The 72,089-nt window shown below is 38.1% G+C and overlaps 4 protein-coding genes across 6 annotated transcripts; 3 read left to right on the top strand and 1 right to left on the bottom strand.

Annotated features, from left to right (window-relative positions):
• Nucleotides 1-39,132: 39,132 nt before the first annotated feature.
• On the top strand, nt 39,133-49,201 carry LOC122357217 (periplakin-like). The gene is made up of 7 exons (XM_043256513.1): nt 39,133-39,496; nt 41,300-41,453; nt 41,914-42,057; nt 43,331-43,462; nt 43,549-43,749; nt 44,284-44,411; nt 48,438-49,201. The coding sequence occupies exons 1-6, from the start codon at nt 39,402-39,404 to the stop codon at nt 44,392-44,394; spliced, it is 837 nt and encodes a 278-aa protein (XP_043112448.1). The 5' UTR covers nt 39,133-39,401; the 3' UTR covers nt 44,395-44,411; nt 48,438-49,201.
• A 655-nt stretch (nt 49,202-49,856) lies between these two features.
• Nucleotides 49,857-52,603, top strand: zgc:174917 (uncharacterized protein LOC565650 homolog). Its single transcript, XM_043256602.1, has 8 exons — nt 49,857-49,955; nt 50,042-50,094; nt 50,505-50,737; nt 51,220-51,472; nt 51,577-51,668; nt 51,754-51,893; nt 52,004-52,108; nt 52,199-52,603. Exons 3-8 carry the CDS (start codon nt 50,608-50,610, stop codon nt 52,289-52,291), a joined length of 813 nt encoding a protein of 270 aa, XP_043112537.1. The 5' UTR covers nt 49,857-49,955; nt 50,042-50,094; nt 50,505-50,607; the 3' UTR covers nt 52,292-52,603.
• Nucleotides 52,604-54,556: 1,953 nt separating this feature from the next.
• Nucleotides 54,557-56,682, bottom strand: si:ch211-153b23.5 (uncharacterized protein LOC321177 homolog). 3 transcript variants are annotated; one of them, XM_043256516.1, is made up of 6 exons: nt 56,602-56,651; nt 56,345-56,415; nt 56,059-56,168; nt 55,796-55,967; nt 55,038-55,239; nt 54,557-54,949 (listed from the first exon to the last, which is right to left on the bottom strand). In XM_043256516.1, the coding sequence occupies exons 3-6, from the start codon at nt 56,164-56,166 to the stop codon at nt 54,757-54,759; spliced, it is 675 nt and encodes a 224-aa protein (XP_043112451.1). In that variant the 5' UTR covers nt 56,167-56,168; nt 56,345-56,415; nt 56,602-56,651; the 3' UTR covers nt 54,557-54,756. The 3 variants fall into 3 exon arrangements, with proteins under 3 accessions (XP_043112451.1, XP_043112449.1, XP_043112450.1); XM_043256514.1 differs by lacking the exon at nt 56,345-56,415 and having other exon boundaries at nt 56,059-56,171; nt 56,602-56,682; XM_043256515.1 differs by lacking the exon at nt 56,345-56,415 and having other exon boundaries at nt 56,602-56,677.
• Nucleotides 56,683-57,679: 997 nt separating this feature from the next.
• On the top strand, nt 57,680-62,545 carry si:ch211-153b23.4 (uncharacterized protein LOC335392 homolog). The gene is made up of 9 exons (XM_043257882.1): nt 57,680-57,750; nt 58,081-58,194; nt 58,607-60,283; nt 60,368-60,467; nt 61,243-61,391; nt 61,469-61,581; nt 61,664-61,753; nt 61,828-61,950; nt 62,050-62,545. Exons 1-9 carry the CDS (start codon nt 57,696-57,698, stop codon nt 62,239-62,241), a joined length of 2,613 nt encoding a protein of 870 aa, XP_043113817.1. The 5' UTR covers nt 57,680-57,695; the 3' UTR covers nt 62,242-62,545.
• The last annotated feature ends 9,544 nt before the right edge of the window (nt 62,546-72,089 follow it).

Here is a 72,089-nt window from a genome sequence, read left to right as displayed (position 1 = left end):
AAGTCAAGCAGTACTGAGTACTTTTTGGTCACCGTGATTTGGTCACAGTGAAAACAGATCAGTTATTTCTTAATAAATCTAAGATATTATGTTATTTAAAAAGTGCTACCTACAGATTACCAACTGTACTTCACCTTTATTTATGGACACTTTTACATCATGTAAAACATCTTGGGCCAGTGCGTCTTAATGAAAACAACAAAAGTTCCAGAAATACAATACAAATGTTTTTACTTTCCTGTACTGGGTGGTTGTTATTTGTTGCATTGAAGCACACAATCTGCAAATACAAAAAGGAAAAAAAGAATAATGAAACAAAAAGTACATAAATAAATGCATCAGAATTTAATGTACACATATATACACATAACGTATTTATGTAATGCAGTTTGTTTGGGGTTTGTCCACAACCCACAGCACTTAATAAATTTTACATTTATAAATTGAAAATTTAAAACTATGTTTTTTTCATTTCAAAAATATATCCAAATTGTGACTTATGCTCTCAACATCAAATGCAGAAATGTTAATTCATGTGTTTATCACTATTGTAATGCTTTATTGGGTGGCTGTTCTGCACGCTTGATTAACAGACTTCAGTTAGTCCAAAATGCAGCAGATAGTCCTTACTAGAACTAGGAAGTATGATCATATTAGCCTGGTCAACACTGCACTGGCTCCCTATCAAACTTTGTTAATTACTTATAAAGCCCTGGATGGTTATCACCCAAACTCTGGAATAATCTACCTAACACTGTTTGGGAGGCAGACACACTCTGTCAGTTTAAATCTAGATTAAAAAGACACATCTTTTTAACCTAGCTTACACATAACACACGAATGCACTTCTATTATTCACATTCATTAAAGGATTTTTAGGCTGCATTACTTAGATCAGCTGGAACTGGGAACACTCCCCATAACAAACAATGCACTTTTTTACATTATAAAAAGAATGGCATCTACACAAATATTAGTCTGTTTATTTCTTATTCTGTTTCTCAGTTCATATCCAGTTCAGATGGTGGATCAGCACCAAAAGATAACCTTCATTACAGGCCAGAACACCTAGATGATCCCTGTGGACAGATCAACCAGAACCAGATGAGCACACACACACACACACACACATGCACTATTAGTCCTTTACACAATTTGACATGCACTTAAAATTGAACTGGAAGTTAAGTGCTGGGCGTCCCATCAGAGGAGAACTGGCCCCAACTGAGCCTGGTTTCTCCCAAGGTTTTTTTTTTTTTCTACATTTTGTCACTGATGGGGTTTTTGGTTTCCTTGCCGCTGTCACCTCTGGTTTGCTTAGTTGGGGACACTAATTTCTAGCGATTATCACCAATTTGATTAAACAGATCATCTCTGCATTTACTATAGAAACATCAATATCACACTATTCTCCTATTTTGATACTGTTCAGTACTTTGATAAAATCTCTGTAAATAAAGATGATTTATTGATAAATTCACCACTGAAAACATCATATCCCATGTCCCTTACAAAATCGTTGATTGTCGGTGTTTAATAATTAGCCATATAGCAGCTTACAGTGATGGAATATTAAAAATTAAGAAAGCATACTGTTATTGCACTTTCGTCCTCTTTCTTCCACTTTTTTTTTGATATGAAATGCAACCCTAATTATAGAATGAGTCATTTCCTTACATTTCCTATCTTCCAATTAAAACTGTCGGCAATGACTTGGCATCTACTTCAGAAAAAAAGAAACCAGAAATAGCATAGGCCAGACGGCAGGGTCACATACAGCATGAGTGCTGAGATACAGAGAGCAGCTTCTGACTTTCTGCATGTGTTGCCATGGGGGATAATTGAAATTTAACCTCCAATATCAAACTGTGAAGAAATGCGGTTAAAGAAAGCTTTAATGTGAATAAATGAAATGTCTCTATCACTTAAAAGAGAACTAATAAAGATGTGTCTCAAGGAAGAAAATGTCTGAGACCGCTCTAGCTCTTTTTTGGTCTTTCTTCTGCCAGTACTGTTTCAGACTGGGAATGTGGCAGGTACAAGTTTACTTTTGGAGTACACTATATGACCCTGGGAAACTATTAAATATTAAACAGGATAACATTTCACAGCATGATGCTGACTACAATTTTAAGCTTAAAACTTTATTTTATAGTCCACTTTAGACATTCTACTAACTATATGTCAACTATGTCTAATTTTTCTTATTAATTTGCTGCTACATGTCTGTAACTCTCAGTGTAGACTGTTAGGGTTGGTTTAGGGTTGACATATACTTAGTTACATAGTTTCTGATAGTCAGTATGTAGTATGCTGTGAACTCATCAAAAATTGTTAGAAGATATTAAGCAGATAGTCTACTAACATGGAGGTAGAATAGAGCAGAATAGAATCCTTTTGGAGGAGCTTATCTGTGCTTTATTCTTACTGACCACTGGCACAGCCTGCGTTCAGGACTGTTATGCGTGAACTGCATGCATAAATCATACTTTCTGTGCCACACGTTTTATTTATGAGGTCTGCGATGCTGTAGATTACCGGTGGTAAATATACAGCCCTCAGACAGAACAGGTAGGTTGTCGATGAGTGACAGAGCAAAATGCGCTGTCCTTGAAGGACGTTCAGCTCAAATTTGTTAATATTTTTCGCCACTTTTTCTACTGTGTAGCAAAATATAATATTTTTATGCGACGAATAAAATAGCTAGTACGCTATTTTATTACAACCTACATTTATTTTTCTCTCTGACACAATTTTTCCTATTGTAGCATAAGTGCTAAATGAATTGTACCATGACAAGAATAAAAATAAGAAACACAGAGAAACACTGTTTTCACTGTTTTGCCTCAATGGTAGGCAGGCAAGACAGCTATGAACAGGGAGTTTAGTGGCAGCCTTTATGGCCACGGGAAAAAAAAGGACAGGCAGAGAGTTAGCCGTAATGGGGTAGACTGGGAGTTCAGGAGTGTGTGTTCCCATCTAGAGAGGAACAGAAGCAGATGCAGCAGCCTTGGGATGTTCTGCAGCGGAAGCCACCAAGTCTGAACTAGAATGAGCTCAGAAGTGGGTTAGAATGGTGAAAAGGTGAAAACTCTGGAATGCTCTCATAGACTTGACTCTATGGACTCTACAATGGACTCCTGGACTGGAATAGACTCAGAAAGACAGTCATAGGTCAGAACGGACTCTGCGATGGACTTGCAGGCAGGAGGAGGCTCTGGAACAAATTCAAGGACTGGAAGTCAAGTCAAGTCAAGTGGCTTTTTAATATCATTTCAACTACATATAGCTGTGCAGTACATAGTGAAATGAGACAATGTTTCTCCTGGACCTGGTGCTACATAAAGTCACACACAATACAAAAAAACACATACTGAGCTAAGACTTAGCCACATAAAGTGCAAAGTGTGCAGACTAGTGCAAACAATGCAAATACAAAATCAGTGGAGTGGCTTTTGAAGCAGTCTCCTGGGTCAACAAAGCAGGAAGCTTAACTGGGGTGAGCAAAGCAGAGAGCTTAGGTGATGCCGGCAGGGCAAGGAGCGTAGTTGGTTGCTGGCAAAGAAAGCAGCCTGGATGAACCCAGCAGGGCAAGGATCATGGGAGAGACCAACAGAGCAAGCTGTTCAGTAACTTCTGGGACCACCAGAGACATGTCCTCCAGGATCATCGGACTTGATGCCCTCTTCCTCCTCAGCCTTCACATTAGCATGTAAATCAAGTGAGGGTCCTGTATTTGACTTGACAATGGCGGTGGGAATGGAATAGTCCCTGACAATAGATACTAGTGTATTACCTTTCCCTCCAGATAAAGTACCTGGAGAATTTCCAGAAGTCTTTAACCGATCAGTTTCTCAATGCGGTAGGGGTTCATTCAAAGCAAGGTTAAAGATATCCTTTATGTACAGTCTAGCCTCCTCAACTTTGTCCAAAACTTCTAGGTGAAGTCCCGCAACTACATTCCTTGTCTGTCTTGCATGTTTAGAGGAAGCAGCCCTCTGACTTTCATGCTGCTGGATCTGTAGCGTAGCTGCAGTATACTGTGACAGGATACTCTGTTGCAAAAAGATCCAGTTGTAGTGTTATTGTAGCCCCATACAATGCTCCAAAAACATTGTTTACCACAGCACAGAGTATCCACAAACAAAGTAACAGGTACAAATTAAAATAAAAACTGCAGCAACAAAGAATACACAGAACATATTATATATAGAAGATTAATCACACACAGCTAGAAACGATGAGATCTGCTTGATAGAGCAAAGGGTGAAGGGAAATGAAGTCCACAGCAAAGCAAACAATGACTTACAGTGATCTTTTGTGGTTGTCAGTATGCACACCATTTGATGTCTGTGACATTATTAAAAAGGTCAAATATCAGACATTCTATCATACTCTTGTTACAAAAACTATGAAACTGCTCCCTCACTTATTTGTTTATTAATTAATTAATTCATTCCTCCATTTCCTCCATCCCATTTACCAAGAATGTCAATTTATTAATGTATCTTTGCAACGTCACATCATTGACCTACTTGCATTACTGAGAAATTACACCCAATTTGTATCATTAAAAGTCTCATTAATGAGTCGTGTAGCCTGAGGACATCTGCGTTCATGTACTCTGGGAGTATTGCATTCATACCTGGGGAAGCATTGTGAAATGAATAGTGGCATCATGGGAAAGCGCTGTGACCAGAGCTGATCCAGAAGTCCTGATGGGATTGAGTTTCATTTGAGTTGAGTTTCATTTGCTGGAAGCATGGATTACTAATTCCATCTCATATAGAAATCCTGCCTTCTCAACATGAATCAGACACGCTGTGGAGTGCGGCTCATTTTAGGGGACATTAACAAACATTAGTAAATATTTTAACAACTCATCATCTTTTGCCATTAGCTACGTTTACATGGGCAACCTTTGTCTTAGTCAGAATACAATGAGTTACAAACATAGTGTCTACATGAGCACTAAATAAAGTAATCAAATTTATGTGTACATTTAAAATGTCACAAACTTCAAAATAGATTGATGTCTGTTCCAATCCTACTGAAATCATACCAAATAAAATCAGACCGATTGAGGTGTTTACCTGAGGGCTTTTCAGTCAGATCGAGATATCGGTTTGATTACTAGTGGATTATTTGGTTGCATGTAAACATAGCATAGAATTACATTTCAGTCTCATTTGGCCAAATTCATATTTTTATTCATATTGTCTAGATCTGGCACTCTACTAACCATTAGTAACTTGTCAACTCCATGTCAACTAATAGTCATTAAAACATTAGTAGACTGTCTGCTTAATATCTGCTATCACTTTATCGTGATGCTCCACCAATGCAATTACATGCCAAATTATTCCACTAACCCTAACCTAACATGTTATTAATATAGTAATGGCAGTTACTTAGTAAAATGTCTAAAGTGGATTATCGAACCATTGCTGATGGCACCACAGGTAAACGGTACAACTACTTTTGGTACTACTTATCATTTTCCATCAGTTCAGTATCAAATGTGCTTAATATGATTATTTTATGAACATTATCTTACAATCTCTATACACACAGGATCAGTGTCTCTTCCATCTTGTTTAGGTTTTTGCACCAGAACCGATCATGTCACTCGACATTATTCAAGCTGTCCTCTCATTAGCACCCAGTAGCGTCAAAGATTAATTAGTTTGAACTCTGAGAATTGCTGTTAACATGCTTGACCACTGCAGCTTGTCAGTTTACTTGTCAGACGTCACTGCATCTGGGAATGTTGACATAAATCATGTGAAATGACCTTTACAGTTACGCCAACAAAATGTTGAAATTAAATGATGTTACATATTAATTTGGGATTTTAATTCGCCAAATATTTGAGTGTTGATCCCAAAAATGCCCTCAGAACTGATAAGATCAGTCATCTGGTGACTTACGACTTTTTCTTCTTCAGTAGTCTTCTGAGAAGACTAGATGTGAGTCAGCTTGATCCTTTTCTGTAATACATGGTAATACTCGGTAATACATGTTAACAAGGCCACAAGGAACTTTTTAATGCTACGCGATGCACATGAGGTGTGGCCACACTCCGATGCCAAAAAATAATGGAAGCAATTTTTTATTCCATAAAAGAGTGAAGGATCGGCGTGACAAAGCTAAAAGGTCTTCTCAGCAGAATCTCAGCCTAGACAGAATTAAGGAGTTTTATAATTCTGGGGATGAAGACGGACAGGTTGTGATGTCACTATAGAGAAAACTGGGCTCATGAATAATAATTACTGCACACCAAACATTGCCAGATAATATTCTTAGTGCAGTCACCCAGATAACATATTTGCTCAAATATTTTGAGTATCTTTTAATAAATATTTTAATATTTGAGGTGGAGGTAGTTATTCATTTGCAGTGAAATATTGCAAAGAATGACGTGAAATTGCGCACAATAAAGCCAGGAACATATCATAATAATTAAATTTAACATATTAAACCAAGTCCAAGTAAAAAAAAAGTTAATTTTAAATGGAATTTAAGATTATTTTTAAAAGGAAAACACATTCACAAGCCCTGTGAATTTAAGTGATGTGAAAGCAAGTAATAAGCGAATGCTGGTGGTACAGAAGGCAAATGGGATCATAGAGGATGTGACTGTAGTAATAGTGCTACCTGAACTCAAGAGGGCTGTCGGTTCCTCATTAGACAACACTTTCTTATCTTGGCAACCCTTGTGCTCGTCCCTTGACAGTGAAGTCTCTTAATATCTGCAGTGTCTTATCATGCAGTAATCCCCTTAATGCATGATAATACATCAGGTTTACCGCTTAAGTTCTTCTCTGTACTCCACTCAGAGGGGCACAATTAAGTTGGCTCGGGTCCAGCGTACCATTCCCTTACAAGCCGGCGCTGCCAGTGGCATACTGCAGCTATAAAAATGTAAATGCGTGCTGGGCAGGATAACAGGCCCAGTTTGCTGCTTCAGCGGCTTCACACATGAACATTCAACAGAGCATCTGTTCTTGCTTACTGTGAGTTATAATGTGTGTGAATGAATCTGAGCATGGGAATCATTCACAAGACAGAAAAAAACATTTAGCACTGCGGCAGGCGCTGCGTGACGTGCTTAGGTGCTATCATAAACTGTAAAGTCGCTTCACCGGAATAGTTGCTAATTTGCTAGTAGGTATTAAACTATTAACACTGCTGACTTGCAGTGCTTTCAGTCAAATTAAGTTCCGCGTATAATATAGGAGAAATGTTATCCAAAGAACCCAGAACATTTATACTTGTTATTCTGCTGATATGGATGAATGAAAATATAGCTTATGTGTGGTCTGAAACAAAGATTTAAAATACAGTATGTATAAGTATTCATACCTCTTCATTTTTTCACATTTGGTTATGTTGCTGCTTTATGTTAAACTGCTTTAAATTGCTTTTTTTTCCATATCAATCTACACTCCATGCACCCTAACTGTATAGCAAACATCTATAACATCTTTGTAATTAAAATGTATTAAAATGTATTAAAATGAAAAGCTGAATGTACATTGCATAAGTATTCATACCCTTAACTAAATATTTAGCTAAAGCATCTATTTACAGTCTCAAGCCTTTTTTGTTTGATTATTTGGCAATTATCTTCCCCTCTTCTCCTCTCAAGCTCTGTTTTAAGTTGGATGGGGGCAGATGCACTTTTTCAGATTTCTCCAGAAATATTTGCTTGGTTGCTTCTGGCAAACAGCAGTGACTCCTTCATCCCGTAGTAAACGGCAGCTGCCCCTCTGTGACCTATATCAGCTTCAGATTGATCCGTCTCTCTGCCAAGTTACTCCAGACACACCTCAGCTAGCAACAGCTGCTACCCGTCCTCCTTGCCATCGCAATCCACCTCAGAAGGGCTCTTCGATAGCCTGTTTTTCCTGGGTTCAGCACCAGTTTAACATGGTTCAAATGACCGGTAAGAAAGAGGTGGAACTGGCTCAACAAAAACTTGATCAAATAATCTGCAAAAAAAAAAAAATAAAAGGTAAAATGAAACGGCATCCGTTAAAGTAAATAAGCACAGAGGTGTTGTATATTAACATGATGCTACTGTAGTTCTGAACTCAATGTGAACTCAGTGGCTCAACTTCAGTGTTGCAACACTGCAAGAATAGTCAAGTATTTAATAGGCATTGATCTTAAACTTTTCTATTGGCATCTTCTTTTTTTAAGTCCCTATATGGTTCTGTTCCAGAGATATTGGAATTTAAATATGGCTCCAAGAGTAAATTGTTACAATGTAAATTCTTTTTAGTGGTTAGAAACCAAATTGCCATTTTGACTCTAGAAAATAGTGTGTTACATAGTGTCACACCATCACTTCCGCCTTGCACCGAACTCACTACCTGGACACCATCCTTTTCACCAACACCTCCAACCACTCGTCTGATTGCATTCTTATTTGAGTTTTCTTTTATGTTCGTATCGGAGGCTCAACGCCGATGTCTCCCTAATTTTCATTAAACACCGTATAGTGGATCTTACTTTGTGTTTGCCTCCTTGATCAGAGCGTGATACATAGTAAATATTAATTCAAATATTTGATAGTAAATATGGGTTATTATCACTATATGTTTATCTTTCTTAGGTAAAAAAATATTTGCAAAATCCAAAATTTGGTTGATTTGACCCTTTTACATTTGTAAAGGAAGAACTTTTAGATATTAAAAACAAATAAGCAAGCCATGTTCAGATGTAAAATGTAACATAACATTACTTTGCATAAAAATAAAATTTTGTGCAATGTGAAATCCACATTGACAGCTGAATGAAATGCCATGGTGTCATTTCTGGGCAAACGACTGCAGCTGAAGAGATTTTCAGACCAGTTTATTTATTCTGGTGAAGGTGATGTAGTTGCTCATTGATGATGAGAGACTAGCCCCATGTGCTTGACCGGTCCCCTCAGATAAAGAAAAGCAAAGAGGTGACTGTTCAGAGAACACTAGCATATTTTATAGCTTTGAGCTACAAGTTCAAATTAATGTCCATTTTGACAGCAGACAGTTGCATGTTCAGGCATCAGTCACTATCAGCCACATAAAACAACAGCACTCTGTCTGTTTGCTATGTTTCTGGCCATGAGCCCAGAAACCATTTTCCTTACAGGTGAAAAATGTGGCTGGCACAGTTCTCCATATTCTGCAATTTTACACTTCAATTCAGGTAGAAGTGAATGAAAAAGCACACCCTACAGCAGAAGAGTGTGTTGTATAAGATAAGGGCCAATGTCACCTCTCCTAAACGAGGCAATTTCTGCCCTGTCTGAAAATCATGGTACGGTCACTACCTTTACCCTCAAGTGAGCTGATAAGAAATAATAAGAAGAAATAATGCAATCTTTTTGATCCTTTTTCCATTCATTTTGTGCGCTCATGGTCCTTTCACTAAATTAAAGTTGATAAATTTGCAATTGATAAAAGGAAAGTTTTTTTTGTTTTACATTTTTTATTTATTATTGAAAGTAGGCAAAAGAGGTTTGTGCTGACCAGCATGCTGTGTGATTGATTGACCATTGAATGTGCTTCTGCTGGCCCTAATCATGGCCTCCAGTGTCATCAATTTCTCATGAAACTGCATCAATACTTTAGAACCTTGTATTCATACATCATTTATGCACGTGTGTTGGCATTCATATTCCCGACAACTAATAAATTAAAACTAACCTTTCTCAATGCATTCTGAGTCACTTCTGGCACATGCTGGGAATTTTATTTATTTTCATGTTCTTGGCTTTCTCACAAAACACCAAGTAATAAAGGTTATAGCTTACATTATTTATTTAGGTCTTAAAAGTATGTATTAGTTTTTCAGAGCAACAAATTTTTGAAATACAGAAAAGCGTTTGCTGTTTAGCCATTCGGAAATAGCTGGCTTATCAGTGGCTGTACATTTGCTAAAACTGTTGTGTGCGTCTGAAAAAAAAACATTTTTGTGCGTAATCAAAAAATTTATTTCAGTAATTCCATTAAAAAAGTGATTTTTGATGATTATAACTGATGAAAACCCCAAATTCAGTATCTCTGAAAATTAGAATATTACCCATTACTAAGAAAGGATTTTTAGAAATCTTGGCCAACTGAAAAGTATGAGCATGTCCAGCAATCAATATTTAGTTGGGGCTCTTTTTGCCTGAATTACTGTAGAGATGCGGCGTGGAGTCGATCAGCACTGCTCAGGTGTTATGAGAGCCCAGGTTGATCTGATAGTGGCCTTCAGCTCTTCTATATCGTTGGGTCTGTCATATTGCTTCTTCCTCTTCACAATACCCCATAGATTTCCCATGGGGTTAAAGTCAGGTGAGTTTGCTGGCCAATTAAGAACAGAGATACCATGTTCCTTAAACTAGGTAGTGGTAGCTTTGGCAGTGTGTGTAGGTGCCAAGTCCTGTTGGAAAATTAAATCTGCAGCAGTTGGTAGGCAGCAGGAAGCATAAGGTGCTCTAAAACTTCCTGGTATACAGCTGCGTTGACCTTGGACCTCAGAGAACACAGTGGACCAACACCAGCAGATAACATGGCACCAAAACCATCAGTGACTGTGGAAACTTCACACTGGACCTCAAGCAACATGGATTCTGTGCCTCTCCTCTCTTCCTCCATACTCTGGGACCCTGATTTCCAAAGGAAATGCTAAATTTACTTTCATCAGATTGTTTCACAATCCTCTCGAGGGTGCGGTTATCCCTATTGCTTGTACACTTTTTTTTCTACCACATCTTTTCCTTCCCTTCGTCTCTATCAATGTGCTTGGACACAAAGCTCAGTGAACAGCCAGCCTCTTTTGCAATGACCTTTTGTGTCTTTCCCTCCTTGTGCAAGGTGTCAGTGGTCATCTTTTGGACAACTGTCAATTCAGTAGTCTTCCTCATGATTGTGTAGCCTACAGAACTAGACAGAGAGACCATTTAAAGGCTTTTGCAGGTGTTTTTAATTAGCTGATTAGAGCGTGGCACCAGGTGTCTTCAATATTGAACCTTTTCACAATATTCTCATTTTTTAAGATACTGAATTTGGGGTTTTCATTTGTTGTCAGTTATACTCATCAAAATAAAAATAAATGTGAAATATATATGTCTGTGTGTAATGAATTAATATAATATGCAAGTTTCACTTTTTGAATGGAATTAGTGAAATCAACTTTTTGATAATATTGTAATTATATGACCAACACCTGTAAATATGATTTAGGTTTTTTTTGCTTTTGTTTGTTTTTTGCGCACAAGTAATGAGCTAAGCTTCCAGTAGTGGATTTGTTAAACACCAGGATATCTTGAATAAGTAAAATAATTTCAACTGTTTAAATGAAGATATACCTTAAAAAACTGCAATTAGCCTCTAATGCCATCAGGATTTTCCCCATGCACTTCTCAGTAGGAAAAGTTTTCACATATTATTCCTTATTACAACATCTAAACACAAACTTAAACTCAACTAACTTTTTCTCAGTAATCATTAACTGTTACATGCGGTCGCTGGAGGCTGTTAATATGTTAAGGGAATGCTTTGACTGTACCCAAAAGAATATGTTCAAAAGTATATTTGAAATGAACACAGACATCAAACAAGCAACTATTACAACTATAGGAGCAGAAAAACCAACCAAACAAATAAACTGGTATAATGAGTTCACTAGAGGTAAGTTTAGTGGGAACTCAAGTGCAGATTTTAATAAACCAATGGAGGGATGGAGGGTCTGAATTGTGACATGGGCCGTGCAGCAGTGTCATACAGTGAGACACTGGAGGACCTAGCCTGGGGAGCAGTGGCAAATTGTGGAATATTAGACCAGGAGGCCACCAAGTCAGATCTAGAGGAGCATGGAGCCATGTTGCAGCAGGAAGAGCAGGAAGCCAGGGTGGTGTCGGTGGTGCTGAAAACCCCTACAGTAGAACAAAGCAGGCCCACAGTGGAGCAGATGACCACTTCAGTGCAAGGAAGGTTAGAACAGTCATAAGCAGACTCTGGAAAAAGACTTTACGAGACTCTAGAAGAGCAGACATTTTTCGAAGAGACTCTAGAGTGGTGGCCATCTTGCAACAAAGTTCTTGCATCTTGCATAGTCTCTTGAGTGGCTGGCAAGACAAGAGATGGCAGAGGGGCTGGCAGATATGACGTGAAAATACTGGGTTTATAGTGATGAGTCCACTGAAAGCTTGCGTAGTTAGAACACAAGTGTAGATTGTATTAAAGCAAAGTGATTCCAAAATACTAATAGAAAAAGACTTCACTTTAAACAGACTACAGACTACAAAATGGTCATCATTACATGACTCTGTAAATGGTGAATTAATTATTTGAAACACTTAATTGAACAAACTCTCTGAAAGAACCAGTTTGAGCAAAATATTTGTATTCCCCTAGTTGTCTTAGGCTATGGATTACAGGTAATTTTGTAAATAATATTCAGTTCCGTGCGCACATCGATCATTTCACTTCATAAGACCTCAGTTTATCCCCAGAAGCCTCAAGGGTTTTTTTTTTTGACTCTCCCAGTAGCTGCCGACTTGCATTTTATCAATCACAAAGACCACAGTTTCAGCTGTAATTCATCTTTACTGTATGACTGAAGAAAAAAGTCACTTACATCTGGGATGGCCTGAGGGTAAATTAACAGCAAATTTTTAGTGGTTGAACTCTCCCTGAATAATATTTAATGTTAAATTCAAGTGGATTTATGGATCAATTGCAACCATGAAAATGCCATATATAGTCACTCCTCTCATGTGACTCAAATTCCATGTTTTTCTTTCATGTTAGTTTCCACTCATTTCTTTACTCCCATAATTTGTAATATTTCTGTTATGTTTTGTTGTTGTGCAGTTGATTGTTTTCCTGTCCATCTTTTGTGGAGGCACTGCCTCCTTCATCTCCTCTGAGAAACTCTCCTGAGGATCACAGTGAGGTGTGCAGCTTAAGTGGTGAGACTTATTCAGAAGCTCAGGTTGTTGTTTTTATTCTGGTTATTATGGCTGTGCGTCAAGAAAGTATCATTTAATTTTGTGCATGTACGTATTCAGCATTTTTACTGCTACCATCACTATGGTATGTATAACTCACAATAGCAACAATTATTTTTAAAGCAGTTGAACCCATTATGCTCGGGTGTCTGAAAATACACAATTTACCTGTCTAAGAATGTCAGATTACTTTTAAATAATGAATATTTAATGTAGACTAAATGCCCCAGAGCCTTGTTGGTGAGAGTGCATATACGACTAGGCTCAAGTGTTTTTTGGATTGCAGTTCTGGCTCCTCATTTTCTTGAATCATCAAATAAAATATGCAGTGTATAAATAACTTCAGCATCTCCGTGCCTTCTCCAGATAATGACAGGAAGAAGCAGTGGTGTAGTTAATTGTTTACTCAGCAGAGATACTTGAGCTTGTCTTCAGGCATGACTGCCTGGACACGGCCGTGTGGATGTCTTGTTGTCTGTTGAGCGTTTTTGTTACAATGGTCCTTGTCTTCAACAATAGACTCTGTGCACAAGCATAGTGATGAACTTCTGCTGTCGCCAGCTGTCAGTTACCGGTTTTCATTTGCAGAGAAATTGTTATATACATCAAAGTTAATCTAATGTGTTATTTTGGCATATAGTGGCCAAACTAGTTGGCGACATGGCTATTTTAGAAGCTTTCATTTCGCAGATGTGTTTATCCAGTCACATAAAACATATAAGTATTATACTTCTGAAGAACTATTAAGCTCTCCTTGTCTGCAGTTGATGGGAAACAGATGGCATACACTTAAATACTTGCTTTGGCCCTTATTCATAAAACATAAGCAGCAGGACTTTCTATGTAAATTGAGCATAGATCATTTTGAACTAAATGAAACAAATTGCGTTTACAATAGTTAATGCAATTTTTCTTTTCCCTGCCCTCTCTGGGCTGCATACCAAATAGTCTTTTATTTTCTCAAACTTAAAATAGCGCGTAAAAGGCTATAGGTAGGCAACCCCAAGAGCTAAACATAAAGAGCAATAACAGCAAGTAATTGATAATGCAGTTGTTGGTTTTTGTTTGGTAAATTGCTTGTGATGATCCCATTTGTTAGTTGCTTTCTGTCAACATATGCCTAAATTTCAATATTCTGCAGAAACAAAAGCAAACAGGAGGATTCCCTGGTGGAAGTGGGTGAGTAGTAAAGGGTCCAGCACATCATCTCGATCCACTCAGGATCTTTCCAGACGTCAGGACATCAAGGACGCTGGCTGCCTGGGTGTCCAATGCCTGGGGAAGCATGGAGGGAGCGCAGGGTGGTTTGAAAGAAAGGTTGGGATGTAGGATGTCTTTTCTGGGCCTCCCAGCGGAGCAGGTCCTGCAATGGTCGCAAGGCAGCTCTGTATGACCTGTATGATCTGTAGATGGCAAGGAGAGCTGACTAATTCCAACCACAGGAAGCCGCCAACATAGCCAAAGACGTCCCCTGGCGAAGGCGGATTAACTGTTCGGCCATTGAGAGTGAACTTGTTGATAATCCAAACATATATATGAAATGAGTAAAAAAATCATAGTACCGTTCGCCTCCCATAAGGCACAGGCCCAATGCTTTGCCTTTTCGGTGAGTAGTGAGATTAAGAATGCCACTTTAGATCGCTCTGAGGTGAGGAGTTGTGCTTGTGTTTTATCGAAGAGAGACAGAAAACCTCTACATTCATCTTACGACTCCAAATAGGTGTCAGGCACGGCCATGGGACCGGCAGAGGCAGATCTAGAAATATGAGACCAGACAGTTCAATTCTTGGTAAGATATCTGTGCCTTTACTTGAGTATGGCTTTCGGGGTCTTTATACACCACTGTGCTGTGGTACTGAATGCCAGCATGCATCACAGTTAATCCTCGCCACAGACATGGCTATATTCAGAACAGGTGACATGTGTGATGCTGCTTTTGTCATCGCAGGACAAGAAAACTAGAAGCCCAAGACACAGGGAATAATTAACAATATGCTATATTACACATACACAAATTCCAACCCAAATACGTGTCATGGTAAAGGCCAAAGAACACAAATGACTGATATGAACTAGTATCAGTCAATATCAGACAGTTAATATAAATTTGATTAAATCCTGATAAAACAGCGCTGACAAACAGGAGAAAAAAAACTGTATGCAATGATAGAATCAGAAGGTTTTACAGTCTTTAAATGTACGCTACCACGGAAGAACAATGGTTCATTTTAATAAAACTCAAACAGTAAAAATAATCACTATATAAAAAAGGTTGTTATTTTTATCTCTGTCATGTTAAGTGACAATGTATTTCTAAGAGACAAACAATTATACAAAAAATAATATTATCATCTATCCCTAACCCTACCAGTCTACTAATAATCTACTAACACTCTAATGAAAGTTAGTTGACAGAATGTTCATAAGAGAAAAGAGAAAATAAAGCAAAGCCAAAGGAAATACTACAAAACTTAAGCTTTGCTGCCTCTGAGCTTTCTGAATTTGAAAAGCCCTTGACTATACTCTTGACAATAGACGTGTAGATTGTGTCTTACAGTAAACAGGAACAGAAAGAGTGAGACCTTGAGACAGATGCTCTGATTGGCGAGGAAACAATGAGCGAGGGTTCGTTCTTCACTGAGGAGGTGTTGCCTAGCAGCAGTATGTGTGTGTGTGTGTGTGTGTGTGTGTGTCAAAAGAATGGATACGGGTCTAAAGGATTGTTAAATGAGTATTGGCAATAGCTAGAGATGTATTTATCCCTCTCAATCACATTCTGGAATCCATACAGCGGTGAAAAAGTATAAAATGTGCCCGAGAACAGCAGAAAGAGCTCAGATTAAAGGCCTTTATACTCACAGAACCATAACCACAATGAGCATCAGCGATTTTAATGAGCACTTCAGTTTTCTACTGCATTCCATTTCTGTGAATGTGTATTGATTCAGAGCACAAGAGGCAGTAACATTCATAGTTCATTGTCTCTTCCTCCGTATTTCTCATCGTCTAAACCAGGTTTATCTTGTGTTCAGTTATTAACAGCTAATAATCAATTGCACCAAATCTCGAATCTCCTTTCTTTCGCTTCAATGTCTCTCTTTTGATCCTCTGGGGAGCCCCTGCTTACTTGGAAAAGCATGATTATGACACTTCAAGTGATTTTGGTTCGAATAGAACAGCAATTTCCTATTTCCTTCTCTTCCACTTCCAGACAAACACAGGAAGCTTTTATTATTCTTGCAACAAAACAAAGTGCAAAGGATGTGCATTATGTGTGTAATTTATGCATTTTCTCATTCCCAGCCTTGCGCAACTAAACAGCTCTGAGGCAGCATGTCGCTTCACAAACGGACTAAATTAGAAGAATTTTCCCTCCTTTTTTTGCAGTCAACATCGGGAACGCCACTCAGTGTGCATGAGTCACCAACCCTGGGGTCGAGGGGCGACTCCCATTGCTCAGTTAGATAATCTTTACAGAACATCCTATGGAAATTTTTGAAGTGCAAAAAGCCCTCCGATAAAGAGTGTTTGCACTGCTCCACCCAAAACTGGACCGGACAAAATGACTAAATAAATCAGTCCGTCAACTATTAACCATTGCTCAGCAATATCCAACTATTTCAGCTGGAATCTAGATTTACAGGAGTTTCAGAGAAAATATAAAGCAGCTGTCACATCCTTGTACTGTTTTAGTTTTTGTGTTTTCATCCACCACATGCTCTGTGTGACGTAGTTCTGTCTCCCCTTGATTACGTCATTGTGTTCAATTGTGTTTTGTTAATTAATGTCATTATCTCCCTTTTATAAGTTGCCTTGGTTGGAATGGGACCTCTTGTGCTTCATATGCTTTTGACAGTTTAGTGGAATTTGTAGAAACAGTAATAATGAATAAAAATCGAACTCTTGTCTTATCAGAGAGAGAACCTGTCTGTCTATCAGACAACATACACATCACGCTCCAGCTAGTATAACTTAATCCTGACCAACAGATATAGATATTATTAGATAAGATCTAAAAACATGGAAAAGAGAGAAAAGTTCATTTGTAATATTTGCTTTCTGATGATAATGCTCGTGCTAAAGATCCCTTGGCAGTGAGGTTGACATAACATTTCAATATTTAAAGAGTTGGAAAAGTGGGGAAATACCTTTGTGGTTATTTACGTGTGTCTCTATGGAAATCATGTGTATTTAGGTACAGAACAATGATAGTCTTGCATAAGGAAACGTAAAAGTCTGTCTGTTGTGACAGATGTCTACAGTTTGTAAGGTAGGATTGGTTTGGTTTGTGAGCTCTCGTCTGAAATGGCTCGTTCTGACATGAGCTGAAGGCAGCGTCTCTAACTGAATTTTAATTGGTTTAACTGCTGACAAATAAAAAAACACAGAAGGGTTCAAAAATCGATCCAGAAATAGACAGAAAAGCACTTCCTGCAAGTGTGAAAAATCCACTGCAGCGGTAAAGTCTCATTACTGGACTCACATGAGTGCTACAATCAGTAAACAGCATGAGTGCTTCCCTGTAATTTCCCTGGCCAAACAAAATCACCAGCTTTCTGCTGTAGCTGAATGTAGCAGCATGGCTCCTCACCACACACAGATGACTTCAGAAAGCTTCTTTAGCTTCTTTAAGCTCTTGGTCGCTCTCGGCTTTCCCTGCATGCTTCATTTCATTCTACAAGTGCAAACAGGCCCGTGGAGCTCGTCTTCAGGAGATTTTCCACACGTTTTGGCTTTAGGGTAATAGAGAAAACTGTCATGGAAGACAAAGAATCTGAAGTTCGTGTCGCTCTGATTTTTTCACATATCTCCCAAGAAAATTATGGAGGACATGTCGTTGTTGTTGATGAGAGATGCTGGAGAGCATTTGCATTGTGACAGCAAAATGCCAGGAGATAAGATGGAGATGAAGACTGAGCCAAAATGACTCAGTTTCTGTTGCCTCATTTCTCATGTAACAGATGGAAGAGGACAAAACAATTAGAAATTCTCAGCTGTGTTTAATGACATTTGGCTTTGAAAAATACAGAGACTTGAGAACAAATAATTAGCTTTAATGGACATTCCAGATCAGTATGCAAATGTTTATTCCGGGATGCAAAATTGTCACATTTCAGCAAATGCACTCTTTTAAATACAAAGCAGGTAATCTGATAAGATTTTCAAATTGGTTGGGGTCTTTTTTGAAGTACCAAAACCAGCTCAACTCGCTGTGTGTATTTGATTATGTGGGTGCTCCGCTTTATACAGGTAAAGATTTCTATTTACAATGTTTTTGTTTGTTTGTGGGCAAAATCTGCTTATTCTTACAATGCTTTTTGTTTTCAGAAGTTTACTAAGTTCTTCTCATTATAACAGCTAAAGCCTTGTGCCCTGCTGTTCTTAAAATAATAAATGACTCCTTGTCCAGCGTTGTGCCAACAGTACTTAAAGCTGCTGCTGTCACTCCCACATTAACAAAAGCAAAATAGTGACTTCAACATTTTCTGCATCTTCCATTTACTGCAAAAATTTAATTTTAAGTTTAATTTTAGAGTCGCTTCTGTCAGGTTTCAAGAAAAGCCTTGGTTTAAGACTGAATCTGGTTCTCTTTCTGTTCTCATCTTACTTGAACTCAGTTTTCGACATTGTTGATCACATACTTAATCGACTGGAATCTGTCTTTGGTGTAGCTGGGATTGCCCTAGATAGGTTAAAGGTTATGGATAGTTCCAGAAGTGATGTGGATCCTGTTCATACTGGTGTCCCACAGGGCTCAGTTCTTGGTCCCTTGCTTTTTAGCATTTATATCTATCCTCTTGGTCAGCTGCTAAGATCCCATAACCTCAGCTATCAGTTTTCAGCTTTATGCTATATATATATACAATCCCAACCTGGATGTCTGACCATTTTCTGGTCATTTGAGTCTTTCATACAGAATCTTTTATCATCTTAGAAATATTGCACATATTCAGCCTATATTGCCCTTTTCTATTGCTGAAAGATTGATTAACTTTTATTATGAATTGATTATTGCAGTGCTCTCCTCGTTGGAGTGTCCAAATCTTCTCTTAACAAATTAAAAACTTGCAAAATTCAGCAGCTAGAATTTTAACTGGAGCTAGGGCTGTCATTATATAACTTCTGTTTTGGAGACAATACACTGGCTCCCTGTTAAATACTGTGTAGATTTTAAAATCTTAATGCTTACATACAAGACTCTACATGGTCTTGCTCCACAGTATCTGGCAGATCTTTTGAAATTGACACTCTTTTCAGCAAGGTCTCTTAGTTGTTCCTGTGATCTAGGGATGATAGAGCATTCTCTATGTGAAATTCTCTGCCAGCTGACATTAGGGAGGATAATTCTTTAGCTTTTTTAAAAACCTCTCTAAAAACATTCTTTTTCAGGAACGCTTTAAATTGATTAGTTTTACTTTATATCAATTAGTTTGATCGTTTACTGTTTTGCATTGTTTTTTTTTTCATGTACAGCACTTTGAGAAAGCCACTAAAGGCACTATACAAAATAGTTTTTTATTATTATTATTATTAGAAAATGTTGTTGTCATGCTACAGAGAGAAACATTAGACACGTATTGCAAGTCTCTGGAGCAACAAACACATTTAAATACCGGAGTGATTATGGGAGTTATGGGAGATTGCTACAACAGACAAGAATAAAAAACATTGCTTTCTCAATGTCTGTTACCTTTTCCCACCCTGAGGTAGCATCTTTGATTATTAAATCTCGGTCAAGAAATCCAAATCCATATAAAAAAACATGTTGATAAATGAGGAAAGGCTCAGAGAGGGACACTGGACTTTTCTGCCGCAATGAGACTCCAATTAAGTTTTAGTATGGTAATAAATATGCTAATGCATTTGATCTGGCCAGATCAGACCTGCTTCACATGCTGCTGATGCAAAAAAATACAGAGAGTTGCTACTGCCAAGACATACACTGACATGCATGTAGCATTGTCCAAGTAATCTGGTGAGAGTGACCTCTAGTGGTGCGGAGGAATGCATATCCAGACTGAGATCAGGCCTCTACAAATGCCTTACACTCTTAAAGGGCTCTTCACATTTTCTTAACATTTTTGGTTATATTCAGTAGTACAATTGAGCCAAAGGTTCTTAAAAAAATATCTCTTTTCTACCTTTTATATAATGTGAAGAACCATTTTTTTCCACAAATAAGCTTTTGTGAAACATAAATGTTCTTCAGGGCCATTTAGAGCCATTCAGACAAAAATGTTCTTCAATGGCATCATGAAGCACCGTTATTTTTAAGAGTGTATCTCCACTTTTATAACTAATTATTTATTTTTTTTTTGTTTCACTTTATTTTGATGGTCCCTTTAACACAATCCGTTGAATATAAGTAACGTTGAATATCAGTAACATTCCGTTGAATATAAGTAACATATCTACTAGGAGTGTTAGGTAGAGTATTAGTAGACTGGTAGGTTTAGGGTTAGAGTAAGTTAGCACAGTCTCATTTAACTCGTCACATATTGCCGCCTGGTCAAGACCCTTTGGCACTATATTTGATGCACAAGGTACCCATTCAGCGTTATTTTTCCACTTGCAGGGTCCTCCATTGTTTAAAAACAAAACTTTAGCGTCAATATGCCAACGCAAGATACAGGGAATTTTCTTGTCATGATAATTATATATTGAGTAATAATATTGCCATAATTGAATAAGTGTCTGGGTTTGATTTTTCAAAGTAAACTGTCACAACAGTTTTAGGTTTCATTTTATTTTAATGGTCCCTTATGAACATTCGGTAGACAATAAGTAACTTTGCACCTACATAACAACTAACTTTCATTAGAGTGTTAGTGAAGTATTAGTACACTGGTAGGGTTAGAATAAGTTGACATGTTCCTGAAAAGTTACCTATGGTCAGTAGAATGTCTTGGTAGATAATAACCAGACAGTGTACTTATACAGTTGACATGTCGGTGCAAAGTTAGTTATTGTCAACAGAATGTTCATAAGGGAACATCCTTGTGTTTTGTTCTCTTCTTCACATAAAGACATTGCATGGCTTCAGAAGAACTTGGAATGAAACACAACTTGTTTGTGATGCTTTTATACAGCTTATGGTCAGTTTTTCCAATAAAAATACCTATAATCATTAAAATAAGACAAACAATTGAAAACAACTCCTTTCACGTTAAAAAAACTACACGAAAGGGGTACCATGTGCTTTAAAAAGTGACGGGAAATGGTTTTGACTGAGTTGGGAGTTTTGACGAGTTGAGACTGTGTTGAATAAGTTGACATCTTCTTGTGAAATTACTTCTAGTCAGTAGAATGTTTGCTGGGAACATCGCAGCAGATATTAATAAGACAGTCTATTAATACTCTAATGAAAGTTAGTTGACGTGTAGGTGCAACGTTACTTATTGTCAACAGAATGCTCAAAACAAGGTGTTACCATTTTTTTCTTGCACACTACCACTCGGAGTCTCCTGGGATGGTTCAGTTTGTGTGTGTGTGTTTGAGTAAGCCAGTTGAGTTATTCAGTGCTTGCTGTGCTTTTGTTGTGAAGTCCGAGTAAATTACCCACGGGTGAGCTGCACTGTCACTGTACTTTATGAAATATTCAAAGCGCCCGTCCATCCATCACGACTTGAACCAATAATGTGGTTTAGGAGGTGGTGGTTTTCTTCAATGACTTAAAGCATACAGTGCACTAAATCAGTTTCAGTGATTGAGTCGGGCTAAAAGATCCCGCTCTGAATAAATGGCGAGAAACAGACTGACCTCCCCTTGAACCGCTCGATCTCAATCCTCTTCAACATCAAGGCAACTCCTGGCACCCTAACAGTGTTTGTGTGTTCTTCGACATGGGAACATGCAGTGCATGCAGTTCAACTATTTTCTTCAACTTCAAGCACTGAGCGTACTGATAATAAGCATCAAAGCATTAAAAGTAGTTAGTTCTGCTGATGTAACCAGCGGTCTAAATTGCCAAATCAGATCAAATAAAGGGTATTCTTGAACTAAGATGTAGCTGCTCATCTTATAATGGGACTGTGCCACTTAAACAATACTCAGTCATATCCACCCATGTGTCAAATGAACCCTGTCAGTAGCGAATAACAATGTAATGGGTCAATTATAGATCAATAAGCTTTTCTTCCCCAGGTTATTAAATCTTCCACATCACCTGCTGATTTTCTTTTAGCGGAGAACAAAGTGAAATTACTCAGGCCTTCATTATAGCTGATAATCCATGTGTGAGATCATTGCAAGACAAAAATTCTGCAAATTGTAGCTGTTATGAGCTTATGAGTGAAAAGCTGATATACCGTCTATGATTTGAGCTTTCATCAGCAAGATACTAATGGATATAATGATGACATACTCACTATTCTTATTCCTATCCTAAGGAACATGGCTAAATTTAAATATATTAAACATACTTAATATGATGCAGCCATTGACTTCTATAGAGCAATCTATAGATTTCACTGTTATCCAGCATTCATTTTCCTCTGAATGTGTGTAATAAATAGTTAATATGTGTTTTTGAAAAACCCACATTATTTAGCCAGGAGAAAGATTAATTACATCGTATTATTCTTTTGACCTTGAATTAACAGCCACCATACGGAAAGAAAATGATGTTGGCTTATTAACAAAAAGTTAACTAATAGCCAGTGAGGGTGCAGCTGAACCTAGTTAACATAAAATAAAATCACATTTGGCTGGATTTGCTTTATTTATTTTTGCATGTTGTTGGGTTTATTGCGCACAATTAATCGTTGAATGCTATTATACTGGAGGAAAAATATTTGCCTTTGTAATCTTATACTGAATTGTAATAACTGCATCACATTACTGAAGTAAAATGTGTATTTCGTTTAATTTAACAGTGTGTTCTTTACAGTACGGCACAACGTCTACAACAGAAGGCTGACAATCAGTCCTTGTGATGCACCTGCAGCTACGTGCATTTATAAAGTGGAAAAAATAACTGAGAGCAAGAGCAAGAAGGATGAATGAAAGTGAGACCGGGAGAGATGAGGGTGAAGGCTGGTCTTAACATTGATTATCAATCAAACTATTTTTCACAATTAACTTTTTACTGCATAAACCATCTTTTCAGTGTTTGAGGGAAAAACTGTCAAAAGGTGATGGAAAATATGTGAACTGAAGTGAAGAAGAGGCCATTTTATTCTCACATAGTCTGAATCATCCATTCTTGTAGAACGCTATTATATAGTTGACAAATATGCAAAAAAAAAAAAAAAAAAAAAGATTCTAGTCAGGCTAGAAGGCCAGTGACAATACGCCCCGCTGATGATAAATGCATAAAAAAGTTTTGATTGGAAAATACACATCTAATTTTTGCTAAGATAATAATATGATGATTTAGTTATTGCTTTCATGAGTAAACTAAGGTCTGACAATACATCGTGTAAAATCACATTTTAAGGTGTTATATTACATGTACACTCTAATAGGCTAAAGGTTAAAGCATTTTAAATTTACTAATAATATGTACCTTTAAATATCCGATAACATGCATTTGATGTAGCGAGGTGTGTTTTTTAAATATTGCATGGGTTGGACTGCACTTGGATCGTATTCTCCCTCCACTAAGACTCTCAACAAGACAAAGATATAAAATCCTCCTAAAGTTAATATTTTCTTCTGTGGCTGAATGACTTGCCATTATTTTGCTCATATGATAAGGGAAGCAGGAATTCAGATCAGCTACAGGCAGGAGGCTGAAGCAGAGAAGATCTGCACACTTTTAGGAAGCACTGAGATATAGAGCATGCATTATAGCCTAGAAAACACTTGAGGAGAATAATAATAATAATACTTCATCTCTGTGAAGAACCCTGATGGGGATGTAATATTGAGGCATTCCATGCATGGATGATTTTTGCCAGTTTTGTATGTGCTTTCAATTTAAAGTTGAACGCATAAAAAACAGGACTGAGTGAAATATCCAGTATTCAATATATAAATCATTTTTTGTGAACATGATAGCGATAGGTACTAGTCTTTTTCCGTTAACTTGCAGCTGGTCGGTTTGACATTGGGCTAGCTTAAGGTATCAAGCTTGGGGATTTTTTAAAATAATATTTAAACGCAAATGTAAATACACATGCAATGTAATTATTTTAATACATTTTACAATGAACTACCAAATGTAGAAAAATTATGGTTCTTACCAAAAACGTTGGATGTTGCCGGTGATGTTCTTGATGACTCCTGCTGTCAGGATCCAAATGTTATTCACTTTACACAGAACAAAACCTAAACAGCCTACACCACTTATCTATCTATTTTCAGTAGGATTTACTAAATATAAAGTATTAGTGTGCCTGCCATTGTGAGTTTAATGTGAATCATGGCCATCAGATGTGTTTTAAAGCGGGGGGTGAGTAATTCATTTGCTTAATAAAAGCCTGCCTATTTAAAATGTTTAGTGCTGAAAAAGAGACACAGTAATTCACATGTGATATATCTGAATAGCAGCCTCATACATTTCCTGGTTAATGCTTGATCAAGGCTTGGAAGGTGAACCTTTAGGGTTGCTATTGAAAAGCTGAAATGTGTTTAAAAGTTTGACCGCCCAAATCAGCTAGATTGATTTGACTGCCCTGATCTCAAATGTCAAGCTAAGTTTGTGGTTTCATATGGTTGTCTGCTGTATGTGATCTAAAGCCTTACCAACCTAAACCTGGCTATGAAGGTTAGCCGAAGTGGATGGTTTGGCCTACTTTGATGGTTTTAATGGGGTTGGAGTTGGTCAGGCTTTGAGATCATATACACCAGATTGAAACAACCATATAAAACTACAGGCATAGCTTGACATTTGAGATCAGGGCTTGACATTGGTTTGCTTTAGCAGAGTTACGTCAATCAAAAGTCTATTTTTTTGTTTAGCTAATAAACTGTTTATCTCAGCATCGCTTTTTTATGGTGCATTTAACTAGACTTTGGCTGTAATGTATAGTTCTTTCAGTAATTGCTTTGAATCTATGACTACAAAATTAAATGGACAAATCTGATGTAAAAACTAATTTGCTGAAATAAATACGCTGTTTTAGCTTTTCTCACGACTCGTGATTCATTACAACAGAAAGGCCATATCTAGCTGGTTGTGACGCAAAAGTTATTGTGGTAAGTGTCTGAGGTTATTACAGTATTGCGCAAGAAACCATGCATAAGTAAGTCAGTCAGACTATATTTTAAGCTCCAATTGACCATTCACAAAAGCTCTCATACTACTCTCATGTTCTCACACAGTGAAAAATACATCACAGAGCAAAGACAGAGATACTTCAGTTAGGTCTGATATGAAACAAGGTCTCAGGACTCTCAGCTTTCAAATTTGATCATTTTTTTAATAAATTCAAACAATAAATACAGTTTTGTGGCTCTTTAATGACTGTTGAAAAAACAGCACGTGCTGTTTAGGTAGATTTTGAAGCTTGGATGCACTTTTTAGCTGGTCCGACCAGCAAAGTACCAGCTTAAACCAGAAAAAGGACCATCTTAAACCAGCATACCAGCTTCTAAACAAACCTAAGCAGCATATGCAGTTTTTTTTCAACAGTGAGATCCCCGTATTGCTTCAGTATTTAAATCGATCGTATTTTCATATTTACATAAAGAATGAAATGAACATAAATAAACACCAGAATGTATTTTATTTAAACCATGGAAGTCACCATGGATACAGCTGCAGCTCCTGGGCATGTATAATTTTTGTTACACACTTTAGCATTGTTTAATACAACACTATCTAATAGGCAGAAAATGTAAGTTGTTATTGGTTATAATCAAGCTGATTGCAAATTGCAGATTCTTGCAATTAACGATTGCCTTAATAAACTCAGAATAAAATGGTTATTAAGTTTAGGTATTAGGTGGGATTGGGAGTTGCAGAACATGTGCTTTATAAGAAGTAACAAACAGCCATTTCTGCAGCTGGAAACAACAGTGAGATATATGCATGGGTAGGTTTTGCAGAAATCTGGATAAATGCATATTTTTCCACAGATTCTGTGTTATCTTCATCACTATAGAGCTATAACATTGCAGGGATCAGGAAAGAATCTAGTATTGCCGGGCAAACACTGAGCAAACATCTGCAGTGAACCTCCCAAGGCCATTTGTTGGAGAATCAATTCCCTTCACCTGCCTCTGTGTGGAATGGGATTTGCTTTGGCATCCAATCAGCTGATTAAAAGCATCGACTGGGCTGTCAGACGCACAGAGAGAGATAGCAGACATCTGCCATATGTCTGGAGATGCATGTCCATGCCTTTGAAAAAGGCCAGGAGAAAACCAGCAGCAAATTCACAGAGCAACAGAATAGTCTTAACCCAAACTGATTCACAATCAAGAATTTAAATTGAGCAAATGATTAAAAGTCATTCATCTTTCCTGGTGCCGGTGGGTTTTGTATAGTTTAGTTCCTGCTTGGATCAAAGGAAGAAATTAGCCATAAGGTATGACCGATGACAGATAGCAATGAAGAAGATGTCCTTTTTGGCAAAAGAGGGGACATGAGCATCCTGTGAAGTGATAAATAAAGACGGTAGTTGATTCTCTCTATATATCATTTTAGAAAAACCCTATACACACTAAACAACAGTCATCCTGAATAGGTCACATGAAAACGTTATCTATGTAATGAATGTCTAGCAATTAAATAACAATGAACAATTCACAACGAGGGGACTAAGAGGGGTTGTCCTGTGACATCATTACGGGCAAACACCCGCTCAATGTTTAACTTCAAGGTTAAATCCAGACTCTCGCTTGACAGCACAGTGAGTCAAAAAGGTGAAGTGGAACTGACCGCATCGGTTCCCTGTCACCATTTCTATTCTTACTACAGAATTGACTACGTAAGAAAAACATTATTTCAATGCGGGTTTTTTTTCTGAACAAAGGGTCAAACTAAATAGCAATTCACAAATCAAACACGTAATAGAGCTGTTGCAACGGCATGATAATTCAACTCAGCTTTTGTGTGAATATGTTGGCCATTTATTAAGAAGAGTCCAGATGAGTTGTTGTTTAAATAAATAGATTTTAATGTTAATGTTATTCCACCCCAAAATGAAAATGTTGTCACAATTTAAGATATTTTGATGAAAACTGGAAGGTTTGTTTCACACTGACTGCCAAACAATTGACTGTCAAGATGCAGAAAAGTACGAAAGACGTCTGAAAGCTCCATCTGCCATCAGTGGTTCAACTTTAATATTATCCATTATAAATATAAATCAATATGATAAAATATTACTTTGCGGTATCAAAACAACAGTACAGTTGAAATAACTGGAAGTTAATGTATATATATTTTTTTACTAAATGAGATTTATTTTATATTTATAACAAAAACTCTACTGTAATTGAAAAAATCAAATGAATAACACAAATTAAATAAATTTTGTTATATAAACAAACTACTGTTTTGTCTGTTCTCTTTCCATTTCAAAGTAGATTCAGAAAACCATTGTAATCACGATCCAAACAAAGAGCAAAGATTAGATTGATTGTATGTTACACTTTTGTGCAAAAATTGAATGGTTTGACCTCAGTGTTGTGAAACTATACTACATATGACATCTAAACAAAACGCAAACAGCAGACGGGCTGAATGAGACGCAGGTTCACTGAGAGCAGGAGCAGGACGAGGCCTGTCCAAGGTTGCTGCTGTATGCAAAGCAGCGCTCTGATTATAAATGCTATTTTAAAATGCACTATACAGAGATGAAATCAAAAGAAAATAGCATCCCAACTTTTCTAAAGGCGGTCATTTCCCCTCAGAGATACATTCATACAAACTCACAGTCCTTCCCCCGACCGTACCACGATTCGTTCGACATCTCAGCTGATTTAAATCATGCTTTATTTGTAACAATTTTCCACCAGCTCTACATCTCTAGATTTGAAACATTGTTCTCTGATAAATCTCCCCTCCTGTGAACAGTTAATTATTAAGTTGCAAACTGCAATGGGGATGCTTCACAAACCAGAATGAATCATTCTGACCAGATTGGTGAACTGAATCAATCCATTTACTGATGAATGAGAATGAATCATGAATAAATTCATAAACATAACATAAACCTGCTGATGAGTTGTAACGAATGTCAAGATTTTCAGTGACTTATGGTCTATTCCTTGCGTAAAACTATTGTATGGCTTCAGAAGACTTGAGAAAAAGCACATTAGCCATATGTCCGGGATATTTTTCAGAAATTCACTTTATGAGGGTAACTAAAAATGGCATAATATTCGTTTTTTGGGTGAATTAACCTTTAAATGTTCTCCACACTCCCAGCAGTCTGAATGTGAGACTTCATGAAGCAGATTCATCATTTCATGCCTCAAGAAAAGAAATCTCATCCATGAAGAATAAAAGAAATAATCTGCATGATAGATGCCATGACTGACACAGCTAGAATCGAGTTCAGTACGGCTTCTCACAGATGCCACTGTGTGTTAGTGTTTATCACACTTCATGCCTGTGAGATTCATCATTTGTCCACACTTGTCCTTCTTCGTTCTCTCGACGTATGAAGCAGAACGTTCTCGAGCCAAGTTTCCGTGCTGCCTCCATGAGGAATAATGAAGAGGCTCTCTGAAGGCCAACACTTCGTTCCACCTTATTCAAGAGACTTGTAAAGTAAGAGTGAAATGTATTGCATCTGCTCTGTATTAACACAATAAGACATCAACAAGAGCTCCACTATTCAGCACACACAGAGAACACGGCAAGCTCTCATCTGATTGGTTGGCTTTATTCATTTTCCCAGCTCATTCTTACTCCCAACTCATCACATGAGGACACGTGGTCAGCACCTTGGCAACTTTATTATCAAAAAACGATATATTGAGTGTAATATTGTTGTATATTTTTATATTATGACAAATAGCATGGTTTGGCAACCGCAATAATTTCATTATAACATAACATTACACCATTTAGACATTTAGGCATAACATATGTTTCAATATTTTCCTCACATAATACTATGGCTTGAATACAACAGTTGTTTGTAATACTTTTATACTGTTTTCTGGTCAGTCTGGTCAGCAGTACATACCAGTGGCTGTACATTTATCTGCTTGTTAAGTATTTTGTTTAGTTGAGAAGGGGTTATGTTTAGGGTAGGGTGGGTTTAGTTGCTCCAAAATAATTGTTTGTCTCATGCATCAGATATATCAATGCATTTGTAGAAGTATATATGACACATATTATACAAACACATGTAAAAGATTTGATGTATCTGATGCGCAAGACAAACAAATGAAGGTAATAAATACCCTCCACATAAAAAAAAAATGATGGGGTACAGAGGAACTCCAAGGGGTCCTGGCCAAGCTTCCATATGTTTCAAGAGAGAATGTGATGTAGAGTCATGGTGCATAGAAGTCTTTTTGTAAATTCTCTGTCTAGCGTTTTCTGTGTTCTAGTCTGACTGCAGCATTCTTAAAAGCTTCCTGTTTTTGTCGGTAAGTGAAAAAGGGACAAATAAAGGTCTGATTGCATTAGTGCAAAAACAAGTCCATTAATAATGGAGCTAGTGCGTGCACAGAGTACTGTTCTCACAGAAGTCACTATCAAACCATTATTCAATTATTTCCAATATTTCAGATCAGGACAGTTATGAAATCTTTTGCAGGGGCCAGTTCTCTGTAACACTTTATTTTGATGGTCCCTTTTGAACGGTCAGCTGGCAGTAAGTAACTTAGCACCTACAAGTCAGCTAACTCTCATTAGTGTATAAGTAATTGTGATTCTGAACATGTACATAGAAAAGACACGGAAAGATTTGAGTGAAGACTAAGTGTAATCCCCTGGCTTCACAGACAAGGCTTAAGCTTAGTCCTAGACTAAAGTGTAATTCTGAGCTGTTTCAACTAAAAGAAACTTTACTGACCGATCTCAAAACATGTTAGTGCCTTTGTTTTGTCTCAAGATGTACCCAAGTAATGCTTTTTTATACAAATTACTTAAAAGCCCTAACTGAATATGGCCTAATCCTGTTTTAAACCCTGTCCATGAATCCGGGCCTATATGTACCAGGGGCCTCGTTTACAAAATGTTGCTCAGGAATCATCCTAAATTTGATCTTTCAATCATTTCTCGAATATGCTAAACCTACGAACAGAAATCGCAGATACTCGTTTCTTTAAGATGTGAAATCTACGAATCGCAAATGATCTTGAACTGGCGCGCAAATTAACGGTTTTCAGCTCGCTGCTTGTAAATGACTCCTAATTACTTTCATTAACACATAATATATTCCCAATCATAATAAATTAGAGCAGCGAGCTGCGAGAACAGCTTACATTTGCAAAAAACCCTGCAAGACTCAACTAAAAAGTGCGTACGTCTGCTCAGGCCCTGACGCTAAGTACTTTTCCATGCCATAGTTTTTATAAATATGAGCGCTGTCGTGGATTTAAGCGTACACACACTCCATGATCAAATGTGAGCACACGCATGCTTTATACTAACGCCCATCTGAAAAAAATAAAATGTTGATCATAGATGATCATCTGGCAAGCAGGTTTTATCTGCATTTTTAGAGCGGGTAACCAGACGAAATGCCTCTGCAAAGCTGATTTCTGACAGCTGGCCCTGGAACTGCATGCTTTCAGAGCCGTTTGCTTACTAATCAAGAGCAGGGGAATAAAGCAAAACTTTTTTTTTGCAAAAGCAGTGCACTCTAATATTACAAGCCCTCGGAGGAAACCTGCTCCTTTGGAAAAGAGAGAGCGGAGAACCACTTTTCCAATTAAAGGCCATGAATGAAATCTGCGGCAGTTCTCATTTGAAAGGCTTGATCTATGAGAGCTGTCTGTACCCAGGGGCAGTCCAGCAACCGCTCTGGAAGTCTGAAATCAAGCCTCGCCAACTGTGTCCTCTTCTTCTGTCACAGAATACAATGTTTATGAACACAATAAATAAAGAGACTAAGAAGTAGCCCGTGGGCAGGTGAAACAATTGTCACTGAAATCTCATTTATATGCCCCATATTGCCACACTAAATGTTTCATTAAGCTTCATATGCTAAATATTTCATCAAAAATTGATTTTAGGCTCATGGCTTTCATTTTTAGGATAGCTAGCTTCCCTCCTGGTAATAATTGAGCTTTCCAAAAAATATGGCCATGAACTGCATTTATTAAAATTATTTTATAATGTTCCCTGAGGTCCACTTATTAGACTTTAACATCAAAATCATTTGGAATTTCGAAATGTATGTGTTATACATGTGGGAGTGTTGAAGCTAACATGGAAAGTGTTTACATTACTCCGTCAAAGATTTCTTGATTTTTAAGCCCTGACCATTGCAGATAGCGTTCATACTCTCTCAGACGCTTTCATTTATTAGCAACAAAGTGTAGATTTATTATTCCATGAGATTCATAACCGTTTCATAAGGAGTTTTGGTGAGAGAGCAGAACTCATGCTGAACTTACATGATTGACAGCTCCATTGATTATAAAGAGAGCATTCTTTGATTGCTTTCTGTATGTAATCAGATTCTGAACATAAGCTTTTTCCATGCTTTAAATACTTGAAGACATTACCACGGGGAAAGGAAAATCAGCGACTCCTTTGACTCAAGTACCCATTGAGCAGGTACTCTTCAGCTTTGTGGACGTGATGTTTGTATGCGTAGGAACCGCTCACATTTTTTTGAGAGCATGTAAGCTCATTTGGGTTTATATGTCATTACAGGATGTTTGCAACAATCACATTTCTTCTAATGAATCTTTTCCTGTTGAATTATAACACACAGCCATATTAATTCTTCATCGGGGCATTAAAAAGCCCAATTAATGGGGAATTGTAAGTACTTTGTGATTAACTCCACGAATTAATAAAGGCACTGTCACATTAAAACTAGGCTGACCCCATTAGAGTCCTTCTAACAGAGAAGCATTAGGCTTGAGCCTCACCAAGCTATTGAGATAAATGAACCTCAAAGAGATGAGACGGCTTCTCTGTGTTCAGCTAAAATCACACAGAATACCATTTCGTATGTGCATCATTAAATTTCTGCTCTTCCTGAAGAAATGCACAGATATATTACTCTACTGTACTAACTACTCTTTAATGTACCAGCAACAGCGAAAAACATTAGAGTTGAACGTGCTCCGACAAAATAGATTGTGTTCAAGATAAAGTACTGTGATAGCATAATGGTGCCGCAATCAAATCAAATGGTACATACTATACTACAAACAATACTTGTTTCAACTTGAAATAACTTGTTACCCATCAACTTTTTTTTGTTGATGTTAATATAAATGACTACTAAAATATTTTAGCCGACTCAACAAAAATTGTTTAGGCATATGCACAGTATTCTGAATAATGATTTAAGAAGTTAAACACGAATTATAATTTTAAGGTACTTTTAAGACACTTTAAGGTAGGGGCATCTTACCTTTATTCATATTATATCTTGCATTATTACTTATGTTCATCTGCACAGCTTCCGTCTGCAAGTGAGTAGGCCTGTACAGACTTTTCATCTCTATTTTGAGACATTTAGTTGTGTGTTTTCTTGTATGTGTTGGCTTATTTTGTGTCTGAATTTTTCTGAGGCAAAGGTACGTTAGTCTATTTTTGTACAGTTTATCTTTATCTGCATGACAGTGGTGTTCCTCAGAATCCGCTGTTGCAAAGTTCAATCCTGGAAGCTGAAAACAGTTTTTTTTTACTCTGTACTGTTATCTGCTGGGCTGCTGATATGTGTTTGAGAGGGCTTAGCATAGGTAAGTGCTTGGTTAAGTGATGAGCGCTGTGTAGGATTACCCAAAACAGATGAACTCTGAGCACTGAAACGCTTGTGTGGGCATGCAGCTCATGTGATTCAGAAGAGGTCAGGTGTAGGTTTGGACTCAACAAAGAAAGACGATACTATAGTTCAGTTTTAGGGGATTATTATAGTAACACTTCAGTATAGGGACCAGTTCTCACTATTAACTAACTGCTTATTAACAAGCCTGTTATTAACATTTGGCTGTTTATTACAAATAAAGCACACATTCTGCATGACCGTATTCTAAACCATTAATCCTACGCAATACCTAAACTTAACAACTACCTTGAGAAGCAAAATTTGTAGTTAATTGTTTGTTAATGTCGAAAACTGGACCTTAAAATCAACTGTGACCAAATGGTTTTATTATTGTTCTTCTTCTGTTTCTTCTTTTTCTTCTTTGTCATTGCATCTATGGCAGCCCATTGAACCATTCGCAGGAAAATTGTGAAATTTGGCACACTGATAGAGGATAGTCTCATCAGTAAGCGTCTCAGACTCAAACTCTGTGGCGCCACCAGTTTTTACTCATGTTTTCTCGTGTTAATTTTTAAAATCCAAAATTGGCAGAGATTATCTGGAGACCATACTGGCAAAAAGATACGTTGATTCGTCCAACCGTTCTCGAACAATGCACAAACAAATTCTAAAAGAAGTATGCTACGTATATGGGCCCCTATCTTCGCAACATTTTGGGCATCGGCCATATTGACATTTTTACCGAAATGCTGTATTTTACGAAAGCATTAACATGTCGATGTGAAACTTGGTATGGGTCAACAGCATGATGCCCTGAAGGAGCCTGAGATGTTTCGAGCCAGCGCCACCTAGTGGTAAAGTCCAATATTCGCATGCTTATAATTTTCACAGGAGTTCAGTGCTAAAAAACATGTTTAGTTTTGCCTTATGGTTTGTGCAGCATTGCATTTTAGTGCTTAAAAAGCATTTGTTGAAACTCAGATGGCAAAAAAACACATAAGAAATTCTAAAAAGTAGTATGCAGTCTATAAGCTAACTCCCAATTGGCAAAAGTTTGATAGTAAATGACACAACAATGCGAAAAAAGAAATCGTGCCACTTGGTGGCACTATATTTGAACAATTTTGTGAGCGCATTGGTGAAACTTTGTCTGTAACTTCAAGACCATGACCTAAAAGTTCTCAAAAGATTTGAGACAGTGTCAAGTTTTGGTCAGAAGTGATGACAACTTATTAGAAATTGTATTTTTTGCCGTTTCAATTACAATTATCTTACAATTGCTTGTATTACTCATTGTTGCATTCGGTCTGATGCTCCATGCCATACTTAGCTCCTCATTTTTCTGCTGGAGTGCTTGGCCTCGTAATTGCTGCTTGCAGCCATATTTATTATTATTATTGTTATTATTATAGGTGGTGGTGGACATGAAATCATGCTGTTTGTTGAGCTGAGGTGATATTATATATTAGATTTTTAGTCTATATGCAATTGTTGTTATAAAAAAATGTAAATAAATAATAAAAGATATATGCAGTAAATATCTTAGCAAGTATGCTGTCAGGATTGGAGTCTGTTATTTGTCCTTATGGCTCTGTTCTCCTTTTTGTTTTTGTTTTCATTTCCTCACTTGGTGGCTGCACACAATTGACTGCCTTCGGCGAGAAGTCGCTCATCAGCTTTGCGCTTGTTCTCTCTTCTCTCTTTATTATAAGCCTCTGTATGTAGGCTCGCTCTGCAGCTCTTCAGTGTCTGTCTTTCAGTCTGTTAAAATCTCCTGATTACCTGCACAGTTCACTGAAGACCGCATCTCAAAGATGTCAAAAGTTCTCAAAAATTATACTCGACTGGAAGTATAGTACAGATACTTCTTTACCTGTATTGCTCAAAACTGAGTAACGGTACAAATGTACAACTTTTCTAAAAAAAAAAAAGTAAAAGTAAAAGCCAGGAAAAAATTCACACTAAACTCCACTATTCACACCCTTCAGATGAACACATTGTATTATTATTACTATTATTATTTTAACTCTTCTGCATTTAGTTCAAGTGTACAGGATGTCCAAAATTATATTTCAAAAACTACACAAAATAAAATTAACCCATGCAATCCCTGGGAATGAATCATTTTCTTGTGAAAATTGTGTTCACTTTGTGTGATTTTTGTAGGTACTCCCGCACACTTTTAATTTTAATGAGTTAATTAGTTCACTAAGTAGCCCTAATTGTTACTCGGTATATCATTGTAATACAACGTATCCACTCCCAAATATGATTTACAGTTAATTTAAAATGTAAAAAATTAGAAAAGCAATGATTCCCACCGAAATCCCATTGATTTTATTTGAACTCAGTCTTGTAAATATAGTAGTTGTAAATATTGTACTTGAATGGAGTACAAATCCACCTAAAATAACACATAAGTACAGTGCTCGAGGAAAATGGCTTGAGTGTTTTAGTCCCCTGCTGCTGCTCTGAGTCTCTGAGCTCTCTGAGCAGCTACTTCAGCGCCGGTTCGGTCAGGATTATGGGTCTGGAGACGCGGGTCATGACCTTTCTTCAGGGGCTCTAGAGCTGCTTCTCTTCCTCCCCACTGACTGTAGGATTGTGTCTTCATTCTCCTCCCTGGCACTGCTCTGCCTAGCAAGCATCTTTTCTTTTTGTCCACACCTGAATGGTGGCCATGGAGAAATGTTTGGCACCGACACGTTGTCTTTTGTCTCTGTCGCTCTTCATCTCTGCCTGAGAGTTGTTCTTTGTGAAAAAGAAGGGCAGCTCTTTGTGCCCGTGCATGGATTATCACATTCTGAATTACATTGTATCCAGAAAATCTAAGAGCTTACTGACTGGACAGAATCTGCAAGAATTCCTTGGCTTCTCTTTAATTTCAGCCGGAGGAGGCCCTTCCGATGGAGCCGGTCATCCTTTAAGCCACAGGTGTCAAGCTCCAGTCCCTGAGGGCTGTGGCTCTTGTTGTGGTGTAAAAGGAGCACTAGAACCTGGTGTACATCAGATCCTGAACTCCATTGTGACGTTGTTATGTCTTAAAGGGGTCACGATTAAGAAACCAAGACATCTTTTAACATACAAGAGGTCATTGTACTCTCAAACCCAGCTTTTATTGAAGATAGTCATACTATCTTGTTTGTGCTCGCACATCTAAAGCACGCTCACAGAAAAAAAGTGATTTGAAATGCATCCGATTGACAGATTAATCATGGTTCGTCTATTAAAATTATATGCATTCTTATTTCAATATCGTTGTTAGTGTTGAGCCTATTTTAGCTTTGTACATTTAGTTTAAGTGCACTGTTAAAGAGATTTTTACCATTCAGATGAACTGTGTGCATGTTTTTTAGACATTGTTTTTGCTCCATCCATGCAATGACTGCGCTCTTCCACCAACCGAGATTCTCTGTACTGCTGTGTCATATGAACTGTAATACGAGCTGATAAAATTACGATTACTAATTCAGATTCGAAACGACAATACCGGTGATTGACTGCCAATTTAATTATACTATATAAAAAATGTACTCAAGTACTGTAACTATTTGTAATTAGTTACTTTCCACCACTGATCATTTGTTACTGATCATTCGATGTAAGTATTTATGTGGGTCACACTTTATATTAGGGGTCTATAAAAAAACAGTACAAGATAAAAACCAGAGGCAGTTCATGACCCCTTTAACAGCAGAGTTCCAGGAATGGTAAGCCTGAGGTCTTATCATGGTGCTCCGCTGCTTCAGAAAGGGTTCGTCTCTCTTTTGGCCCGCATGGTGAGGGAGTTACTTGGTGTATCGAGGGCTGTTTAAAGTGGGCCTGGAATGGAGTTGAGGTGCCTAGGGTCTGTCTGGCAGGTCTGCTGGTGATTTGCTCTGCTGTGCTTTAGTAGGATCATTCGTCCAAGCTGGCTTACCATCCAGGAGCGAGGAGGCCATTGGCCGCCGACCATCAGTGCTTTTGGTGGCTGGCCATGGTGGAGGATATCCTTGGCTTTATAGGCACTTACTCAGTCTGTGCCTCTAGTTTACCTGCTGTTGTTCTGACTCTGTACACACATTGTTCTGGATTTCATCAACAGTCTCCCTTCAACCAGGAGCAATGCTGTGGTCCTACAAAATATTTGTTCCCCATATTGTTTTTCTATATAATGCATAAATAATAGAAATGTATATTTGAAATTATAAATAGCCTATAACATAAAATAAGCCTACATAGACTCTACTTTAAAAGTTCTTGGTTATGAAATAATAATAATAATTTTAAATGAAGGGTGAAAAATAAATATTTCGATACATTTATAACTTAATACATTTAAATATATAAATAAATATTTCCATTTCAAAATGTTTACTTTGTATTTAGCATGTAAGATATTTATTGCACTGCCTTTTTTTTTGCCATACAGGCTGACCTGTATATGGACGACTGGGTTTTTGCTGTCCGGTTTAGCTGGTTGTTTGCTTTTGTTGCATTTCTCATCAAACCATGATGCCTTTTGTCTAGTCCTGGTCCTAGTTAACAAGCAAACGTTGCAGCGCGGTCAGTCATCACCTGTGTCCTTCAGAGCGGAGGAAGGGCGCTCCATTTCAGAGCACATTTCGTCCTTGGTTCTGATAGCACACTGGGTCAATAAAGCCATCGCTAAAGCACTTTCTTCACCCTCAGCTGACTAGAGCTAATGCTCTAACTAATGCTGGACTCAGCAATACACTGACTAGAGCGTGGTCATAATGAATAGAGGAAGCATGGCCGGTGGGAGAGTCTCATCTGCAGTGTTCACAGTGAAACACTAGCATACTTGCTGCATACTGTGTCTACAGTCGGCAAAAAAATGAACGTAGCAGGTCTGGTTAGGGTATAGGTTTTGGGAGGACTTATATTCATTATTTGCATACAGATTTAGACTGCGGTGCACATATCTGCCAATATATGCAATAAGTAGTATAAATAGTAGAAAATTCCTGCTGTTTTTACATAGTGTAAATAGAATTATATGCTATTTTCATTTAGTGCAAACTGCTGCTGCCAAAAACATCACAAGTACACGTTTTACAGGATATTACATTTCAGACGGTAGTATACCTGCTCTTCTTCTCCTTATTTTGGGGCCATGAAAAAGATTTACCACAAAAACAGTCAAAAAACATCAAAATAGAGATGTATGCATTATCTGAACGTTGAAGAAAAAAGATTTCCATTAATGTATGATTTGTTGGGATGTGACAACATTTGGTCAAGATACAATATTTTGAAAAGCTGGAATCCACGGGTGCAAAAAAAATCTAAATATTGAGAAAATGATCTAAATGAAGTCCTTAGCGATGCATTTTACAAAAAACAAAAATGTTTTCATATACGAATTGTAGGGAATTTACTAAATATCTTTATGGAACAATATTATTAGCATTAATGTGCTAATGATTTGTGGCTTGAAACAAAATTATTTATATTTATATATTTTTTTATTTTATTGCTAGTGCTGCACATATACCTGTGCTACTCATGACTGCTTTTGTGCTCCAGGGTCACATATATTAATATGAAAATACATGGTCATTGTGTGAACACTTTGAATATTGCAGTTTATATAGTTTTGCTTATTACAATAAACAAATTTAGCTCTGTTAGATCCATTCAATACACTCTCAGAAACACAGGTACAGAAGTTGTCAGTGGGGGGTGTTTGTACCTTTCTGGTACCTTAAAGTGTACATATTTGAACCTAATAATTACAAAAGTATACCTTTTAAAAAGGTACCACCCCAGTGACAGCTTTTGTGCAGTTATTTCTGAGAGTGTGACAGCCTAAAAATGAAGTCTGTGTAAAAGTACATATGCATTTCTTAAAATACCTGTAAATTGCCACAGGAAAGATTGTATTATCCAGGCATTTTGGTGCAAAATGAGAACTATTGATGTAGGGAACTTTGTAGGGTATTTTCCAGTACTAAGTCATACAGTACTAAATTGAAACAATGTTGCATCTCATAAGAATTTTTGAAATGATTACTTTAGCGACAGTAACTGCTGTAACTATTTTGGAGTAAAGTATGGTTACCATAGTACTTGAGTTGACAGTATGAGTAAACAGGCATTGTGGAAGTGAAACTCAACCCCCCAGAGTCCTTTCGCTCATGTGCTCACATCGAGATGTCGTGGTTTGGTTTTTAATAGTACTGCTTTTAGCAGTCTTTCAGAAAGCCCACGGAGAGCAGATGATGCTGAAGCGGAAATTCCCTGCTGCTCACCATCAAATCACTTCCTTATTTTCTGTGTCAGTCTACTAACCCTTACGATGTACAAAATCACCATTTTTAATCATAAACCGCACTCTAGAGCTAAAGGAATTATTCCCATTATGCCTTAATTAGTTTGTAAAGGTCGTAGAGTTGGGATATGTTTATTATTGTGACAGACCGAGCATCACTTCCTGCTCTGTGATGCCTTGCATGTCAATGAAGGGGTTTATATGTCAACTTCCCCTCCAGTGAATAACATCACATTAGCACTTCGCTGCGCACGTTACACACACTGTGGATCTAGGACCGAAAGACTACAAGAGGATTAAACTGCAGCTATTAATCAGATCTAAAAGAGTGATGGAAGGAAGTTCACAGTCGTCACTGTCAGAAGAGGACTCTTCTTCCAACAAAGAGCGCTCTTTACCTGAGGAGGAGAACGAACTGCAGTCTGAGTGCGTATCAATACCTCGTCTTCTCTTTAGTTTAAGAGTAGGTCAGCAGCAGCTGTCAAAGTGTTAGAAGACAGCTGAAAAGTGTAAATGGGAAGCGGGGACTATATCTGTAACAATTTGCAAGTTATACGTATTTTTGTAGTGTTCCAAAGATTGACATGTTTGGCTGATAAATGAGATAAACAATGGTTCTGTAGCTATATTTACCATATTCAAAAACCACCAATATATATACATACATATATATATATATATATATATATATATATATATATATATATATATATATATATATATATATATATATATATATATATACTCAAAGGTGATTCATGATGTCATAGAAAAAAAAGAACCTTTAAAATCTGAAATATAAAAAGGTAAGAAAGAGCTGGTTCTTTAAAGAGTTCTTTGTGGAATCAAACATGGTTCTTCTGTGGCATCACTGTGAAGAAATCTAAGCACCTTTTTTAACACGGTATATGACTCCCTAATGACAGTTTGATCAACGAGTTACTCTAACTGTAGACTTGAGCATGTATTTTGAGGGAAACTTTAGTTTGGGAGTAATTTCTTGTTATCGACTAACTTACTAATTGTTGCCTCAGTAAACTACTAGTTTGCTGCTAAGGTAGTTCTTACGTTTAGGGTGTATTAAGGGATCTAAAATATTCTCATGCAGAATAAAGCATTAATATGTGCTTTATTAATACCAATATACTGGTAATATCCGTGTAAGCGTGATACGTTTGTAAAGTGCAATCATATTTGTGCAACATCCTGAGGGGAAAAATATGCAAAAGTCTCACGGGGAAGGGACAATAATAACAGAAACAACCCAGCTCAAATTTCCCAGGGTTTTTAGAGTCATTTTCATTTTCTTTTTTTATAGGGCCTGGTGACGAGTCTGTGTAACTTTTATTAGTTCGTACTTTGTCACAGCTTAGCATGAGTCATTCATCATGAGGCTATAATGAATTACAGGAACATTTGCATAACATCCATGACTTTATTTGCGCTGCTTCAGATTCTCCATCTGCCTGATACTGTATTACCTCAACAGCAATGACAGCACAGCGCTGTTCCCTATAGCTATGAAAGAGCGAGGCTGTCAAGAAAAATAGCTTTTAGCTTTAATGATCTGACTTAGCTTCTCATTATTCATCTAAATTGTCATCTTACAGTGTAATTACAGGTATATATTATTGATGTATTTAATTTGTTATCATTTAGTGGAGCAGCTTCACATACTAATTATAATTGCTGCCATAATTACTTTTTATTAACATGTAATACGTGTGGTGTGGCCCGTCTCATGTAAGCTGTACTCAAGAGGATTTTCACAAGAATAAAAAAATCCAAAAAGCAGTGCGCAAATGTCCTCGTGTGGAAAACAACATCTTGATGGGTCTTAATGATGTTAATTGATCGGTTCTAAACATGCCTGCAGCTTTGTCTGAAGGTTAGGGTTAGTCAAGAGTGAAAGGAACCTGCACAACAGGAAGCCTGTGAGAAGACAAGCTTAAAAATAGGGTATTGTGGTCACACTGTAGAATAAGGAACATGTATTCACTATAGCTTTCCCGCCCAATAAATTCCTAGTTTGCAGTTTAGGTATTGGGTAAGATTAGGAATTACAATAAGGTCGTGTAGAATAAAGCATTAATATGTGCTTAATTACTACTAATAATTCCAGTAATATGCATGTTAATTAGCAGCTAGTTAAATTTTCTGTGTGGGCTGGTGTAGGGTGATAGAAAATGAAGTGTGCATAGTATACAAAAACGATGTGTTGTGTTGTAGGCCGGTGGAGGAGGAGGCGGCTCAGGGCGAATCTCTTCTCTCTGGCGAGGAGCAGTTAACCCTCATCACAGAGAGCATGTCAATCACCTCCTCTGATGAGGAGAAGCTTCAGCTCCTCAACAAAAACACTGAACTCCGGAGACTTAACAAAGAGGTAGAACAAAGCGCCAGCTGTGACCCTCACAAATCATTTTTCACAAGCAGCCACAGAGTCAGACTACAAACTACAAACATCAGTAGGAGAAAAAGATGCATTTACATCAACTGGAAAACAAACATGCTTTCTGCTTCCATATTCGTGAACCAGTCCAACATACCTTTCTGTAATTGTGCTGTATATTCTTGAGTTCACCTTAAAAAGAAAAAAAACTAAAAATAATATTATTTTTTAGAAATACAGCAGCACAGACCATTGAATTCTAATTGCATTTCATTTAACATTCTAAAAAAAACAAACATGGTTTCTGTTACACACTTTCTCCAGAAGGTGTCACACTTAGACCAAATAAAGGAATAGTGTATTTCACTCTTTTTGCATGTTAAGTTATTGAAATTGTCTGTGTGTGTGTGTGTGTGTGTGTGTGTGTGTGTGTGTGTGTGTGTGTGTGTGTCAGCTGATGAAGCTGAACGAGGAGTGGGATCATATCTATCACAGCACGAGTGTGGGCCTCCAGCAGCGTGTGGCGGCCCTCGAGGAGGAGAGCAGGGCCCTCAAACAGCTCAACAGCCGACTGCTGCTTAAAGTAGAGCATGAACAGGTATGTGGGCAGAAACACACTCTTAAACTCTTACTGCAACGCTGCTTCAAAGGCCAAATGTGTATTTTTAGTGTCTCTAAACAGGATTGCAAATATTGTTAGTTTACCTGGCAAGACGGTCTGTGAACGGTTCAGCCAACGGTTCCTGCACCACTGGCTGGATCTGTTTGGTTTTTGGACATTGTTTTGTTTTCTGCCATTTTGTGAAGCTGTTTATATCTGATCTAAATCTTAAGTGAAATTCTGTCATTAATTACTCTGGGTAATTAAGTACCTGGGTGCGTTTTTAGCGAAACATGAAATGCATACTAATAAGTGCACATCACTGCAGTTTCCAAAACTAGACACTAGAGACAGTAGAAAACTCTGACATTGCCATTAGCCAGTCAATTTTTTTTGGTTGTAGTTTTGTTCGATGAAAATATGGTTTAGAAATTATGCTGAATAAGGTATTTTCTTGCTTACGTGAATGTTGGGAGAACATTCAATTTTATTGTTTTGTAAAGATTATGGAAATGCACTTTTGAATGTAGCACCATTTCTTCTTTCAAATGTAATGTTCCCACAATGTTTGAGCAATAATAAAACTGAATTATGCATTTGACATTTGTGTAAGAATGAAGAACTTAAAACATACAAGAAATGTTTAAAACATTTAAATGGAATGTTTTTGATCATTCTCAGTCCAGAAATAACATTTCCCTAACTTAACTTGGTTCTGTGAGATGAGAAAAGCAATATGTGTGATGAGTCACCTCTCACCTGATTTATTACATCTGGAGCACTTCATATTTGAAGAAAGCCAGAGGATATTGGAGTAATTAGTTGAGAAGATTGCTCTGCATGGTGTCTGTGTGCAGGATAACCCTGATCCCTGATGAAGCTCACACGCTCCAGGACACTAAAGCCCTGTAACACAGCTCTTAGGATCTTGTGGTCTGTCAGTGGACAGGGTTGATTGTTTGTGTTGATAGTCATTCTAAATCAGCTTAGGATGAGTGTTTGTCAACTGCAAGTAATCTAATGCTAGAGGTTGTGGTTACATACATATTTCACATATTCCAAATCTCAGGTTTTGCAAAGAATCCTCTTCTTTTGGCTGTAAAGGGTTTGTGTATTTTTTGGGTGGCTATTTAGGGATGTCACATTTATCACATTATACTGTAATTGGTCAGATCCCTCAGATTTCTCAGAGGTTGGGTTAGCTCAAAATTAGACTTGAATTGTTCAGAAGCAGATGCATTTTTTTACATATTCGTATTTGTGTCTGTAGAACAAGAGGGAATATTATGAGCAAACACTCATGCAGGAGCTGAAGAAAAACCAGCATCTGCAGGAGTATATCAGACTGCTGGAGAGCCGACTGCACCAAACAGATCTTCAGCAGTGGACCAGAGGAACTCAGGTGAGCTTACAGCATCGGCTTACAGCAACTGCTTACAATGTACTGGGTGCATCTGTCTGAACATTTGTATTTTTCTCTTTTGGAAGACTCCAGATATCAGTGGCTCCTCAGAATCTCAGCTGGTCCAGGGCTGTTCTAAGCCCACTCTGGATGTGAGGTCAGCTCCAGGGATATCTCCTGGCACAAGGTCCAGTCTCAGACTGGCTGGAAAAGGAATAGAGACACAATCTGACCCTGTAAGAGAAGTTCAGGATCTTAAAGAGCAGCTGGAGGCCCTGCGGTGTCAGGTGAGCTATCATGTGATCAGAACATTCGATCTCATTTGGAGAATATACTCTGTAAACCCTGACAAAATAGCAAAGAAAAAATGCATATGTTATATATTTGATGCATCACACAAACTGAGCAAAAATATTCAATCCAATGCAGTAGCTTTTTCAGCATGTAAAATCAATAAAGATTTCACAGCAAAAAAAAAAATGTTTTTACAATATCTTTTTCCTTGATTAAAAGGTTTAAACTATCAAACAGATGACAAATTGTGTTTGATAATTCAGTGGCTTTAGAAATTTGCAAATCAAATATGACAAGCTTCATAGAGTTATACATTAGTAGAGTAGGCAAACAGAAGGTAAACGTATTTAAATTTGCATTTAATTATTTAGCAGACTCTTTTATTCCAAAACGAATTAGAGAAATGATGACAATGTTAATTTAGTGGTGTAACTTAAGACTAATATAAGTAATAGTTTAAGTAATACCGCTTAGTTGATGTTTTAGTTGTTGTAATTATAAAAGACTTTGACTTTATCCACAAATAGACTAAAATCTATGAGGCTGATTATAAAACGGAGCAGAAGGACCATGAACGTATGATGCAGGAGAACAAGCGTCTGCGGCGCAGAGAGAAACAGACATGCGTCAACAGATGACACTGCTGCAGGAGCAGGTGAGGACCAAAGAGCACTCAAACACACTGAACACACTCCTCAAACACACTCCTCAAACACACCGAACACACTCCTCAAACACACCAGAACACACTCCTCAAACACACTGAACACACTCCTCAAACACACTCCTCAAACACACCGAACACACTCCTCAAACACACCAGAACACTCCTCAAACACACTGAACACACTCCTCAAACACACTGAACACACTCCTCAAACACACCAGAACACTCTCCTCAAACACACCAGAACACTCTCCTCAAACACACTGAACACACTCCTCAAACACACCGAACACACTCCTCAAACACACCAGAACACACTCCTCAAACACACCAGAACACACTCCTCAAACACACTGAACACACTCCTCAAACACACTGAACACACTCCTCAAACACACACTGAACACACCTCAAACACACTGAACACACTCCTCAAACACACCAGAACACACTCCTCAAACTCACCGAACACACTCCTCAAACACACACCGAACACACTCCTCAAACACACCAGAACACACTCCTCAAACACACTGAACACACTCCTCAAACACACCGAACACACTCCTCAAACACACTGAACACACTCCTCAAACACACTCCTCAAACACACCGAACACACTCCTCAAACACACTGAACACTCTCCTCAAACACACTGAACACACTCCTCAAACACACTCACAAAACACACTGAACACACTCCTCAAACACACCAGAACACTCAAACACACTGAACACAAAACACACTGAACACACTCTCAAACAAACACACAACACACTCCTCAAACACACCGAACACACTCCTCAAACACACCAGAACACACTCCTCAAACACACTGAACACACTCCTCAAACACACTGAACACACTCCTCAAACACACTGAACACACTGAACACACTCCTCAAACACACCAGAACACTCTCCTCAAACACACCAGAACACTCTCTCAAACACACACTGAACACACTCCTCAAACACACCAGAACACACTCCTCAAACACACCAGAACACACTCCTCAAACACACTGAACACACTCCTCAAACACACCGAACACACTCCTCAAACACACCGAACACACTCCTCAAACACACCACACAAACACACTCACTCAAACACACTGAACACACTCCTCAAACACACTGAACACACTCCTCAAACACACTGAACACACTCCTCAAACACACCAGAACACACTCTCAAACACACTGAACACACTCCTCAAACACACCAGAACACACTCCTCAAACACACAGAACACACTCCTCAAACACACTGAACACACTCCTCAACACACCAGACACACTCAAACACACTGAACACACTCCTCAAACACACTGAACACACTCCTCAAACACACTGAACACACTCTTCAAACACACCGAACACACTCCTCAAACACACCGAACACACTCCTCAAACACACCAGAACACACTCCTCAAACACACTGAACACACTCCTCAAACACACCGAACACACTCTCTCAAACACACTGAACACACTCCTCAAACACACTGAACACACTCCTCAAACACACTGAACACACTCCTCAAACACACCAGAACACACTCCTCAAACACACTGAACACACTCCTCAAACACACTGAACACACTCCTCAAACACACCGAACACACTCCTCAAACACACCAGAACACACTCCTCAAACACACCAGAACACACTCCTCAAACACACTGAACACACTCCTCAAACACACCGAACACACTCCTCAAACACACACACTGAACACACTCCTCAAACACACCAGAACACACTCCTCAAACACACTGAACACACTCCTCAAACACACTGAACACACACACTCCTCAAACACACTGAACACACTCCTCAAACACACCAGAACACTCTCCTCAAACACACTGAACACACTCCTCAAACACACTGAACACACTCCTCAAACACACCAGAACACACTCCTCAAACACACCAGAACACACTCCTCAAACACACTGAACACACTCCTCAAACACACCAGAACACACTCCTCAAACACACCAGAACACACTCCTCAAACACACTGAACACACTCCTCAAACACACTGAACACACTCCTCAAACACACCGCACACACTCCTCAAACACACCGAACACACTCCTCAAACACACCAGAACACACTCCTCAAACACACTGAACACACTCCTCAAACGCACTGAACACACTCCTCAAACACACTGAACACACTCCTCAAACACACCAGAACACTCTCCTCAAACACACTGAACACACTCCTCAAACACACCAGAACACACTCCTCAAACACACTGAACACACTCCTCAAACACACCAGAACACACTCCTCAAACACACTGAACACACTCCTCAAACACACCAGAACACACTCCTCAAACACACTGAACACACTCCTCAAACACACCGAACACTTTTTTGCTATCTTTGTAAGGATTGCATAGACTTCCATTGATTTTCTATTAGGTGAATGATATTTTTACATGGTCCTAGCTAATCTCTGTTTTCCATCAAACACTCTGTTCAGAGGTAGATTCCTCTTAAACCTGCGCTAACACCTTATTTTGATAATTCAGATATCTTTCTATAAACATCCTGTCAGCTCCATGTCAGCTAGCTAAACTCATAAAGGTTTTGAGGCTGACTAAATTAAAAAAAAATATTTTTGTGTGAACTATAAATAATTTTATTATCCATGTAATACGTATAATCTATCCTCACAGTCAAGTAATGCTTTAATGAGACTGAGCTGGCATGAAGTTGCAAATTTACTTTCTGTACTTAGCTATTGAAGACACTGTTAAATGAGTCTTTCTACAGTCTGACACGTCACTTCATGTTTGACTAACCAATTACAGTGTGTGTTTTTACGAGGAAACGCATTTATTTTTTTATCATTATGTTGTCACCTGTGTGTCACTGCAGATCAGGATCTAATTTCCATGTCAAAGAATTCCATTCCATTCTATTTAAAAGTCTTAACAAAAAGATAAGAGATGTGGTTTCCAGTTAAACTTATTATAAAGCACACAGTCACAGTCGTTTAATTACACTTCCCTGAAAGAGTAAAATAGGTATTTTTTCTGTAATGTAATTAATTACTTCTTAATTACAATTAACTATTAATAATTACTATTAATTAGTAAAAATATCTGCCAGTGGGGTAAGTAAAATATTCTTAAACAAGAGTTTTTTTACTTTACTTAATTTAGATTTTTGTCCCCTGGAAACAAGAGTAAATATATTAAATCATTTTGCTTATCTAATAAAAGCATCTTGATTTTAACATAAAAATTTTATATTAAAATTCAGGAGATTTTAATATAAAAATAGTAGATGTAACACATTGTGGATTTCATGATGCCATGGAAGAATGTTTTTGTCTAAATGGTTCCATAAAGAACCTTAAACTTCTAAAGAACCTTTCTGAGTTCTTTGTGGCAAAAGAAGGTTCTTCAGATTATAAGAAGGTACGAAATGGACGGTTCTTTGATTGAAAAATAGTTTTTCTATGACATCGCTGTGAAGATCCTTTTGAAGCACATTTATTTTTAATAGTGAATTATTCGGTCAGCTCAAGAATCATTTATGTCATTTTATATTAATTTAAATAGCGAGATAAGTTTAATGTCTATTCAGTCATTGTTCAGCTGATCGAGGTTGATCTGTGAATTACAAAGTAATAAGTAATGCAGTGCTTTTTAGAGAAATAATTAGCACAGTATCTAATTACACTGGCATAATTAGTAGCTAGTAAGTCATTTCTTTCTTCAAGAGTAAGTTACCTAATACTGGAGATGATGCATCTCACACACTAAAAATAGACCGTGTTTCACAGGAACCCTGATCATTCTCTTTTCTTCCCTTTCTGTTTTATGGACTGACGACCGGATGTGCATGTTAATATTAATATGAATGTATTTTCAAATTAATTTCTGTATCATTATAGTCGAATAATGCAAAAACACAAACGGCATTAGATATCTCCTATATGTGTTTAAACGTCTTCTTGTCGGTCTTCTCAGCTGAAGGTGTACGAGGATGATTTCAGGAAGGAGCGCTCAGACAAACGCATTCTCCAGAGACTGCTGATGAAAAAATCTCCAGCCGAGAAAGACCCGGTTCTGGTGCATCGCTGCAACAACGAGCAGGACCGGCCTCGGTCAGACAGGAGAAAGGCCAGAGAAGGATACGTCTGTCCCAAACACTGTGAGCATCACGGTCAGCTGGACTTCCCCTGAGCCATCCATCACGTTAAACAAGCTACTTCGCATCCTTAAGAATTCAGTTTGCATCTTTATGTGATGTTCTTTCATTTGTGTGTTTGTACAATGACTGTGTGAAAACTGTGCACTTTGAGTATCGTCTCAATGTAAATAAATCTGGGCCACTTCACTGAAGGAAAACATGAAACTCAAACAATCCGTGTCAGATAGCAAACACGGCCAAGGCGAATCATTTGGTTTTGTTAATATGTCAGCTGACTTTATGGCAAAATATTAACTGACGTATTGCTGAAAAACACTTTAAGAAGGAAACGATTTAAGAAATTTGACAATAAGGAAGCCCACTGCTGTGGGAATTCCATATATTGAGCTCATTCGTAATGACTAACGAAAACTTGTTGCAATCTCATTCAGTGAAGTTGATCTCTGTATTTGCGCTTTCAATGTACATAACCCATGTTATATAGGTTAGGTTTTTAATGTGTTATTATAATGTATTAGAATTGTCCTAAGAATTATTTGTTTTTTATACTATATTGTTTAAATAAAACTAAATGACCTATGTTGATGTGTGTCATCCAAGTTCTTTGATTACGGTTTTTTACATTAAATAAACACTGACATATCATATTGAAGAAAGAAATTGGCAATAACAGCATTTTGGTTGTTTCATTATTTAATATTCATGATGATATTATTATTAATGGTTTTTGTTTTACTATTTAAATAAAAATGTGACTGCTAAACCAGTCACGAAGGGTTTATAGATAGATATAATATAGACTATAGATGCAGATAATGATTGTTGGCATAAAATGTAGAATTTTGACTTATACAGTGTATTGTTGGCTTTTGCTACAAATATATTTACTATGAAATAAATAGTATAATGTATAGTAAGTACCTATGGTTTGGGTTACTGTTCATATATATAATAAAAGATTTTGCTTTACTGTAATGCTGTAATGTCTCCAGCAGATGAACATGTAGGTCACAGTCATTCTTGAGTAAGTATTATCCTTTTACAGATGAACACAAAGAATCTTACTCACAAGAGGAAATGGTGTCCTAGAATTTCCAGCATCATTAGTTGACTAGCTCAACATATTGCAACATAGTTGGTATACAATACCTACACACCCAAACATGAATGACAGGGTGGTTATTTCCTTTCCCCCAAAACTCTAAACTAGTAAAGTGTGCCATGATGTCATTTTGGAGGAGGAGCCTAATTCACAGCTTATTGTATATAAACTCAGTTTGACAGTAAAGAGCAAGACATCTCAGGAAGACACAGCCTGAAGAGCAAAAGAACAGGTATTGGCTGAATTCCCTACGATTCAGTTTCCATACTTTCCTCTATAGATTTATCATTTTTTTATGCTGCTCTTTCAACTTTGTAGACAGCTCCAACCGAGACCAGGTGCTATAGCAAATCAACATCTTTCTGACTCAGGTGCGTTTTTTTCTTCTTCTTCTTCTTGTTTTTCTCAGTCTGCACACACTCACTGAACTTTAGCAATGAAAATAAGTCAGCTAAACAGATGGTAAGTCATGAGTAAGCATTCTTGCTGCCAGCATTCACCAGACCAGCTAACTGAGGCTCACCTCCACCCTCGTTGCGTTTAGGAGTAGCATGTTCTTCCCTTTTAATTGCTCATGGACCATTGCCTCCAGTCACATTAGAGCGCTTTGTTCCTGCGTAAACAACCCAGAATAAATGTGTCATGAATAAGTGGGGTGGAGTAGAGCCAAAACAAGGAGGTTTTCAGAGGTCGAGAAGAGAAATGACTGAAGGTGGATGCAAAGTTTTGGTTCCCATCTTTCTGTCCCGGTTATAAAAACAGCTTTTCTGTCCCTGTGTAGTTTGCACAGCTGAGCTTGAGCCCTTGAGAAGTGAAGAAAGCAAGAGACGGCGTTCTTAGCACATCTCCACCAGACAAGCGGAGCTTTCACTGCATTTTTAGACATGAAGAGAGACGCAGCTGAGATTCAGGCCTTGTACGAGGAGCAGGGGTACATGTCGGCCATTCCCATCCTGAGCCCAGAAGAACTGCAGCAGGCCCGGGACGCCTTCGCTGAGCTGGAGAGAAAACATGGTGAGCTTCAGCCCTGTCCGCTTACAAAAACAAGGGTTTTTTGAACAAATAATCTTTCCATTGGTGTATGGTTTGTTAGGATAGGACAAAATGTGGCTGAAGATACAACAAAATGAGAAAATTGAGAAAAAAAGTTGTCCAGATTAAGTTCTTAGCAATGCATATTACTAATCAAAATTTAGGTTTTGATATATCTATGGTGGGAAATTTACAAAACATCTTCATTGAACATGATCTTTACTTAATATCCTATACATTTTTGGCATAAAAGAAAAATGGATAACATGGATATTGCTACAAATGCTACTCATGACTGATTTTGTGCTCCATGCTCACAATTTTTGTCAACATTTTCTTTATAAAGTTTACTGGTAGTCCGCTGTATTAAGAGTTTTTGGGTATAAAACATCACAGATTCTTTTATTTTGCTATCCTCACTCTCATACCTTTGGACTTGAATTAATGCAAGTATTCCTCAACAGGAGAAGATTACACCGCTTACAGCCTTCATAACATCCACAAGGATTGTAACTGGGTGATGGATCTCGCTAAGCACCCAAAGCTTCTAGAGGCGATCACAGCGGTTCTGGGCCCGGACGTCATCCTGCTGGACTCCAGATTCATTTGCAAATATCCAGTGCATAAAATGCAAGAAAGCAGCGGTGTCATCCAATCGAACAACACCTGTGAGAAGACCGACGGGATGCCATTTGTGGCCTGGCACCAGGATATGAAGTAAGCACAATTCCACAGAAGAGAATTTAATACAATATTATGGGTTTCTGTTGGCTTAGATATCCATTCCCAGAATTCAGTAATCATCTTATGTTGGTTTCCAGGTACTGGGGTTTTGATGGAGGTCCAGTTCTGTCTGTCTGGCTCGCTCTGGATGACTCTCTTGAGGACAACGGAGCACTGCAGGTTATTCCAGGTCTGACCGCTGTCTCTGTTTGCATGCAGGATGGATAGTGTCGCTCTGTCTGGTTTGTAACACGTCTAAACTTATTCCCCAACAGGAAGCCACCACTCTGGTCTTCTGCCTCATTATCAGTCCAAACGAGCTGGCAACATGCTGAGCGTCAATCAGGAGATCCCAGAGGAGCTAGTGGAGACCGAGAAGGCCATCTTATGCCCTCTTCAAGCTGGTCAGATGTCTGTAAGTATGCATACTTGTCATGATATTTCTATACAGTGTCTGATTAAATAACACTACCGATCCAGACAAGCTTATATCTGAGTTTAATTCAAGTTTGCTTCTGGATTTAGATCCATGATGGACTTCTGGTTCATGCCAGTGATCCTAACATATCTAATAGAAGGCGCTGTGGCTATGTGATCCGATATGTCCCTACATGCACTTATCCAATCCAGGTAAACATCTCTTACAGCTAACATAGACATATTCACAGAAATATAGCTGGAAAAAGTATGAGTATAAATATGTGTGTGTTTTTCTGACAGGACCCTGAGCGTCCCAGGACTTTTCCTGCCACGGTGCTGGTCAGCGGTGTTGACAAATACAACCATTTCTCCAACAAAACCTCCAAACTGTGACCGGCCTATACTGACCTCTTTATTTAAAACATGGGTGCTTTGGCTTTACAAACTAATTAAACTCAAACAATCTGTGAATGTCAAATGAAAGTGCTTTGAGCTTTTCTACAGTTTTTTCTTATTAGTTAAGTGCTTGATACAATTTGAAAGTTTATATTTATATTTATGTGTTTTAATTTACAGTTTGGGTATGTATCTTTAAGGCTTTTCAGGAAATTATGTGTTTTAGCATTCTGAAATGTATGTGTCCTTTGACTGTCACTTTCTCAATATAGAACTGATCTGAAATATTTAATAAACTGTTTAAAATCACCTCTGGATGTTACGTCATTTGCCTATGATTCCAACAAACAGAGAAAAGACAGACCAACAGCATCAACATATAATGCAATCCACCAAGATATTGCAGCCAGGTTCAGTGCAATATGGGTTAAGACATGCTTTCCAGGGCATTAAGTCCCAAAGACTACTATACTCACTACTGCAAACCTTTCATTTAAATCCTCTCCTCCCATAATTGTTGAAAGGGCCTACAAACGCATACACAATAATATCACACGTGAAAAACAACTGTCCATGCTTTTTCAGATGAGTTTTTTCACTGTATGTCTTTTTACAGTAGTCAAAAGAGTGTTTCCACCAACATAAGCTGTTTGGAAATCTGGTCTTGAAACCTCTATATATCACACATAGACACTGGACATTCCAGATCTGATTTCTCGATTATGGCTCAAGTCCGCCAAAAAAGGCTGGTCATCCGTGTAAGACAAATGCAAGAGATGGGAGATTTCAATAGGAGCTTAGCCCACAGGAAGGAATTAAAAGGCTAATCACCAAGTTTGGTCCTGGAGGGCCGGCGTCCTGCAGAGTTTAGCTTCAACATTGATCAAACACACCTAAAGCAGCTAATCAAGGTCTTAAAATGTAAACTCGGAGGCAGGTATGTCGAGGCAATTTGGTGCTAAACTCTGCAAGGACACCGTTGCTCCAGAATCAAGTTTGATGACCCCTGGGATGAGCTTATCTTTGCTGAGGAGCATGTTGCGTGGAGAGACACACTTTACATGTTACCTCTGGGAGATATTGTAAGGCATGAGGGTTCTGCTGGTGTAAATAAAGACGAAGGACTTGAAAATACCGACGACTAGTAATTTTTATTGAGCCAGCTTTGGGAGGACAACCACACTCGTACCGAGCCACCTCTGGTTTCCCTTTTACCTCACCAGCCCTCCTTCCCAGATAAAATAAAAGTCCTTAACAGAAACATGCAAAAATAGAACACAATGAATATTAAACAAACAACTCCACAATATTATCAGGTGGTGTTAGCTTTCACTGCTAGGCTGATGATACTCAGCTCTATATTTCAGTGCAGCCTGGTGATACACAACAAACTGAGAATCAAAAGCATGCATAGTTAATATAAAAAAACTAGATGATGAGTAACGTCTTAATGCTAAATTCCAAAAAATGGAAGTGCTAATTATTGGACCCAAAAACCCCCGCATGTAATAATCTAGAACACTGTTTAAAACTCGATGGCTGCTCTGTTAATAGTTTTCTGTTAAAACTAGTTTAAAGACGCATCTTTTTAACTTAGCCTACACATAACACTAGTACACTTTTATTATTCAAATCCATTAAAGGATTGCTAGGCTGCATTAATTAAATCAGCCGAAACTGGGAACACTCCCCATAACACATAATGTACTTGTCACATCGTGAAAAAGAATGGCATCTGTGCTAATATTAGTCTGTTTCTTTCTTATTCTGTTTCTCATTCCGTATCCAGATCGGATGGTGGATCAGCACCCAGAGATGATGATCATCTGAGACCAGGACACCTAGATGAGCCATTTCAGGATATAAATGGTTACTAGTTTCATGCTTAAATGTACCACATTTTCCAAACATGCTAGAAAGTACTTATGTGCAATATGTTAAGTTTAAGCGCAATACTTTTTTAGACAAATTGAAATGGTCTTTGATTGAAATGGTATGGATAAATGACATTGAAGCTGAGCACAAGAAAAGAGATCTCTTAATATTTCTTTTTTTTTTTTTTACATTGTTTTGCAAATGTGTTATTTATTGCCACTTTTTATGTTAAATTAAATATTTATTAAAATCAAGTACACTTTTCGGGTTTGTCTCAATGAAGTCAGTGTTAAATAAAAGTTTAAATAATACTTACATACCATAAAATACTACTTAACCATGTCTATAATGATATAAACATCACACAGTAACGCATGAATGAAGACGTTTTTGGACAGATGTTTAAAGTCAGTTCAGTTTTATTTATAATAGACTACCACAAAAACACAAACACTGACAGTATGTCTGCCCTGTTTTACTGAAAATGAAATGGTCTCGCTTTTTTTGCCTGGGTCAACATCATTATTCATTTATAAATAAATACACATATATGTATGTAATAATATTCAGACAGCGAAAAGTCAAAGTCAGGCGAGTTTGAGAACTTCTTTGACCATGACACCCAGCCCATCGAAGATCTCGTGGATGGGAGCGTTGCACATGAAGGCACTCGTGGTCACCAGTTTGTTCTTGGAGTCGACGTGCACCTCGCCCACGTTCTTGTTCAGGTGTTTACAGCCCAGTTCAGACATGGTTTTAGCCACTTGAGCGTACGGCCACCTGCGAGAGCAAGAAAGACAACACTGAGTCCAGAACCAAAGCACCTCTCAAGCTTTACCATCCCCAGAGCCCAGTTTTCCTGACTCACTTCTCACACTCGGAGTCGTGGCCCACGGTCAGCTCACACCCGGGGATAGCTTTGGCTGCCAGCACAGGAGAGATGCAGCACATGCCCATGGGTTTCTTGGCCTGATGGAAAGCTTTAATGACCTTCTCAACCTCAGGTTTGATGGAGTACTCCTTGCCTTTGGTGGCCCAGTCGCTCAGGTTTTTAGCCACTCCGAATCCACCTGTACGGCACATTAAGACTTCATTTAATATTAACGAGGTCGTGAAGCAAGAAAAAAACATTTCCTTGATCGTTTGATGTATGTGATGTCATTATATATTTCTGAACTCAGCACTTCCTTGCTTGCCCATAAACAGCTTTTACTGGCACGGTCGGTTACATAAAAACTAGACTGGACTAGTCTTACAAGATAGTTGTTCTTTTTTTCTTGTTTCCTTGAAGGCAGTCTGGCTACGTTTATTATGGTTAACTTATTACATAATTGAGATTTATTACATCAGAACATTATCAGAGAGGAAAATCCCTGGATTAAAAATAGGATTGTGATGAAAGGTTCCTGTTAGTAACAGTAAGTATATCAGGAACCCTATATATTTCTTGGAAGCTGTAATAATATAAATGAAGTACAAAAAAAAGGTTCATGTTTGTACCCATGCTAGCCAGTTACACAAGTAACTTAAAACAGCGGAGGGTAAGGAATGGCCTTTTATTTCTAAACGATGACAGTTTTTCAGTTTTTACATATCCTTGACGCAGGGGGCGTGTCTTTTGATTACCTGGAATTATGAGCGCATCAAAGGCGCCGACCTGCAGCTCGGCCAGGTCTGTGACGTCACCGCGGGCGATGCGCGCGCTCTCCTGCAGCACGTTCCTGGTGTCCGTCACGGGCTTTCCTTCACAGTGGTTCACCACGTGCATCATCTCGACGTCGGGCGCAAACATCTGGACCTGCGAAGCACAGGCGGCTGAGTTTCGCTTTCGCTTTCCTTTCACGCGTTCTGCTTGTGTCTGGGGGGTTTAAAGGAAGCCCGGATGTTACCTTGGCCCCCGCTCGGCTGAGGTGCACCATCACAGCAGACGCCTCGTGAACCTCAGTGCCGTCGTACACTCCGCAGCCGGACAGAATCACCGCCACGCGCTTCGCCATGCCTGCTGCGCGAACACACACACACACACACACACAGAGAGAGAGATGCACTATTAAGACCGGGTGTCTTTGACTGCACGTATTCAATCGAACAATAAGTGACTCTTCTTGGCACTGAGAAAAGATACCGCAAGTAAGCAACAGATGGCAGAATTAAATATTTACATATCCCTCGCACCCTAGAGATCTTGCCCAGGTAACAAGAGATCAGTTTCCACGGAGTCACAGTAAACACGCAGGGAACAGAAACTGCATTCAGGGAACAGGCTATTACTTATGAAATGGTGATTTGCATTCTGAAGCAGCATTAAAGAACAACTTATCAGCTTTAATACAGAAAATAGCATACTGATAAAATAACACAAGATGTTTCTATGTTTAACAACCTTAATGTTTGTGTTAAATCTAGTCGTTTAAAGCAGTGCAGCAGCCTACCTCGTTCAGAGAGTGGAGCTGAGTGGAGTTGAGCAGTCAAGTGTGTGTCTTTCTGGGTGTTTCTGTCACACACACACTTGAGTGCTGGCTTATATTGGGCCGGGACAGTACCTCCCATGGAGGCGTGTTCCTGGAAGGAAAATGAGGCTATTGTGTCTGGTTTCCTGTACAGACTGTGCTTAGTCATACCTGGTTCACCTGTGTTTATATTGGTGGCATATTAACCACACTGTAAGAGGGCAACTGTGAAATAGATGATATATAAAGATCAAAATAAAGGTGCTTCAGGAAGTTCTTTGTAGTGATGCCACAGAATACATATTTTTGGTTCTACAAAGAACCAGTCAAAGGTTCCTCAAAGAACCATCTCTTTCTTACCTTTCTATAATTTGAAGAACCTTCTTTCGCCAACAAATAAGCAAATACGGTTCTTCAGATGTTAAAGGAGCTTTATGGAACCATTTAGACATAAAGATTGTTCTATGTCATCGTGAAGCACCTTTATTTTTAAGCTTTAGTACACTTACAAATGCAGCAGCAGCTTTTTCAGTATTATTTATTTATTCATTAATTCTGTATAAAGTCCATTCCTCTCAGGTATACCCAGGTGTCTTCATAGAGCATTTCACATTAATTATGAATATGGCAACCACAAAGTTTCATGATTGTCTTATCTTCATTTTGAGCTCTATATTTATTGTTTCATTAATTCATTAGAAATACATGTATAACGATCAATTTAATGTTACTCTAAAATGTAAAATATTTTTCTGCTATAAAAAAGTCAGCATTCATTCAAAATGTTTATATCATTTTACGTCATTTATATTTTTTAAAAAAGTAGGCTAAAATTGTTTCTATTATAGCCTAATCGCTTTAAAGTTTGAATGAATACAGGCTATCAGATTTAAAATGTTTTGTATTAGAAGAAGAAATGTAGTGATTCTTCAGCAGTAAGTATAAAGGACTAAGGAAACTCCAGGGTAAAAGGAAATAAAGGGCTTTTGAAAGCGCGTGTCTGACGTCACGTCGCATGACGTCACGGCGCGCTGTATAAAGCCGCGCGCGCGAGAGAAGAGCGCGTCTGACGGAGGATGGCGGAGTCTGAATCACTGCACTTGTCCATCGGAGTCCTGGGCATTGCTGGGGGTAGGTGGAAGAAAACAGACGAAGAACACGTTACTATTTATTTGTGATTAACTCGAATGTTAACTAAATAAAAAAAAGTTTTCGACTTAAAAATGTTTGCATTACGAATATTATATACGCTTATTGTTTACGGATTACTTATTATTTCCCTAACGCCTGTACAGGGCAAAACTAACGTGTGTACTACTTAAACTACACCGCTGATCTGAAAACAGATATAATAGTCGATTGATTCTGTTTATCACTGGTAATCTTTTTTTTACTAACGCTGGTAACGCTTATAGGCTATAATAATAATAATAATAATAATAATGAATGTTTTGTGAACAGGTTCTTTGTTGCTTCTGGTGAACAACTACGCGAGCTCTCCAGACACAGCTCTGATCACAAACACAGCTTTAGGAGTTCTGCTCCTCATATTCGCTGCTCTGCTGGCTTACTCAGGTGTGTGTCACAGAAATACAAATCACATTCACAGATCGAATTATAATAAAAAAAAATCACTCAACACAATTTGAGAAAATTAATATTTTTTATTGTTATTTTTCAAGTTTGTTTCAAGTCTTTTTGTTGTCTTAATATAATGGAGAAATAAAAAAAATGTAGAATAGAAGGTGAAAGAAAGTATTTGTACACTGACAACGTGGCACCATGACACATTTAAAATATTGCTGTTCTTGAGCAGTGACAATAAATGTTGTAGGTTTGAGGCGGAGCTACTTGTTTGTCTATTTTTTTTTTACACCTTTAAACTCTTTCTGTGTAGCCTAACTTTGAATACTTTCTTTTAAAACGCATCCTTTTTAAAACTTCCTCCCTTTTCCTTCATTCTCCATCTCACTGTCCTTTTATCCAGGTGTTCAACGCAGCAAATCCCACAATGTACTCTTTGGTAGTCTGTGTCTGACAGTGTCAGCCCTTTGGTGCGGTTCAGGTTTAGTGCACATACTCGCGGGCGAAAACATAATAAAGGGCAGCACAGCGCTGAGAGATGCCATGGTGCCAGGCCTCGCAGCTTTCACTCTGGCGTTGCTTGTCATCTGCATCGCTGCTGTCTTATGTCATGAGGTCGTGCTCTCGTTCATCGCCCTGAGCATATGTTTAGCGTGCGCCCATCAGATCGCGGGTCTTGCGGACTCGGCCTTCGGACAGGCAGCCACCGCCGTCTGCTACCTCATGGTGTGTTTTGTGGGCGCTTACTTCGGAGGCGGCCGCTTGCTGTCGTACCTCACACAGAGAAAGATTCAACTGCCCGGAACTTTCAACAAAGGCGGCGTGAAAGCATTGCAAAGTCAGGAGGCTAATGATATTGTGACCGTCGGAGTAATCATGAACTTGTTGTCAGCTAGTGTGCTAGCTTGTCCTCTGCTCGGGGTCGTCCCTAAGCTCTTCTCTGGCCATGTGCCCTGGCTGTGGACCGCCGGCGTCTTCCAGCTGGGTGTGTGTGTTAAGAGCTACAGGTCTATGGACACCCTGGCAGCCACTTTCTACGGCTTCACATCCATTCTGCGGTTCACCGAAGGCTACGCCGCGCTAGTGGTGCACCTTACAAAACAAGTGCCCTATTCCCCAGTGCCGTTTCCAGTTGTATTCTCAGTGTTGTTTTTCATCCTGGCCTTGTTTAACTTGCAGGGAGGGTTCGTGAACACCATCTACCAGCTGTTTTTTGTAGCGTACTGTATTGCAATTGCATCCGAACCCCAAAGCTTCTTTCAAAAGGGAACCCAAGGCGTACAGGCCGCTATATTCGTTGCCTCCGCTTTTGTGCTCTTTATATCCCTTTATAACATGGCTTCCTCTAACAAGATACCTACAGGTGCAGGTTTCCTGAAGAACCTGTTGGCCCGCAGTAATAGGTTCGTTTTGCAAACCAGTAGCAAAGAGCTGCACGCTCCCTATCTGGGCTACTCTAAATATGCCGATGCCGAGGTGTTGGGCCACGGCTGCAGTGTTTTGGCTGCTTTTTCGATCACAGCCTCTCTTTCTAGCGGAAACCCATTGGCTATTCTGATCCTGCCGTGGGCGGTAGTTTCCGGTGGCGTGCTGCATCTGATCTGCGGCTCTGTTGCCTTCGCTCGAGGAAAGACCCTAGAGAGTACGACGTTCATCCTGTACGGGATCATGTGGACAGTGTGGGGCCTGACACGCTTCGGAGGCCTCTACGGAGACGTCCGAGGCTTCCACCTGGCTGTGGGCATCATCAGTTTCATGCTCTTCAACGTGTTAGTGACAGCGGGGGCCTTGTTTCTCAACAAAGCCTGGTTCATCTACACCTTCACCTTCCAGCTTATCCTCATTAGCTTTCTACTGGATGCAGTAGGAGCTCTGCCGTACGGCTACGATATCGGTGTGACCATTATCCTCGGGCTGGTCAGCTTCTACATGTTTCTGGCTAGCATCTTCAACTGCACCTTTAAAAGCCCACAAATGCCTTTTGGTGATCCTTTCATCAAGTTGAGTGGCTTTGGAGGAGGCAAAGACAACTGCCCTCACCTTCCAGCTAGGAATTCCTCATCTGTCCAGCAAATTGCAGGTGAGTCGCTTTAGCAAAATGCATTAGTGTATACACGAGTGCATATGTGTCTATACCAATATGCGTTCCTTTCTTTTATGACAGAGATCATGAAGAACGGGGGCATATGTGGAATGCCCACAGACACCGTCTATGTGCTTGTGGCAGCTTGCAATCGCCCACAAGCTGTTGAAAAGGCATATAGGTCAGTTACGTTCCAGACTTATATTTTTGAAGAAATTCGGTAACTCTCTAGGGACCAATTCTCACTATAAAAGTAGTTGCTTACTATCATTACTATTATATGGGGCTTTTGAATGCATCAATCTGATTAGCTGACAAAAGTTCTAAAATGTGCAATTATTTGAGAGTAGTTCCAGGCAGCTCTTGACCACATTACATGTCAACATCACTTCGCCAAACGATTTGAGTTATTTTGAAGGTCCTCACAGCCTAAAATAGCAAATTAATCAATTGGCAGTGTTTGTTAGCTTTAAACACTATAAAAAGTGGCAAAGAATGAATCGCATTTTCATTCAGACAAAGGTGAAAAGACCAACAAGTGGGCGTCAATATGCTAATGTTTAATTTTGACGTCAAAGGGGGGCTCATTTAAAAAACAACTCAACGATTCAAGAGTCAACTCTTTATTTTGAGAGTCTTAACTTAATACACAGTGGACTTTTAGATTTTAAACTTCCCAGGATTTTTTTATTCACTGTGTTACACACTGCATGAAAGGTTATTTTTTTATCCATAAAATAACTTACAAAGCATTGTAAGTTACAAAGCATTCTGCATGACCATATTTAAAATCACTTAATCATAGCTAAAACGGTTATACTAAGCAGTAATAAAGAGTTTATGGAAGAAAAAGTTGTAGTTAATACTTAGTTTGGTCCCTAAACAAAAGTGTGACCAAAAAGTATTTGGTGTCTGCGCCACCATTGTCTCCTAACCTTGCAATCCCACTTCTACAGGGTAAAGAAACAGGCAAAAGAACGCCCCATGTCCTTATGGATTTCATCTATAAAGCAGTTGGAGCCTGTCAGGGACCAGATCAGCCCTCTCCTTTGGGACTTTATGGAAGCTGCTTGGCCGTCTTCTATTAGCTTAGTTATAGCTAGAGGTGGGTAATGTGAAATTCACATTGTACTTGACATGTGCACCAATTTTGTCAAATTTAACCCAGACATTTATTTGTAGCTCCATGGATGGAATTTTTTGGATTGGGCGACTCATCCAAATACATTGGCACGCCGCAGAGCATAGCCATAAGAAACCCAGACTGCACTGTTGCTACACACCTCATTAATGCAGTACGTGTTGTTATGTTTGCTCGTAGAAATGCTGTTTACCATACAACATTTCTGTATAAACCATGCATTTCTGCTCGACTAGGTGGGTCCCATTGCAGTCACCTCTGCTAATCCCACCGGTGAGGCAGATACTACCCATCATAACCAAGTTTATGCAAAACTTGGTGACAAGGTACACATTTGGTTTATTTGTTTGAAATGCATGGTATGACCAATTGGGTGACTCAATTTCATATGATCTTACAGGTGGATGGGGTGCTGTGTGACGGGCCGTCACCAGAGAACATCGCTTCTACGGTGGTAGACTGCACCAAAATTGAGAACAAACAGATTGGGTTTTTCCGTGTCGGGCTTATTCCTAAATCTAAGGTAAGTAGCGATCATTCCAGCACGTGTGTCCTGTTATTCGAAAACTTGTGCAGCTGTCCGATGTTAATGGCAGAACTGTTTGGTCGTGATTTTCTCAAGGTTCTTCAGATCTTTGAGGAGATTCAGAAGAAGCACATGTATGGTCGAACGAATGCAGCTTTTGAAACGGATGTTGCAGATCCTCACAGGCATCAGACAGACTCTGGGATTGGTCGAGATACTCCGGCCGACTCACAGAGCTCTCTGGACCTCAGCCAAGATGACCAGGAGGAGGAGGACGAGACTTTATAGACACTACCAAACAATGAATGTGTTTTCCATTGTAATTGCTCAGCTTGTATTGTACAGTCTTTTTTTGTTAGTGCTGGATGTATTGGATTAATGTGTTAATTACTGTGTATCATTTTAGTGTTCTTTACCATATGAGTGTGGTTATCATCTTCCATTTTAAAGCCTTTTTTACTTATTTATTGATTTTATGAAATATTACAATGTAATGTTGTGTATATAACTCATTTGTTGTTTTATATTTGTGATATACTAAAGACTTGTAAGATATTGGAAATTAAATAAATATGGAGACTGAAAAAATGAATTCACAATCATGCACAGAACAGTAAAAAACATGGACTGAACAGCTTTAGGGTCAAGCACTGAAAGTGTGTAACATTGTCTGAGTCAATAACAGCCATGTTGGGGTGGGATGGGTCTAAATAGACCCGCGGCCAGGATTAGGGTGTCCTCTCAAATCCCTTTAGGGCCACCAAGTGCTCAACCTGACATTTTCCTCTGCTTAGCTTAGCTCTACAAACAATTTGTGTCCAATCTTAATCAATATTGGATATCCAGACCAAGCCACATGATTTTTATATGGATTTTTATCAGTTTGGGCCTACTGAAACAAAACAGATATAAATTAGATCAGTGTAACTGTGAGTTTAAGTGAAAATATCAATAATAAAATTGTGTCATTAATTTGGCAATGGCTCAAGATTACCTAGCATGATTCTTAATATGTAATTTAGCTAAAATGGTATTAAGGGTACTTTATTCATTAATAGAAACATTTTACATTGTCTTAGCCTAACTCTGAAAATTCTTGCCTCCATGAGTCTAACATCAATTCCTGCAAAAAAAATATAAATCCTGAAAAAAAAAAATTTAAATGACAAAAACCTCTGGCAGGACGTGAGGTTGTAACTTGATAACCCTTTAACGAGTATTAAAATTAATAACTTGACACATAATGATTTGATTAATCAGAACTGAAGCACAACAATAAGTTGCATAAGAAAGAAAACTGATTATTGAATTTAGAACATTGACTGAAAGTAAGTAGACACGTAATGCACTGGAAAATATGCAGGAACTGAGTTGAGGAATGACTTTATTGTTACTAAATAAAGGCAAACAGGTTCCAAACAAATGACAGTCAATCAAAAGGAAATTACCTTCAAATGAAAATGATGTATACAGTCAGTGATTAATCTATCTGAATGTCTATTTGAATTTAATTCATGATGCTGCTCTTTGATTCTCAGACCTGATGAAGACTGCTAATTTACTACTGCTAATTTATAACAATTGCTAAGCCACTTACAATATTAAAGATACAAAAAAAACACTAGAGTATATCAAAATATATAAGGTTCTTCACAGGGCTGCCAAAGAAGAACCATTTTTGTTTCCATAAAGAACCAGTCAGTGAAAGATTCTTTAAAGAACCATCTCTTTCTTGCCTTTTTATATTCTGAAGAACTTTCTTTCACCACAAAGAAGCTTTTGTGAAACAGAAAGGTTCTTCAGATGTTAAAGGATCTTTATGGAACCACTTAGACAAAAAAAAAGGTTCTTCTATGGCATTGTGAAGCAGCTTTATTTTTAAGAGTGTACCAAACTGGCCGCTTAATTTCATGTTAAACAATGAGTGGCATGAAGCTAATTCAACTGCAGGATAAAAAAAGTTCCACTTTAACACTTATTAACTATTAACTATGACATTTTTCCCTCTGTAAATGTTTTCTTAATTTGCTGCTTATTGGTAGCTCTAATAATATGGTATTATAGTTGGTATTATAGTGATATGCAAGCTATAAGGACCTAGTAGGTGTAACAGTAAAATGAAGTGTTACCGTATTTTTCTGTCATTTCCTATCATGGGTGTCTATTTGTTGTTTCGAAGATTTTTAAGCAGTTAACGAAGATGAGGAAGAAAAAGCTGTTTAGAAATCACTAACGACTTCTTGTTGGTTTATAAGCAGACTCCTCCTCCGGTCTTTCATGTCGAGTTAGATCATGGTCCAATGAAGCTTATCAAGATTTCTTTATAGATATTTCAAACCCTTTTCCAGTAAGATGACAAATACTTCAAGAAGTGTGCTTGTAGGTCAGTGAGGTTATGGTTTGTAAAACTAGATCTCAGGCATTTAAAATATTAATATTGTTTTTCATAAAATGACTGAAGTATGATATCTTGACCATGTCTGTTTTCCACTTCTTTAAAATTAAAAATATTAACTTGCCCTACAATAAAATTCATTAACTTCCAGTTATTTCTTTATTTGATAAATACACGTATAGTATAAAGCTCCATTAATCATCTGCAGCTTTTCGGTTTATTTCTTTTTTCTTTGAATATATTTTTATTCAGCACCTTGAGAAGCTGCTGTGCTTTGCATTAAATGAATTAATCATCTGTGAAGAAGGAAGCTTTAAACCAGACACGTCACGCTTTTACAAGAAGAACATGATGAGAACATTATTTTATTTTTCATTTGCTTCCTTCGCTGTTAGTAAAATGATGTGATTCGTCAGCACTGAAGCACAACAGAGAGTTACATATGAATAAAGACTGAAGGTATGATTATAATTGACATAAAGAATGTAGTTATGCAATGGAAACTGCATTTGAGGAATGACTTTACTGTTACTAAATAAAGGCAAACAGATTGTAAACAAATGACAGTCAATCAGAGGAAATGACATTCAAATGAAAATCGTATATAACATCGGTGATTAATAATCTATTAAACAACGCTAACTACTTTTTATTGACTATTTTTTAATTCATTTTTTGTTCAGGATACTGCACATTAATTCTCAAACACTAATGAGCTTGATGAGTTGAATCAGGTGCATTTAATGAGGGTTAATATGTATTTGGAATAGTTTTATTACAAAGATTTGAGATCTTTCAAGGAAGAAGAAGACGTTAAACAAAGCAATCTTAGATTTCCGGACATTTTTAAGAGTGTATACTAAACTGACAGCTTCATTTTGAGCTAAACAGTGAGAGGCATGAAGTTACTTCAACATCGGTATAAACCCAGTTCGCTTGTTGTATCTGGCTTTATTCCGCCTATATTTTTAGAAGGAAATATTTTTCTATGTCAGTAAATAAGTAATAACTGGGCGTCTTGGCTGTTTATAGGCAAACTCCTTCTCCAGAATTCATTTCATCCTTCACAAACTTAGGTGTGATCATGTTGACATCAAGCTTGACCAGATTTTTCAGTAGATGCTGATATAGCTGTTTTCCAGTAATGTGTCAAATGTTTTAATGCCAAATACTTCAGGAAGTGTGTTTGTAGGACACTGAGGCCCTCGGTGTGTAAAAATAGACCTCGACAAACTGCCCTTAAAATAACTATAAACAAATACAGGAGTAACTATTGTTTAATTAAAATATACTGCTTCAATCAAACCAGGCGCATCTGTGACCCAGACAGGAAGTGTTTGTGATGTATCCAGAGTCACGGTGTCCAGGGTAGTGTCAGCATACACCAAGAACAACAAACCACATCCAACAGGAGTCACTGTGGACGCAAGAGGAAGCTGACTGAAAGGAATGTCCGCTTGTTAACCCGGATTGTATCCAAAAAAACCACAGCAGCCCAACTCACTGCAGAATTAAACATGCTCCTCATATCTCCTGTTTGCACCAAAACTGTCTGTCTGGAGCTCCACGGGGTCAATAGACATGGCCGGGCTGCTAAAGCCAAACCTTTGGTCACTCGTGCCGATCCTAAACGTAGGTTTCAGTGGTGCCAGCAGCGGAAATCTTGGGTTCTGGACAATGTGAAACATGTATTGTTCTCTGATGAGTCCACCTTCGCCGTCATTTCCACAACCAGGAGAGTTACGGTGTGGAGAAGCCCCAAAGAAGCAAACCACTCAGCCACTCATAGCACTCTTGCATGCCCAGAGTGAAGCATGGGGGTGGATCAGTGATGGTTTGGACCTAATGCTTGTGCTAGATGTGTGCGTCACTGTCCGCACCATTCTGGAGGACCATGTGCACTCAGTGGTTCAAACATTGTATCCTGAAGGCGGTGCTGTGTATCAAGATGATGCACCAAAACACACAGCAAGACTGTTGACGGAGTGCTTTGATGAACATGGAAGTGAAGAAGAACATCTCCCATGGCCTGCACAGTCACCAGATCTAAGTATTATTGAGACACTTTGTGGTGTTTCGGAGGAGCGTCAGGAAACGTTTTGATATCTTGATCAAGTCTGTTTTTACTGTTTGGCATTTATCTGTTTAAAATTAATTTTCTAATAGTAAGAGAGACAGTATACAGCACCATTTATCATCTATAGTTTGTCTAGTTCTTTCTTTTTAGGAAATATGTTATTATGAAGAATCGTGCAAGTCGTCTGTGCTCTGCATTAAATGAATTAATCAGCCGTGAAGAAGGAAGCAAATGCTGCGAAGGTTTGATCATTATGTGAACTCTGTTAAACCAGACACGTAATGCTTTTACGGGAAGAACATGATGAGAAGAACATTATTTTTACGTCTTCTTTCCTTCTATTTGCTTTCTTTATTGTCAGCACTAAAGCACAACAATAAGTTACATATGAAGGAAAACAGATTGCATAATTATAATTATAACATGCAACCGAAACTATACAGGAGTTTCTAGGTGACTTTATTGTTACTAAATAAACACAAGCAGATTCCAAACAATTGACAGCCAATCAGGAAATGACATTCAAATAAAAAAGGATTATAAAACATCAGTGATTATTAATCTGTTTGAATGCTAATTACTAGCATTAAGTTCATGATACTATACACTGAAATACTTTCAAACACACCTGATTCAGCTCATGAGCTCATTAGCAAACATCCAGGACCTGAATCGGGAGATAGACCAGGGTTGAGAAACACTGATGTACAGCATTTGAAGGAAATAAATACATTAACGTACGTACAACTTGGATTGATATGCATTTGGAATAGTTTTATTCCAAAGACAGACTTTCTGAGTAAACACATACATAGCATACACACATAAAGTAAGAGTTGAGAAGTAAGGAGTTGGAGTTCTGGCTGTAATGCTACTAGCAGAAATTAAATGACAATAAATATACTTCAACTATTCACAAGCTATTAATTCTAACCTTCCCTCAGTTAACTCATATTTTGTACATCTAAAATATGCAGAATAAGGCTTTAATATGTGCATTAATTTTAGTTGCATTGAATTTTTTTTCCTTGGCTCAGTAGATTTTTTCCAACAGAACACTGTGCAGAAATTCAATTGGGCAATTCTACATATTCTACAGCCTAAACCCAACCAATACCTAAACTTAACAGCTACAGCACTAAATATTAACAAGCAGCAAACTGGGAATCTATTGAGGCAAAAGTCGTAGTTAATAGCGAATAATTGTTCCCTATTAAAGCGTTACCAGAGTTCCAGTAATATTCATGCTATGCTGAGAATCGGTCCTTAAAATAAAGTGTTACCTAGACCAATGAATCTGGTTTTATTTAGGCTATATTTCTGGAAGGAAACCCTTTTGCTTTTATTTGCTCTCGTGGATTTGGGATCGTTATGTTCAGATTTCTCAGACAGCTTAGGGAAGACGAGGAAGTACCAGCGAAGTTAATTACAGACTAATGGTCAGCCTATAGATTTCTGGATTTGTTTTGTTCTCATTTACAGCTTTACCGACAGGAACTACAAACGATCCTCAGTCTGACTGAAGCTAAAGAAAGAACGTTAAAAACAAGTCCTATACTCACATAACGGGCAAACACGTCAGCATTTCTAATGAAAGTCATAATAGGTGCGGCTTCCAGTAGTTTCTCTTTTACCAAGAAGGAGTCTCTTTTATGGAATTTGCAATAAAATCTAGACTCTGTGTGTCATGCTGTGAATGTGTGTTTATTCGACCCTGCCCTGCCCGGTTTATGTTATTTGCCCGTCTCAGTTCTCAGACAGAGTCCTGATGTCTCATGCAGGTGGCAGGACGTCTCCGAGCATCTGTCCCGGTACCGTCTGGGTGGTGCACTGCTTTCATTCTTACTTCTATCCCCACAAGATATCACTGACTCAGCCTATATTGTGTGCCATGAAGGATGGCCAGTGTCTCAGTTGGCAGATCTCCTCCGTGTTGCTTAGGTTTCAGTGTTTTGGTGAAGGTTGAATGCAGCGGCCTCACACGGCCTCTGTAACCCAAGCTGAACCGTCTGGTGTGTCTCAGGGTGTGTTTATAGTAACGCGAGGCGTCACGCACATCATCCATTGAAGTAGCTTTCTTTGCTCAAGTCGAAATAGCTTGAGAACAATTAACAAAAGTGTGCGTGGCTGGAAATCCCGCGAAAGGGGATTTTGAGACAGTAGTCCTAATGCTCAAATGCTTTACTGCCATTGATAGTAATCGATTATGAAGTAGAACGTGGCTCAAATTCAAATGAAATTCTATTAAAACTGAATGAAGCATGCATGGTTAGTACAGTGAGATGTAAATGAGACAAAAAGGCATACATAGTTTTGCAATAGGGTGCTTTTGGACGTTGTAACGTGAATCTTGGAAACGCCATAAAACATATAATTCTAGAAAAGAAAAAAAAGCTTCTCTATTCCTCTTCTTTTTACTTACACAAGTAACAAAAAAGTGTCTTTTTAGCTTCAAGTAGTTAAAATTCTATTTGTTTATTATATAATTAAAAAGTTGACTACATTAATGAAAACCACAGTACACTATCAATGTCTGGACACTCCACCACACCGAACAATAGTCATGAGCAATATCGCACAACAATACAGGTCATAGCATCTGTTATGCAATTCATTGTGTTTCCAGTCAATCAATACAGACGGTTTCAAAATAATTATAAAATACAATGAGTTTCTGACACTTCACTCTGGAAAAACACAGAACTCATTCATCACACTCTCTGATTACAGGAGTGTCTTATTTGACTAACAGCTTTGAAATCTTCCGTTCATACTGAGGAAGAAGGAAACAGAATACGCACTTTTGTAGCACATCCACATTTCTAGAGAGAAACTGTACAATATCGATGTATTTGAGCGGCATTTGGAATTTCCATGTCTACGATATTATGACATGCTAAATTAACTAATATTCAACTTCAACATCAATTATTAAAGCTGTTTGAAAATACATGGTGATAATTAACATTGCTCAGTATTACCCTCCAACTTTAATAAGGTGCGAGCCAATGTTTAGTATTTATTTATTTTTATGTGAGGATGCGTCACGGCTTATACCTGCACGTTTTAATCATTGAGAAAATCACCTGAATTACTGACTGGATCAAGACTTAAATAAGGATCTACACTGGTCATAATCATAATCATGTGACTGTGATTATATATATTGGCAAACTTTGCCACAGTCAAGGAAGTTGCAGAAAAAAAAGCTATTAATAACAATAAAGTATGATGCACAAAAATAACGCTCGGTCTACTCATTTTACTAGGCCTGCATATTACAACATAATTTCATTGCTGAAGTCTGACTCATAAAAGACTAATTATGATGGACTCGGTGAGTACAGGAGAGGGAAAACATGACCGGTTAAAGAGATGGAAATGATGGACTGTATACAGGACTAAATTCTGGACCTGTATCTTAGTAATTATGGTCCTCTTCAACGTCAGTGCCATCAGAATGATTTGTAGTGAATATAAAAACGAAAACCATTTAATCAAACACACGTTCAGGTACAGCATGCATGGGGAGCCAGAACTGTTGTTAATGTTAACGTAACGTTATTAACGTTCTTTTAAACCAATAAAAAGTATACCTTCAGTCTATTTTTTTTATGTACTTCTACTAAACACTCACAGAAACACCAACAACAGAACAACAGACACAGGGCTTAATAACTCAAACTAAACAAGATAATTAAACACAGGTGAAGACTAATGAACTAATAATCAAACAATGAAGACAGGAACAGGAAGATTACCAAATATGGGCATAATGACAAGAGCTAGGATAAGCTAGGATACGCTGCGAGGAAAGAGCAAAGACACAGTACTGACCGAACGACTTCTAGTAAATTCTAGTAAAGTGAATTCCTCACATGTTTGCTAAAGACTTCCCTTTTAGACGGCACGCATTAGCAGGTATTGTTTTGTTTTATGACCAAGACCTTTGGAATGACTTTGTTTTTATTATGCAATGGAAAAGGAAATTAACTTTGAAGGAAACAGAAAAGTGTGTCAAAGAATTTGAGTGAGGACACATTTATAAAGAAACTGTTATGTAGTTGTGAGTTAGACATTAAGGGATTTAATTGAACAATCACCTCTAATGTCAAATAACCTTTTGCATTTTGCATAATATGTAATATGTACTATTAATATAATAACTTACAGTATGTCCATTATGTATATTACTGTGATCAGTATTATTCAGGAAATTTATCAAACGTAAGATTTTCTGCTTGCTTGCTTTTTTACTTTTTGTTTTTGAATCTAACAGTGATAATGTCAGTATATATCGGTTTATTTTTTATGTTTTGTTATAATACTATGTAATATTTCTTCAACCACTGCTGGATGCTGCTGTTTTTAAATCATTTTATTTGTACGGTAGGGAACAAAGTTGTGTTTGGAAACTCTAAAAAAATGATAGCTTAAGCTGTTACGCATGATTTCATGAGCTGAAGATGAGTGGCAAAAATCCAGAGACCTCTCCCAAAAGCTAGAGAGAAGAAACTGTTGTATTCAATTAGACAGTCTACAGCTACAAGAAGACAATAAAGTTAGAGACACTGATGCAAACATAACTGTATAAGTTTACAGTGCGTTGTACCAGAAAACCTTAGAAAGTAAACATTGCAAAATCAATAAAAATGTTTCATCACTGTGATTTCTTTCTTCAAATGCTCTTCAAAACGTTTTTCAAAGGTCTTCTGAGCAAAACCCTGTATTACCTTCCAAAGACTTGCAGGATGGCATTACAAAAAGCATTACAGTATACAGTATGGGAAGAACATTACAGAAGTATGACTTTTATAAACTAAACTATGACATCCATGAATTCAATAATGAAAAGCCTTTAACTGAAAAATGAATGTTTAATCTTATCATTTTCCATTATTGACGCACTATTTTCCTATTTCATACTGCAAAGAGTTTTGACATAATCTGTATTGTTAAAAGCGCTATATAAATAAAGGTGACTTGGCTTGACCTTATGATAGGGGATCTTTCTAAATGCCACTCTTGACCCACAAAGAACATAAATGGCCTTATTATGTCTTGCTATTGGGGTACTTTGCTGCTGCAGCAAGATTGAATCTGGATCGTATGAAGGACATCAGATTCTTTGAAGCACCTGCGCATTTTAGAAAAGATTGCTTCAGTGATGCTTTTGGTGCAGAGACTGATACTTGATCAGTGAACTTTTCTGCAGGACAATCATTCCAAAGCATATCCAATTATACTGAAGGCTAGTTCAGGGATTGGTCATAGAATATTATTGAGTGCCGTTCAGTCTCATGGAGAAGAAGCCCCTGGAAACATGAAAACCAGATTATTAGTGTTCTGGATGCTTTTTCAAGCCGGAAATGGACCAGGATGCCAGCAGAGAGGACTTAGAAGCATCTAAACACTTGGTAGCAATGTCTATCGAAGGTTTGGGAAAAACCAAAAAACAAAAAAAACAATGGAACTCTTGGGGGTTGAATAATTTTGCACTTGACTGAGGGCCAATTTTCTTTACTTGTGTACTAATAAAGTTTCTACAATAGTTTGCTGATGCTTTGGGTAATTTTTTTTTACATTAAATTTTGTTCATGGCCTCAGAATGTCTTGCAGTTCAAGCGGGTTGAATAATTTTGATTGCAACTCTATTTTACAAAC

The sequence above is a fragment of the Puntigrus tetrazona genome, chromosome 14 (genome assembly GCF_018831695.1).
Source record: "Puntigrus tetrazona isolate hp1 chromosome 14, ASM1883169v1, whole genome shotgun sequence".
NCBI classification, from domain to species: Eukaryota; Metazoa; Chordata; class Actinopteri; order Cypriniformes; family Cyprinidae; genus Puntigrus; species Puntigrus tetrazona.
Note: the sequence above shows the minus strand (reverse complement) of the source record. Positions and strands in the feature narration are given on the sequence as shown.

What these genes read in the sequence shown, in the direction of transcription:
- si:ch211-153b23.4 (XM_043257882.1), top strand. Translation starts at nt 57,696, where the DNA reads ATGGCGGAGTCTGAATCACTGCACTTGTCCATCGGAGTCCTGGGCATT. An exon ending in ATGCAAAACTTGGTGACAAG is followed by an intron (nt 61,754 to 61,827) that starts GTACACATTTGG and finishes ATGATCTTACAG; the next exon opens with GTGGATGGGGTGCTGTGTGA. An exon ending in GGCTTATTCCTAAATCTAAG is followed by an intron (nt 61,951 to 62,049) that starts GTAAGTAGCGAT and finishes GATTTTCTCAAG; the next exon opens with GTTCTTCAGATCTTTGAGGA.
- zgc:174917 (XM_043256602.1), top strand. Translation starts at nt 50,608, where the DNA reads ATGAAGAGAGACGCAGCTGAGATTCAGGCCTTGTACGAGGAGCAGGGG. An exon ending in GCCTGGCACCAGGATATGAA is followed by an intron (nt 51,473 to 51,576) that starts GTAAGCACAATT and finishes GTTGGTTTCCAG; the next exon opens with GTACTGGGGTTTTGATGGAG. An exon ending in AGCACTGCAGGTTATTCCAG is followed by an intron (nt 51,669 to 51,753) that starts GTCTGACCGCTG and finishes ATTCCCCAACAG; the next exon opens with GAAGCCACCACTCTGGTCTT.
- si:ch211-153b23.5 (XM_043256514.1), bottom strand. Translation starts at nt 56,166, where the DNA reads ATGGCGAAGCGCGTGGCGGTGATTCTGTCCGGCTGCGGAGTGTACGAC. An exon ending in TCAGCCGAGCGGGGGCCAAG is followed by an intron (nt 55,968 to 56,058) that starts GTAACATCCGGG and finishes TGTGCTTCGCAG; the next exon opens with GTCCAGATGTTTGCGCCCGA. An exon ending in TGATGCGCTCATAATTCCAG is followed by an intron (nt 55,240 to 55,795) that starts GTAATCAAAAGA and finishes TGTGCCGTACAG; the next exon opens with GTGGATTCGGAGTGGCTAAA.
- LOC122357217 (XM_043256513.1), top strand. Translation starts at nt 39,402, where the DNA reads ATGGAAGGAAGTTCACAGTCGTCACTGTCAGAAGAGGACTCTTCTTCC. An exon ending in TCCGGAGACTTAACAAAGAG is followed by an intron (nt 41,454 to 41,913) that starts GTAGAACAAAGC and finishes TGTGTGTGTCAG; the next exon opens with CTGATGAAGCTGAACGAGGA. An exon ending in AGTGGACCAGAGGAACTCAG is followed by an intron (nt 43,463 to 43,548) that starts GTGAGCTTACAG and finishes CTCTTTTGGAAG; the next exon opens with ACTCCAGATATCAGTGGCTC.